This window comes from Ictidomys tridecemlineatus, chromosome 6 (assembly GCF_052094955.1).
Source record: "Ictidomys tridecemlineatus isolate mIctTri1 chromosome 6, mIctTri1.hap1, whole genome shotgun sequence".
NCBI classification, from domain to species: domain Eukaryota; kingdom Metazoa; phylum Chordata; class Mammalia; order Rodentia; family Sciuridae; genus Ictidomys; species Ictidomys tridecemlineatus.
The window spans coordinates 110,800,025-110,872,113 of record NC_135482.1 but is presented as its reverse complement, the minus strand read 5'-3'; positions in this window follow the sequence as shown (position 1 = coordinate 110,872,113).

Below are 72,089 nucleotides of genomic sequence, written 5' to 3'. Positions count from 1 at the left end.
TTTGAGTTGATCTACTTGTATTTGAATTTTTGGTGGACGGACCATGGTTGAGGATAATAAAACTCCTAAATAATTAATTGGAAAATTTAATTGTACTTTATCTATTGCTATGTCTAGATTATAATTTTTTAGTAAGTTTGTAAGTGTGGCATAACATTCTAGCAATGTGTTCTTATCTTTATGTGCTAATAACACATCATCCATATAGTGAAATATTTGTAGTTCAGGATTTTGATTTCTAAGTGGCTGGATTGCTTTATTAACATAAATTTGACACATAGTCGGGCATTCGCCATCCCCTGGGGTAAAACTTTCCACTCATATCTCTGATCAGGACCTTCATGATTTAGTGCAGGGATAGTAAATGCAAAATGTCGACTATCCTCAGGATGAATTGGAATTGAAAAGAAACAATCCTTAATATCTATAGTTAACACATGCCAGGTTTTTGGTAAAGCAGACAATTGGGGAATCCCTGATTGAGCAGGTCCCATAATAACCATCTCATTATTAATGGCTCTTAAATCTTGTAATAATCTCCATTTACCAGATTTCTTTTTAATGACAAAAATGGGAGTATTTTGGGGAGATACGGAAGGTTGTAAATGTCCTTCCGCTAATTGTTGTTTGACCAGATCATGGGCTACTTGTATCTTTTCTTTAGTCAGGGGCCACTGAGGAACCCACACTGGTCTTTCTGATTTCCATGTAATTTTGATTGTCTCAGTGGCCCTTTTTGAAAACCCAATCCATGTTTATTTATTTCTTGATCTATTTGAATTGGTGCTGTCATATCTTGATCTTGTTTCCTTAATCCTTTTTCTTTTCTAAAGCCTTGTTTAGCCCTACTAGTGGGCGCGTTAGAATTGACGTTATTTGTTAATGTCAATCCTAATTGATCTAGGACATCTCGTCCCCATAAATTTATGGGAAGATGGTCCAAAACATAGGGCTGTATAGTTCCTTCACATCCTTCAGCATCCCTCCAATCTAATACCATAGCACTTCTATGGGGGTTAGTTGCCACTCCTAGGCCTCGAAGCGTTTGTGTGGCTTGTTGCAATGGCCAGTGCTTTGGCCATTCCTGATGAGATATGATGCTGAGGTCAGCACCTGTGTCCAGCAGCCCATTAAAATCATGTCCTTGAATATTTAATTTTAGCATTGGGCGAGAATCTAAATTTAAAGAAAGCATAGCCCAATCTACACCTGTAGAGCCTAATCCCTTGGAACCTCTTTCTACATTACAACTGGAAAATTCATCATGTAGGCTGGGTATTATTAATAACTGTGCTATTCTATCTCCTGATGAAATTACGGATATACCTCTTGGAGAACTGGCTATAATTTTTATTTCACCCTCATAATCGGGATCAATTACCCCAGGACTTATCATAAGTCCTTTTAGTGTAGAAGAACTGCGTCCTAATAATAAGCCTACTGTTCCTTGGGGAAGAGGTCCTTTTATTCCTGTGGGAATGATTTGAACTCCCATCTCTGGAGTTAATACTGCTCTGGCAGAGGCACAGATGTCCAACCCTGCGCTCCCTCTAGTTTGTCTGATGAGGGATCTAATGGATAATGCGTCCTGGGCACTACCTTGATGGTGCTGCTGGGTCCTCCATTGCCCCGTATATTTGTGGCTTTGGGCCCCGGGGCATTGGGCCCTCCAATTCGTTTTTTGGCAACGGGGCCTGATACCTTTCTCCACAATATCGTGGGTAGACACTTGGTCTTTGTCCATTTTTTGATAACGGAATACCCTCTATGGTCGTTTGAGAATGGCATTCATTAGCCCAATGTCTCCCTCTATGGCATCGTGGGCAAATACCCGGGATTCTACTCCTTTGATACCTAGCTTTGTTAAACCCTCCTCTTATGGGGCAATTTCTTTTAAAATGCCCTTTCTGATTGCAATTATAGCATGTTTTTGGCTTGGTATCTAAAGCCTGTTTTACTTCAGCTGCCATGACTTGTCCTTGTTCATCAATGTCTCTACATAATTTAATATATGTGTTTAAATCTTCATGTTTCCACGGTCTAATGACCTCTTTGCAGCAACGATTTGCTTGGTCATAAGCCAGTTGTTTTATAAATGGCATTGCCTGTTCTGTATTTTCAAATGTCTTAGAGGCTGTTTCAATAAGTCTAGCTACAAAGTCAGCGTAGGGCTCATTAACTCCTTGTATTATCTTAGATAGTTGACCTTGTAAATCCCCTTGTCCCTTCAAAGTTTTCCATGCCTTAATTGCATTTATAGCGATCTGAGCGTATACGCCAGGATCATATCTAATCTGTTGCCTCTGACCCTCATAAGGTCCTCTTCCTAATAGCATTTGTATATCTCTTTCAGGGTAACCTGCTGCTTCATTTCGCCTAGCTGTCTCCCTGCAAAATTCCTCATTGGCAATTTTCCATAATAAATATTGTCCTCCATTTAGCACAGAGTGACACACGCTAGCACAATCTTCTGGTGTTAAGTCCCAGCTGGTAATAGATTTGACCATTCTGACAGTAAAGGGAGCGGCAGGGCCGTAGGTTTGTATAGCTTCCTTTAATTGCTTTACTATTTTGAAATCTAAGGCACGGTAAACTCGTTCCCTTTCTTCTCCCCGCTCAACTACAGGGCATGCTAACTTTTGGGGTCCTGCCTCAGGATTCCGTTCATCACCTATGGAAACTGAGGGCTGCTCAGCTACAGGTGAAGCTGTTGGTTGAATTACGCCATCTGGTGGTGGAACAGAGTTAGTAGTAGCCTCCCTATCGGAGGGCCGTTTTTTCCCTAAGCTTGCCTTCTTCAAATTTTCTTCTGTCTGACTAGCTTGAGGGACCTTTTGTTTTGCTTGACCCAATATGTTTTCTGCCATAGCCTGGACCTCTAACAATTTACTTAACAGTCTTTCGGTTTGTTTTTTACTAGATTCTAATCTACTATAAAGGTAACATAACCCAATAAGGTAGGATTGAAGAAAGCCAAAACAGAATGAAACAGAAACGGAGAGGAGGAAAATGATTATATCAATTTTTTCTTTCTCAGGGCCGAATAACTTCAAACCTTGAGCCAACCATTTTTCCCAATTCGCCTGAAAAAATTGTAAGGCTAGAGAGCCTGAAATAAAAGCAGAATAAATCAAAACAAAAATACCCATTCTGTCGCCTTTCCTTAGGGGCAAGCGATATTACTCACCTTTAAATTTTAGGCGTTCTCCGTGCGGGCCACCGAAATGCTGCAGGCTGCACGGCGGGGGCCGCGTGAGCCTTAGCTCCGCTCCTGCCCGCTGCTGTTTTCACCTGCCACCTTCCTGCTGGGCGCTTCCACAGGTCGCTGTCAGTGCACGCCGGCTTGCGATCCTGCAACCCGGCTGAGCAAAAAAAAAAGCCAGTCAAATTGAAACAAAGTTTTATTTTGGGAGAGGCCGTGTGCGTCCCCCTAACAAGCCGGTCCGCACACACGGGTTTCTCTATCGAACACGGGGGGCTCCACTTCCCCCGGAACACCCTCCTACCATCCTTCCCCAACCAATGGGAACTCTCCAGGAGTCTTGTAACTTGAGATACCAAATGGGCCAAGGTGAATAGTAGGAGTCCAATTTCCATATGAATGTAATACTTTTGCAGTGGCTCCTAGCACATGGTAAACCATAACCCTAATATTACCATTAGAAGTATAACTGGTTGGAATGAATGATTGTGTATCAATATTAGATTTCCTATATATTTTCAGATATCAATTCAATCCATTATTTAAATTGGAACCAGTTATATTATTTAGTCACAGTATGGTCTATTCATGCATTATCTCTCTATTCATAGACACAGGGTACACCTATTTGTGCCTCCAATTACTAATTAATACGTCTTCAAGATATTGCTCCCAGAAATGGTGAAAGAAATACTCATGTCACCTGATCTACATATACATTTTATCACAGTGATATTCTGGACACAAAATGCAAAGTTCACACTTATGTTTATATCAAAGGCTAAATGGAAAGTGAGCATGGATTACTAAAAACATCCTTGTCCAGGTTTCCTAAGGCTCTCAAATGTCAATCCTATTGGTGACTACACAGTTACTTCTTCCTAAGATTATATATTCACCCACAACCCTGTTTTAACTATCTAATCCTATCACTCACTTTACACTTTGCCTGATTTCCTAATGTCTCTATGGATATCAGCTTTTCTACATAATTTCCCCAGTTCATCATTGTGACTGACTCTTCCTATGTGCTGACATTTACATTCACTCTCTAACTGACACCCTACTGCTAAAGAACTTTTGGTCCAAATTTTATACTCACTCTTCTTCCTAAACCTACTGACTATCTTCCTAATCCTACCTCCTATACCTTATATTCTTATATTCTCTTCCACATTCAATCATCCAAGGTACAAGGTCTTATGCCATTGTATATCAATTGATCTGAAAAATCTGTGCAGATGGTAATTCAAAGCTAAGTATCCCAATCAAGGGCACAATGCCCTTCTGAGCTTCAAATCTTACTTAGATTTCTGTTTTCATACAGATATTTCACCTATATATTATTGTAAATATCGCAGGTTCCCAATACCATTGTTCACCCAGGAGAATGATTCCTAACCCAAATAGAACATGTTCTTACCCCTAACCATATACTGTTTCCTCAATCCAAGTTTACAAAAGAGCAGGGACAGAGTTGGTCTTACAATACAGAAATGTAGGGCATCTGCCACCTGCTGAGAACCTCAAAGGTCCATGCAGAAATGATCCCTGAAGAAGATGTAGGCAGCTATGAAGGACCTGAGAGAGCAAAAGTCATCTTCCATGGCAAACAACCTGGTCAGGATGAAGGGATGTGTCTGAATGAGCCTCTCTGTTCTTAATGTAGAGAAGATAGACTAAACCAGGCCTGTGTGGACAGATTTTCCTGGGTGCCCATGGTGGATATACCATTCTAACTTGTGAAAGTGTCACAGGAAGCAGGGGCAGCCTCTATCTCATGGGACCCTTGGAAGCAACTGGTAGGACAATGTGGTTGCCAAGCAAGTGACCTCATTCAGTTACTGAAGGAAGTGACCTCACCTCACTTCCTTGGTGATGGAACTCTCTGATCTTGGGAACCAGGAAGCCAGGCACCCAGAGCCAGTCCCAGTCCCAGTCCCAGTTGGCTCACTTGTTTAAATTTACCAAAGACAGAGTCAGTCTTTCTTGGTACCTACTGATGTGAGGATGGCCAAATGCCAGGAAAGCTCTGAAGAGGGGAGTTTCCTGAGGAAGCAGGTATTGAGTAGCTCACTGTTGGCTCCTGACAACTTCACAGACTTGGCTAAGGAGGCCAGTTCTGAGAGAAGACAGGCCATTTTGGGGGAAACTAGTATGGCCCACCAGTCAGATGACACTTTGGATAGTCAGAGACCTACTTGGGGGAATGAGGTGTCTTTGTGGGTGTGTGTGTGAGTTAGTGGTTTTGTCTCATGATCTGAGAATAGGTAGGAAAGGCAGTTTGTTTGGTTTGGAGTGGACTGTTTCTAGTAAGTCCTTAAGAAGGCGAGTGTTTCTATGTCTGTGTATCCCACTGTGTCCCTGGTTGAAGACATGAGAAAAGAGAATGCATCAATGGATGTGTTCTGTCTAGTAGAAAACTTCCCAGCATTCACCCTGCCCAATTTATGAATTTACTGTGGCTTGCCTAATGGATGGGCAACAACAACTATCTTCCTAAGTTCCTGTTTTCTTCCTGAATTCTGGACACTCTCCAGAATAGGCTCATGGTTTTGTGTCCAAGATATGTACCACCTTCCATCTCTGTGACGTGGCCATGTACTGGATAACTGAAGGGAATGGGGAGCATCTCAGGAAACTCAGATACAGTGTGACCACTCAAGTGTCAGTGAAGAAAGCCTGCTTTGGGCCTTTTGCTTACCTATTGTTCTGTTGCCAAGAATGTCAGGAAGGTCTTTGCCTCAGGCCAGCCCTTTGTGAAGCCTGAAGAAAACAGTTTTCAAATGGAAATGAGTGGGCATCACCTGTGGCTTTATGCTTCATTGCTTTGCAAAGGGATGTGTCTGAATCAGCCTCTTGGCCCTGTGTGAGGCTGTGGCTTAGATTCTCAGCACCTGATGGATAAAAGAAAGATCCCATTTGTGCATCCAAAGCCAAAATGGCAAAAAGAGCAGTCATTGTGGATAAAGTATCTTCTCTACTCTGTAAGGTTCCTGACCTCCATCAAGTGAGAATAAGAATCCTTTGGGTCAAATGAGTTCTTCAAAGCCCTTCAGAGGCTAGCCCATATTTGCTTGGGTTTTCTCATGACTCCAATTCACACAAAGAATCTATGCCTGACAGTCAGTAGGCCTCAAATTGGAGAAGCAGAGCAGTATGAAAAGCAGGCATATTTGATCACTCCAGCTTCACAGAAAGGGTGTCCAGGCCACCCTGAGATTAGGCAAATGAGGAGCAAGGGAGATTATTTTTGACACTGTCTTGGGCTGGGCCTTTCATGGAAACCACCAGCCAGAGGTTATGTTGAGTGTATATATGGAAGAAGATGAGAGCCATGTGACAGTGTTTTGGTTTCAACTGTGCTTATTTGTGTGCCGGTTGTAAGGGATAACTGGGTCCAAATGGGCTTTCATTCTGGCTTGATTCCCCTTGGAGACTGAGTTCGGGATCTCAACTCAGAGAAGTATTGCCATGAATTTTTTTTGGATTTTAGGAGGCCACACATGAGAGTCACCCTTGGAAACTGAGATCTTAGCCCAGGGTGGCTTTCCACAAAGCAGTGGGAATCTCAGCCAGGATATCACATGATTTTATTCTTAGAGACCTGGCAGCCATAGTTGAGAGTCAAAACACACATAAACCTCACATTGTAGACCTCAAGGGGCCTGGCTTTATGTGACCCATTGACCACTCTTGGCAAGCCTTGCCTCTGAGTGTTTCTCCAGAGCTTTCATTGAAATGAGCTTCCTCATCATTTAGTGGTTCCTGAATGAATACAAACCAATAGTGCCTTCAACTTTATCCTTGAAAATTGCCTTGATAAATACCATGAAATTTTTGAAATTCCCATGACTAAGTGGAACTGGAGAACCTTTGGATGTGCTGTTTGCTTATCATTAGTGTACCAGAAAGTGCCTTGATATGCTGGGTTTCATGAAAATGGTGTAGAACAGAGATGCCAGTAAGTGTGAGCCTTCTGATTAGTGGGCCTAGAGCAGTGGTGTGCAGGTGTGTGATAAATCATCTGTGGTGGGGCCATGTGGATGTGCCATTGGCTTCCAAATGGCTTGTGACTGACATGGTGCAGCCAGCAGACCCTTATATGTGAAGGCATCTTGTTATATTAAGAGGTCTCAGGGCAATGTTCAGATTCAGGTTGCTATGCTCAAGGGGGAATGCTCTGTGGGATAGAAGCCTGGTTGGTGCATTCTCCTAGGACCCTGAGTCAGCACACGGGACAGAACTCCCTCCAGCACTGTGTGCCAGTTGAACTCCTTGTATTTCATAAAGCAAATAGGAAACTCCCAGTGAAGCATCAAGAAACACCACGAAAAGTGGAGGATGACCAAATGGCCTCACAGTCCACACGGGGAGATACTTAGACCCCAGTGGCCACAGTTTACCTACAAAGAGAGAATTCAGCACTGCTTCCTCATGTTCATTGGAAAATCAGAAATCATGTCGTCCAGCTCACATAGATGCAGACCAAGCTTTGATGGTCTCACTACAAAGGAAGCTAAAGCTCCTGACAACAACATATATTTCAAGTGCTTAACCTCAGAGGCAGTTTCCCAAGAAGTCTTTAGGCCAGCAGAGCTCCATGTTTGTGGAGTGTTTACCCTGTCCCTTTCTTATGGAAACTCCTCTACCATTTCCAAGGTTGTAAACTCCTGAGAATTTTCCATTGCAGATATGTATTCACAGATTTTCTAACTCTTCTTCTCGAATTGTGTCTTACTTGGGGCAAAAGTTATGTCAAGGCATTGTTCTGGATTAGAGTGGGAAGATATTTGTGTAGCTCATAATTGCATACACATTAGATTCATTTTCCTATTTTCCATTGGAAATACTGAATCCCTGACACTAACCCATACCCTCCTAGACTCTGATTAGGGATCCTGATATAATGGAGGAAAATAGCCCAAACAGAAGAGCAATACAAGCAATTCAGAGGAGGCATGGTGTATAGTTGGAATTTCCTTTTGCATTATAATGGCTACGTGTTATAAATCTAATTTAATTTAAGAGAAGTAGTTCTCCATGTGTTTGTAAAGTTAACAAATATGTGAATTCCAGTCTCCCTTTCTCTGTAGCCTATTCAGGACATGTATTTTTCCATGCACATATAGAATACTACCTGGCATCCCAGGTACATCCTTGTGAGGTGGCTGACTTGGCAGATACAAATTTTGAGAAGAGATCACTCCTCCTAAAGGCTGTTGGAACTGAAACTTCAACCTATGGGTGAGCTTCCTACTTGAACATCATGATACATAAATCCATTATTAGTAAAGTAACTTTTTTTGTATCTGTGGATGATATATATTTCATGATGAATTTTGATTGGCATATATATTTCTACTTTTTATTGTCTGTGTGTTTGTGTTTATATATATATATATATATATATATATATATATATATATATATATAGACACACACTCTGCAGATTTTTCAAAATATGAAATATATGTGTCCTATTATACACTCCCTAAAATCATTCATGTTCATGTATGTTGATTTATAATCAACTTTTCACAACATTATTCTTAGAAATATTCATTCACGTGAAATACAAATTTGTTTTTTAGTACTGAAAACTAACTTCATTGAATGGTTCATAGAAATCCTAATATTTTTAAAGTATAGCATGGATGCAAGTAAATTCTTATGAGACATGATGTGTATTTTGACGTTCTTTTTTATTCTACACTGGTACATTACTATTTCTTCAGTTTATTCACATCATTGGATATATGTTTCATCCACATGTTCCCAAATTTCCAGGCATTTGGTTCACTTTCAATCACTTCCTGCTTCAGAACACATGTACTCCTGTATGTTTCTGGACTGGTCTTTTCAGGAGACTTCTTTCCAAACACATTATTTTTGATTTCCAAAATCACTTTTCAAACAAAACTCACACACCCTTCATGGTAAACCATAACCCTAATATTACCATTAGAAGTATAACTGGTTGGAATGAATGATTGTGTATCAATATTAGATTTCCTATATATTTTCAGATATCAATTCAATCCATTATTTAAATTGGATCCAGTTATATTATTTATTCACACTATGTTCTATTCATGTATTATATCTCTATTCATAGACACAGGGTACACCTCTTTGTGCCTCCAATTACTAATTAATACGTCTTCAAGATATTGCTTTCAGAAATGGTGAAAGAAATACTCATGTCACCTGATCTACATATACATTTTATCACAGTGATATTCTGGACACAAAATGCAAAGTTCACACTTATGTTTATACCAAAGGCCAAATGGAAAGTTAGCATGGATTACTAAAAACATCCTTGTCCAGGTTTACTAAGGCTCTCAATTGTCAATCCTATTGGTGACTACACAGTTGCTTCTTCCCAAAATTATATATTCACCCACAACCCTGTTGAAAATATCTAATCCTATCACTCACTTTACACTTTGCCTGATTTCCTAATGTCTCTATCGATATCAGGTTTCCTACATAATTTCTCCAGTTTATCATTGTGACTGACTCTTCCTATGTGCTGACATTTACATTCACTCTCTGACACCCTACTGCTAAAGAACTTTTGGTCCAAATTTTATACTTACTCTTCTTCTTAAACATACTGACTATCTTCCTAATCCTACCTCCTATAGCTTATATTCTTATATTCTCTTCCACATTCAATCTTCCAAGGTATGACGTCTTATGCCATTGTATATCAATTTATCTGAGAAATCTGTGCAGATTGTAATGCAAAGCTAAGTATCCCAATCAAGGGCACAATGCCCTTCTGGCCTTCAAATCTTACATAGATTTCTGTTTTCATAAAGATATTTCACCTATATATTATTATCAATATAGCAGGTTCCCAATACCATTCTTCATCCAGGAGAGTGATTCCTAACCCAAATGGATCATGTTCTTACACATAACCATTCACTGTTCTCTCAATCCAAGTTTACAAAAGAGCAGGGACAGAGTTGGTCTTACAATACAGGAATGTATGGCATCTGCCACCTGCTGAGAACCTCAAATGTTCATGCAGCAATGATCCCTGAAGAATATGTAGGCAGCTATGAAGGACCTGAGAGAGCAAAAGTCATCTTCCATGGCAAACAACTTGGTCAGGATGAAGGGATGTTTCTGAGTGAGCCTCTCTCTTCTTAATGTAGACAAGATGGACAGAAACAGGCCTGTGTGGAGAGCTGTTCCTGGGTGCCAATGGTGGATATACCATTCTAACTTGTGAAAGTGTCATAGGAAGCAAGGGCAGCCTCCATCTCATGGGAACCTTGGAAGCAACTGTTAGGACAAAGTGGTTGCCAAGCAAGTGACCTCATTCAATTCCTGAAGTAAGTGACCTCACCTCACTTCCTTGGTAATGGAACTCTCTGATCTTGGGAACCAGGAAGCCAGGCACCCAGAGCCAGTCCCATTCCAAGTCCCAATAGGCTCACTTGTTTGGATTTACCAAGGACAGAGTCAGTCTTTTTTGATACCTACTGATGTGAGGATGGCCAAATTTCAGAAAAGCTCTGAAAAGGGGAGTTTCCTAAGGAAGCAGGTATTTAGTAGCTCACTGGTGGCTCCTGACAACTTCACAGGCTTGGCTAAAGAGGCCAGATCTGAGAGAGGACAGGCCATTTTGGGGGAACATAGTATGGCCCACCAGTCATAGGACACTTTGGATAGTCAGAGACCTACTTGGGGAAATGAGGTGTTTTTGTGGGTGTGCGTGTGAGTTTGTGGTTTTGACTCATGGTCTGAGAATAGGTAGGAAAGGCAGTTTGTTTGGTTTGGAGTGGATGTTTCTAGTAAGTCCTTAAGAAGGCGAGTGTTTCTATGTCTGTGTATTCCACTGTGTCCCTGGTTGTAGACATGAGAAAAGAGAATGCATCAATGGATGTGTTCTGTCAAGGAGAAACTTCCCAGCATTCACCCTGCCCAATTTATGAATTTACTGCAGCTTGCCTTATAAATGGGCAACAACTACTATTTTCCTACGTTACTGCTTTCTTCCTGAATTCTGAACACTCTCCAGAATAGGCTCATGGTTTTGTGTCCAAGATATGTACCACCTCCCATCTCTGTGACGTGGCCATGTACTGGATAACTGAAGGGAATGGGGAGCATCTCAGGAAACTCAGATATCAGTGTGACCACTCAAGTGTCAGTGGAGAAAGCCTGCTTTGGGCCTTTTGCTTACCTATTGTTCTGTTGCCCTGAATGTCAGGAAGGTCTTTGCCTCAGGCCAGCCCTTCGTGAAGCCTTAAGAAAACAGTTTTCAAATGGAAATGAGTGGGCATCACCTGTGGCTTTTTGCTTAATTGCTTTGCAAAGGGATGTGTCTGAATAAGCCTCTTGGCCCTTTGTGAGGCTGTGGCTTAGATGATCAGCACCTGATAGATTAAAGAAAGATCCCATTTGTGCATCTAAAGCCAAAATGGCAAAAAGAGCAGTCATTGTGGATGAATTCTGTTGCCTTCCTCTGTAAGGTTCCTGACCTCCATCAAGTGAGAATAGGGATCTTTTGGGTCAAATGAGTTCTTCAAATCCCTGCAGAGGCTATCCCATAGTTGCTTAAGTTTTCTCATGACTCTCATTCACACAAAGAATCTATGCCTGACAGTCAGTAGGCCTCAAATTGTAGAAGCAGAGCAGTATGAAAGGCAGACATATTTGATCACTCCAGCTTCACAGAAAGGGTGTGCAGCCCACCCTGAGATTAGGCAAATGAGGATCAAGGGTGATTATTTTTGACACTGTCTTGGGCTGCGCCCCTCATGGAAACCACCAGCCAGAGGTTATGATGAGTGTCTATATGGAAGAAGATGAGGGCCATGTGACAGTGTTTTGGTTTCAATTGTGCTTATTTGTGTGGCGGTTGGCAGGGATAACTGGGTCCACCTGGGCTTGAATTCTAGCTTGATTTCCCTTGGAGACTGAGTTGTGGATCTTAACTCAGAGAAGTATTGCCATGAATTGTTTTGGGATTTTAGGAGGCCACACATGAGAGTCACCCTTGGAAACTGAGATCTAGGCCCAGGGTTGCTTTCCACAGAACAGTGGGAATCTCAGCCAGGATATCACATGATTTTATTCTTAGAGACCTGGCAGCCATAGTTGAGAGTCAAAACACACATAAACCTCACATTGTAGACCTCAAGGGGCCTGGCTTCATGTCATCTTTTGGCCACTTTTGGCAAGCCTTGACTTTGAGTGTTTCTCCAGAGCTTTCATTGAAATGAGCTTCCTCACCATTTAGTGGTTCCTGAATGAATACAAACCCATAGTGCCTTCAACTTCATCCTTGAAAATATGGCTTGATAAATACCATGAAATTTTTGAAATTCCCATGACTAGGTGGCACTGGAGAACCTTTGGATGTGCTGTTTGCTTATAATGAGTGTACCAGACAGTGCCTTGATTGACTGGGTTTCATGAAAATGGTGTAGAACAGAGATGCCAGTAAGTGTGAGCCTGCTGATTAGTGGGCCTTGAACAGTAGTGTGAAGGTGTGTGATAAATCATCTGTGGTGGGGCAATGTGGATGTGCCATTGGCTTCCAAATGGCTTGTGACTGACATGGTCCAGCCAGCAGACCCTTATATGTAAAGGCATCTTGTTATATGAAGAGGTTTCAGGGCAATGTTCAGAATCAGGTTGCTATGCTCAAGGGGGCAAGCTCTTTGGGATAGAAGCCTGGTTGGTGCATTCTCCTAGGACCCTGAGTCAGCACATGGGACAGAACTCCCTCCAGGACTATGTGCCAGTTGAACTCCTTGTATTTCATGAAGCCAATAGGAAACTCCCAGTGAAGCAGCAAGAAACACTACAAAAAGTGGAGGATGACCAAATGGCCTCACAGTCCACACGGGGAGATACTTAGACCCCAGTGGCCACAGTTTACCTACAAAGGGAGAATTCAGCACTGCTGCCTCATGTTCATTGAAAAATCAGAAACCATGCCCTCCAGCTCACATAGATGCAGACCAAGCTTTGATTGTCTCACTACAAAGGAAGCTAAAGCTCCTGACAACAACATATATTTCAAGTGCTTAACCTCAGAGGCAGTTTCCCAAGAAGTTTTTAGGCCAGCAGAGCTCCATGTTTGTGGAGTGTTTACCCTGTCCCTTACTTATGGAAACTCCTCTACCATTTCCAAGGTTGTGAAATCCTGAGCATTTTCCATTGCAGATATGTATTCACAGATTTTCTAACTCTTGTCCTCGAATTGTGTCTTACTTTGGGCAAAAGTAATGTCAAGGCATTGTTTGGATGAGAGTGGAAGATATTTGTGTAGCTCATAATTGCATACACATTGGATTCATTTTCCTATTTTCCATTGGAAATACTGAATCTCTGACACTAACCCATACCCTACTAGACTCTGATTAGAAATCCTGATATAATGGAGAAAAATTGCCCAAACAGAATAGCAATACAAGCAGTTCAGAGGAGGCATGGTGTATAGGTGGAATTTCCTTTTGCATTATAATGGATAGGTGTTATAAATCTAGTCCAATTTAAGAGAAGTAGTTCTCTATGTGTTTGTAAAGTTAACAAATATGTGAATTCTTGTCTTTCTTTCTCTGTAGCTTATTCAGCACTTGTATTTTTACATGCACATATAGAATCCTACCTGGCATCCCACGTACATCCTTGTGAGGTTGCTGACTTGGCAGATACAAATTTTGAGAGAAGATCACTCCTCCTAAAGGCTGTTGGAACTGAAAATTCAACCTATGAGTGAACTTTCTACTGGAACATAATGATACATAAATCCATGTCCAGTAAAGTAAATACTTTTGGATCTGTGGATGATATATATTACATGATGAATTTTGATTGGCATATATATTTCTACTCTTTATTGTCTGTGTGTGTTTGTGTTGTATATATATATATATATATATATATATATATATATATATATATACACACACTCTCAAGATTTTTCAAAATATGAAATATATGTGTCTTATTATACACTTCCTAATATCATTCATGTTCATGTATGTGGATTTATAATCAACTTTTCACAACATTATTCTCAGAAATATTCATTCACGTGAAATACATATTTGTTTTTTGGACTGAAAACTAACTTCAGTGAATGGTTCATAGAAATCCTAATATTTCTAAAGTATAGCATCAATGCAAGTAGATTCGTATGAGACATGATGAGTATTTTGACGTTCATTTTTATTCTACACTGGTACATTACTATTTCTTCAGTTGATGCACATCATTTGATATATATTTCATCCACATGTTCCCAAATTTCCAGGCATTTGGTTCACTTTCAATCACTTCCTGCTTCAGAACACATGTACTCCTGTGTGTTTCAGAACTGACCTTTTCAGGAGACTTCTTTTCAAACACATTATTTTTGATTTCCATAATTACTTTTCAAACAAAACTCACACACCCTTCATGGTAAACCATAACCCTAATATTACCATTAGAAGTATAACTGGTTGGAGTGAATGATTGTGTATCAATATTAGATTTCCTATATATTTTCAGATATCAATTCAATCCATTATTTAAATTGGAACCAGTTATATTATTTACTCACAGTATGGTCTATTCATGCATTATCTCTCTATGCATAGAAACAGGGTACACCTATTTGTGCCTCCAAATACTAATTAATACGTCTTCAAGATATTTCTCTCAGAAATGGTGAAAGAAATACTCATGTCACCTGATCTACATATACATTTTATCACAGTGATATTCTGGACAGAAAATGCAAAGTTCACACTTATGTTTATACAAAAGGCTATATGGAAAGTGAACATGGATTACTAAAAACATCTTTGTCCAGGTTTCCTAAGGCTCTCAAATGTCAATCCTATTGGTGATTACACAGTGGCTTCTTCCTAAGATTATATATTCACCCACAACCCTGTTGAAAATATCTAATCCTATCACTCACTTTACACTTTGCCTGATTTCCTAATGTCTCTATGGATATCAGCTTTCCTACATAATTTCCCCAGTTCATCATTGTGACTGACTCTTCACATGTACTGACATTTATATTCACTCTCTGACACCCTACTGCTAAAGAACTTTTGGTCCAAATTTTATACTCACTCTTATTTCTAAACCTACTAACTATTTTCCTAATCCTACCTCCTATAGCTTATATTCTTATATTCTCTTCCACATTCAATCATGCAAGGTACAAGGTCTTATGCCATTATATATCAATTTATCTGAGAAATCTGTGCAGATTGTAATTCAAAGCTAAGTATCCCAATCAAGGGCACAATGCCCTTCTGGCCTTCAAATCTTACTTAGATTTCTGTTTTCATACAGATATTTCACCTATATATTATTGTAAATATCGCAGGTTCCCAATACCATTCTTCATCCAGGAGAGTGATTCCTAACCCAAATGGAACATGTTCTTACCCCTAACCATACACTGTTCCCTCAATCCAAGTTTTCAAAAGAGCAGGGACAGAGTTGGTCTTACAATACAGGAATGTAGGGCATCTGCCACCTGCTGAGAACCTCAAAGGTCCATGCAGAAATGATCCCTGGAGAAGATGTAGGCAGCTATGAAGGACCTGAGAGAGCAAAAGTCATCTTCCATGGCAAACAACCTGGTCAGGATGAAGGGATGAGTCTGAATGACCCTCTCTGTTCTTAATGTAGACAAGATAGACCAAACCAGGCCTGTGTGGAGAGCTGTTCCTGGGTGCCCATGGTGGATATACCATTCTAACTTGTGAAAGTGTCACAGGAAGCAGTGGCAGCCTCCATCTCATGGGCCCCTTGAATGCAAGTGTTAGGACAATGTGGTTGCCAAGCAAGTGACCTCATTCAGTTCCTGAAGGAAGTGACCTCACCTCACTTCCTTGGTGATGGAACTCTCTGATCTTGGGAACCAGGAAGCCAGGCACCCAGAGCCAGTCCCACTCCCAGTCCCAGTGGGCTCATTTGTTTGGATTTACCAAGGACAGAGTCAGTCTTTTTGGTACCTACTGATATGAGGATGGCCAAATGCCAGGAAAGCTCTGAAAAGGGGAATTTCCTGAGGAAGCAGGTATTGAGTAGCTCACTGGTGGCTACTGACAACTTCACAGAGTTGGCTAAGGAGGCCATATCTGAGAGAGGACAGGCCATTTTGGGGGAACATATTATGGCCCACCAGTCAGACGACACTTTGGATAGTCAGAGACCTACTTGGGGGAATGAGGTGTCTTTGTGGGTGTGCATGTGATTTTGTGGTTTGTCTCATGATCTGAGAATATTTAGGAATGGCAGTTTGTTTGGTTTGGAGTGGACTTTTTCTAGTAAGTCCTTAAGAAGGCGAGTGTTTCTTTTTTTTATTTATTTTTTTTTGTATTTATTTGTTTTTTTTATTGATTGTTCAAAACATTACAGAGCTCAAGACATATCATCTTTCATACATTCGACTCAATTGGGTTTTTAACTCCCTAAATACATAATACAGACTCACTTCTGTTACATACTCATATTTTTACATAATGGCATATTAGTGACTGTTGTTTTCTGCTACCTTTCCTATCCCTTACTATCCCCCCTCCCCTCCCCTCCCCTCCCATCTTCCCTCTCTACCTCCTCTGCTGTTTTTCAATTCTCTCCCCTTTTTTCCCCCCACCCCCTTGCCCCTCATATCCTCTTATAATTTTGTGTATCACTGAAGGTCTCCTACCATTTCCATATGTTTTCCCTTCTCTCTTCCTTTCTCTCCCCCCATTCATCTTAGTTTACTGTTAGTCTTTACCTCATGCTCTTCCTTCCTGTTCTATTCTTAGTGGCTCTCTTTATATCAAAGAAGACATTTGACATTTGTTTTTTAGGTCTTGGCTAGCTTCACTTAGCATAATCTGCTCTAATGCCATCCATTTCCCTGCAAATTCTATGATTTTGTCGTTTCTTAGTGCTGCATAATACTCCATTGTGTATAGCTGCCACAATTTTTTTATCCATTCATCTATTGAAAAGGGCATCTAGGTTGGTTCCACAGTCTAGCTATTGTGAATTGTGCTGCTATAATCATTGATGTGGCCATATCCGTATAGTGTGCCCTTTTAAGGTCCTCAGGGAATAGTCCAAGAAGGGCAATAGCTGGGTCAAATGGTGGATCCATTTCCAGCTTTCCCAGGAATCTCCATACTGCTTTCCAAATTGGCCTCACCATTTTGCAGTTTCACCAGCAGTGAACAAGTGTGCCCTTTTCCCCACATCCTCGCCAACACTTATTGTTGTTTGACTTCATAATGGCTGCCAATCTTACAGGAGTGAAATGGTATCTTAGGGTGGTTTTGATTTGCATTTCTCTGATTGCTAGAGATGGTGAGCATTTTCTCATGTGCTTGTGGATTGATTGTATGTCCTCCTCTGAGAAGTGTCCGTTCAGGTCCTTGGCCCATTTGTTGATTGGATTATTTGTTATCTTATTGTTTAATTTTTTGTGTTCTTTGTACATTCTGGATATTAGGGCTCTATCTGAGGTGTGAGGGGTAAAAATTTGTTCCCAGGATGTAGGCTCTCTATTGACCTCGTTTACTGTTTCTCTTGCTGAGAAGAAACTTTTTAGTTTAAGTAGGTCCCATTTGTTTATTCTTGTTATTAACTCTTGGGCTACGGGCGTTCTATTAAGGAATTTGGAGCCCGACCCCACAATATCTAGATCATAGCCAACTTTTCCTTCTATCAGACGCAGTGTCTCTGTTTTTATATCTAGCTCCTTGATCCATTTTGAGTTAACTTTTGTGGCTGGCGAGAGAAAGGGATTCAATTTCATTTTGTTGCATATGGATTTCCAATTTTCCCAGCACCATTTGTTGAAGATGCTATCCTTCCTCCATTGCATGTTTTTAGCCCCTTTATCAAATATAAGATAGTTGTAACTTTGTGGATTAGTCTCTGTGTCCTGTATTCTGTACCATTGGTCCACCTGCCTGTTTTGGTACCAGTACCATGCTGTGTTTGTTACTATTGCTTTGTAGTACAGTTTGAGCTCTGGTATCGCTATACCTCCAGATTCACACTTCCTGCTTAGAATTGCTTTTGCTATTCTGGGTCGTTTGTTTTTCCATATGAATTTCATGATTGCTTTATCTATTTCTACAAGAAATGTCTTTGGGATTCTGATTGGCATCGCATTAAACCTGTAGAGAACTTTGGGTAATATCGCCATTTTGATGATGTTAGTTCTGCCTATCCATGAACAGGGTACATTTTTCCATCTTCTGAGATCTTCTTCTATCTCTCTCTTTAAGGTTATGTAGTTTTCATTGTAGAAATCTTTCACCTTTTTTGTTAGGTTGATTCCCAAGTATCTTATTTTCTTTGAGGATATTGTGAATGGAGTGGTTTTCCTTATTTCCATTTCAGAGGTTTTGTTGCTGATATACAGGAATGCCTTTGATTTGTGCGTGTTGATTTTATATCCTGCCACTTTGCTGAATTCATTTATCAACTCTAGCAGCTTCTTTGTAGATCCTTTTGGGTCTGTTAAGTAAATTATCATGTCATCTGCAAATAGCGATAATTTAATTTCTTCTTTTCTTATTTTTATGCCTTTAATTTCTTTTGTCTGTCTAATTGCTCTGGCTAGTACTTCGAGAACTAAATTGAATAGAAGTGGTGATAGAGGACATCCCTGTCTTGTTCCAGATTTTAGAGGGAATGCCTTCAGTTTTTCTCCGTTTAGGATGATGCTAGCCTGAGGTTTAGCATATATAGCTTTTACAATGTTGAGGTAAGTTCCTGATATCCCTAGTTTTTCTAATGTTTTGAACATAAAGGGATGTTGTATTTTGTCAAATGCTTTTTCTGCATCTATCGAGATAATCATATGGTTCTTGTCTTTAAGCCTATTGATGTGGTGAATAGCATGTATTGATTTCCGTATATTGAACCAGCCTTGCATCCCAGGGATGAATCCTACTTGATCATGGTGCACAAGTTTTCTGATATGTTTTTGTATTCGATTTGCCAGAATTTTATTGAGAATTTTTGCATCCAAGTTCATTAGAGATATTGGTCTGTAGTTTTCTTTCTTTGAAGTGTCTTTGTCTGGTTTTGGGATCAGGGTGATGTTGGCCTCATAGAATGAATTTGGAAGAGCTCCTTCTTTTTCTATTTCTTGAAATAGTTTGAAAAGTATTGGTATTAGTTCTTCTTTGAAGGTTTTGTAGAACTCCGCTGTATACCCATCAGGTCCAGGGCTTTTCTTGGTTGGTAGTCTTTTGATGGCTTCTTCTATTTCTTCCTTTGTTATTGGTCTGTTTAAATTGTGTGTGTCTTCCTGTCTCAATCTGGGCAAATCATATGCCTTAAGAAATTTATCGATATCTTCGCTATCTTCTATTTTATTAGAATATAGGGTTTCAAAATACTTTCTAATTATCTTCTGTATTTCTGTAGTGTCTGTTGTGATATTGCCTTTTTCATCCCGTATATTAGTAATTTGAGTTCTCTCTCTTCTTCTTTTTGTTAGCATAGCTAAGGGCTTGTCTATCTTATTTATTTTTTCAAAGAACCAACTTTTAGTTTTATCAATTTTTTCAATGGTTTTTTTTGTTTCAATTTCGTTTATTTCTGCTCTAATTTTAATTATTACTTGTCTTCTACTACAATTGCTGTTGTTTTGTTCTTCCTTTTCTAGGTTTTTGAGGTGTAGTGTGAGTTCATTTATTTGTTGGTTTTTTCTTTTTTTGATGAAAGAACTCCAGGATATGAATTTCCCTCTTAAAACTGCTTTCATTGTGTCCCATAGATTCCGGTATGTTGTGTCTGTATTATCATTTGACTCTAAGAATTTTTTTATCTCTTCCTTTATGTCTTCTGTAACCCATTGATCATTCAATAACATATTGTTCATTTTCCATGTGGTGTAGGATTTTTCCTTCCTTTTTTATCATTGATTTCCTATTTCATTCGATTATGGTCAGATATGGTGCATGGTATTATCTCCACACTTTTATATTTACTAAGATTTGCCTTATGGCATAATATATGGTCTATTTTTGAGTAGGATCCATGTGCTGCTGAGAAGAACGTGTATCCACTTGATGATGGTTGGTATATTCTATATATGTCAGTTAGGTCTAGGTTATTGATTGTGCTGTTGAGTTCTATAGTTTCTTTATGCAGTTTTTGTCTAGAGGATCTGTCTAATGGCGAGAGCGGTGTGTTGAAGTCACCCGTAATTATTGTGTTATGGTCTATTTGACTCTTGAACTTGAGGAGCGTTTGTTTTATGTAGATTGCAGCTCCATTGTTTGGTGCATACAAATTGATAATTGTTATGTCTTGTTGGTGGATGGTCCCTTTTAACAGTATATAGTGTCCTTCTTTATCCTTCTTAATTAACTTAGGTTTGAAGTTGATTTTATTTGATATGAGTATGGCCACTCCTGCTTGCTTCCGAGGGCCATGTGAGTGGTATGATTTTTCCCAACCTTTTACCTTCAGCCTGTGTATGTCTTTTCCTATCATATGAGTCTCCTGAAGGCAGCATATTGTTGGATTTGTTTTTTTGATCCAGGTTGCTAGCCTATGTCTCTTGATTGGTGAGTTTAGGCCATTAACATTTAAAGTTACAATTGAGATATGATTTGTACTTCCAGTCATGCTTCTTTATTTATTTATTTTAGTTTGGCTAGTTTTACTTTTTTGGTTATTTTCCTCCTCCTTTACTGAGATACCTCTTGTTGTTAGTTTTGGGCACTATTTTTCAATTCCTCTTCTTGTAGTATATTGCTCAGAATGCTTTGCACTGCTGGTTTTCTTGCTGCAAATTCTTTTAGCTTTTGTTTATCGTGAAAGATTTTAATTTCGTTGTCCAATCTGAAGCTCAATTTTGCTGGATACAGTAATCTTGGTTGAAATCCATTATTTTTCAGCATTTGAAATACATTCTTTCAGGATCTTCTCGCTTTCAAAGTCTGTGCTGAGAAATCACTCGTTAACCTAATTGGTTTACCCCTGAATGTAATCTGTCTCTTTTCTCTGGTAGCTTTTAATATTCTCTCCTTGTCCTGTATGTTGGCTATCTTCATAATTATGTGTCTTGGAGTTGGTCTATTATAGTTTTGAATGTTTGGGGTCCTGTAGGCTTCCAGGATTTGGCAATCCATTCCATCTTTCATCTCTGGGAAGTTTTCTACAATTATTTCATTTAATATGCTGTCCATTCCTTTGGTTTGAATCTCTGTGCCTTCTTCTATCCCGATGACTCTCAAATTTGGTTTTTTTAATGACATCCCATATCTCTTGAATAGATTGCTCATAGGATTTAAGCATCTTTTCTGTGTTGACTATACTCTTTTCAAGTTGATAAACCTTGTCTTCATTATCTGATGTTCTGACTTCTACTTGATCAAGTCTATTTGTAATATTCTCGTTTGAGTTTTTAATTTGGTTTATAGTTTCCCGCAATTCTAGGATTATAGTTTGATTCTTTTTTAAGATCTCTATCTCCTGGTAGAGCTCGTTCTTTGCCATTTGAATTTGTTTGTTTAATTCATTTTCAAAATATATTTTTATTGCTTGGACTTGCTGTCTCATGTCTTCTCTAATATTCCTTTCCATTTGAGTTAGGTATGCCTTGAGTTCTTTCCCTATTCCTGCTTCTGATGTTTCTATGTCCTCTTGTAGAATTAAGTTGTCTTGCATTGTTTGTACTCCTTTTTTCCCTTGTTTTCTCATGTTGTCCCCGTTGCTTTCCAGCTCTATTTGATTGTCGTGTTTCTGCTCTCTTCTATAGATTTGTTTTGGTTCTGTATTACTCTGATGCCTCTCCTTAGTGTTGTTAAACTATGCCTGCTGACGTGGATTCCACTGTGAAGGAAGATCCGACGTCCGAGCTCCAGTGACGACACTACTTTGCTATGAACGGCCCCAGTTTCTTGCCGGGGTGTCCTGATGAGGTGGTGTGACTGGACTGTCTCTGTTTGATTTCCGCTCCCAGTCGCGGCAGGCAGGCAGTCTCCAGCTGCCCAGTATCACAGGCCGCATGCGGGTGATCGGTCACCTGCGGCCGGGTGTTCTCCTACCGCCCAGCTATGCGGGCAGTGGGTGAACTGTCGCCGGCGGGACTGCAATTTCCAGCTGCCCAGTCTCGAGGGCCTTGTCTCTAGCCTCCTGGTTTCTCCTGCTAGCCTTCTGTAGCCGAAGGGCAGGCCGCACGAATCAGTCGGCCTGGATCTCCGGGGTCCCACAGTTGGCATTTGGGATCCCAGGCACTCTGTCCTTTGGATTTTTCCTGCTTGCCCCTCCCCCAGCTCTAGCTAGACTGGTTTCCTTTTGGCTGCAGATGGGGAGGGGGGGTTGCAGGTCAGGTGCCTCTAGTTCCCCCCTAGTCTTTATGCAGGCTCACTCTGATTCTCCCTCCCCCAGCAAGCCTAGGAGAGATTTTATGCGAGTTCCCGATGTATGGGGGATGGGATGAGTGCCACACACCTGTTTTGTTGTTGAGATCTGTCGGAGAATGGTGGCGGATATTTCAGCTGTTCAAGATGCTGACTGCTGATTGCCTTGGTGGAGTGTCTGCTGTGGGGGATGGGACTGTACCGCTTCCTTCCCTGTCTAAACTCCCATACTCAGCCCGGGGGTCAGTGGGGGCTTGGCTGGCGGGATTCCACCTGATTGCAGCCATTTGGGGGAACATAGTATAGCCCACCAGTCAGACGAAACTTTGGAAAGTCAGACACCTACGTGGGGAAATAAGGTATCTTTGTGGGTGTGCGTGTGAGTTTGTGATTTTGTCTCATGATCTGAGAATAGGTAGGAAAGGCAGTTTGTTTGGTTTGGAGTGGAATGTTTCTAGTAAGTCCTTAAGAAGGCGAGTGTTTCTATGTCTGTGTATCCCACTGTGTCCCTGGTTGTAGACATGAGAAAAGAGAATGCATCAATGGATGTGTTCTGTCTAGTAGAAAACTTCCCAGCATTCACCCTGCCCAATTTATGAATTTACTGCGGCTTGCCTTACAGATGGGCAACAACTACTATATTCCTAAGTTCCTGTTTTCTTCCTGAATACTGGACACTCTCCAGAATAGGCTCATGGTTTTGTGACTAGATATGTACCACCATATGTACCACCTCCCATCTCTGTGATGTGGCCATGTACTGGATAACTGAAGGGAATGGGGAGTATCTCAGGAAACTCAGATATCAGTGTGACCACTCAAGTGTCAGTGGAGAAACACTGCTTTGGGACTTTTTCTTACCTATTGTTCTGTTGCCCTGAATGTCAGGAAGGTCTTTGCCTCAGGCCAGCCCTCTGTGAAGCCTGAAGAAAACAGTTTTCAAATGGAAATGAGTGGGAATAACCTGTGGCTTTTTGCTTAATTGCTTTGCAAAGGGATGTGTCTGAATCAGCCTCTTGGCCCTGTGTGAAGCTTTGCCTTAGATTCTCAGCACCTGATGGATTAGAAAAAGATCCCATGTGTGCATCTAAAGCCAAAATGGCAAAAAGAGCAGTCATTGTGGATGAAGTCTCTTGCCTTCCTCTGTAAGGGTCCTGACCTCCATCAAGTGAGAATAGGGATTTTTTGGGTCAAATGACTTCTTCAAAGCCATGCAGAGGCTAGACCATAGTTGCTTGGGTGTTCTAATGACTCTAATTCACAGAAAGAATCTATGTCTGACAGTCAGTAGGCCTCAAATTGGAGAAGCAGAGCAGTATGAAAGGCAGGCATATTTGATCACTCCAGCTTCACAGAAAGGGTGTGCAGCCCACCCTGAGATTAGGCAAATAAGGAACAAGAATGATTATTTTTGACACTGTCTTGGGCAGCGCCCCTCATGGAAACCACCAGCCAGAGGTTATGATGAGTGTCTATATGAAAGAAGATGAGGGCCATGTGACAGTGTTTTGGTTTCAATTGTGCTCATTTGTGTGGCTGTTGGAAGGGATAACTGGGTCCACCTGGGCTTGAATTCTAGCTTGATTCCCCTTGGAGACTGAGTTCTGGATCTTAACTCAGAGAAGTATTGCCATGAATTGTTTTGGGATTTTAGGAGGCCACACATGAAGAGTCATTCTTGGAAATTGATATCTAGGCCCAGGGTGGCTTTCCACAGAGCAGTGGGAATCTCAGCCAGGATACCACATGATTTTATTCTTAGAGAACTGGCAGCCATAGTTGAGAGTCAAAACACACAAAAACCTAATATTGTAGACCTCAAGGAGCCTGGATTCATGTGACTTCTGGCCACTCTTGGCAAGTGTTGCCTCTGAGTGTTTCTCCATAGCTTTCATTGAAATGAGCTTCCTCACCATTTAGTGGTTCCTGAATAAATACAAACCCACAGTGACTTCAACTTCATCCTTGAAAAATGGCTTGATAAATACCTAAAAATTTTTGAAATTCCCATCACTAGGTGGCACTGGAGAACCTTTGGATGTGCTGTTTGCTGATCATGAGTGTACCAGACAGTGCCTTGATTGACTGGGTTTCATGAAAATGGTGTAGGACAAAGATGCCAGTAAGTGTGAGCCTGCTGATTAGTGGGACTACAGCAGTGGTGTGCAGGTGTATGATAAATCATCTGTGGTGGGGCTATGTGGATGTGCCATTGGCTTCCAAATGGCTTGTTACTGACATGGTGCAGCCAGCAGACCGTTATATGTAAAGGCATCTTGTTATATGAAGAGGTCTCAGGGCAATGTTCAGAATCAGGTTGCTATGCTTAAGGGGGCAAGCTCTGTGGGATAGAAGCCCGGTTGGTGCATTCTCCTAGGACCCTGAGTCAGCACACGTGACAGAACTCCCTCCAGCACTGTGTGCCAGTTGAACTTTTTGTATTTCATGAAGCCAATAGGAAACTCCCAGTGAAGCATCAAGAAACACCACGAAAAGTGGAGGATGACCAAATGGCCTCACAGTCCACACGGGGAGATACTTAGACCCCAGTGGCCACAGTTTACCTACAAAGAGAGAATTCAGGACTGCTGCCACATGTTCATTGGAAAATCAGAAACCATGTCCTTTAGCTCACTTAGATGTAGACCAAGCTTTGATGGTCTCACTGCAAAGGAAGCTAAAGCTCCTGATAATAACATATATATCAAGTGCTTAACCTCAGAGCCAGTTTCCCAAGAAGTCTTTAGGCCAGCAGAGCTCCATGTTTCTGGAGTGTTTACCGTGTCCCTTACTTATGGAAACTCCTCTACCATTTCCAAGGTTGTGAACTCCTGAGCATTTTCCATTGCAGATATGTATTCACAGATTTTCTAACTCTTCTCCTCAAATTGTGTCTTACTTAGGGCAAAAGTAATGTCAAGGCATTGTTCTGGATGAGAGTGGGAAGATATTTGTTTAGCTCCTAATTGCATACACATTGGATTCATTTTCCTATTTTCCATTGGAAATACTGAATCCCTGACAGTAACCTATACCCTACTAGACTCTGATTAGGAATCCTGACATAATGGAGGAAAATAGCCCAAACAGAATAGAAATACAAGCTTTTCCAAAGAGGCATGGTGTATAGTTAAAATTACCTTTTGCATTATAATGGCTAAGTGTTATAAATCTAGTCCAATTTAAAAGAAGTAGTTCTCCATGTGTTTGTAAATTAAAAAATATGTGAAATCCTGTCTCCCTTTCTCTGTAGCCTATTCACCACATGTATTTTTACATGCACATATAGAATCCTACCTGGCATCCCACGTACATCTTTGTGAGGTGGCTTAATTGGCAGATAAAAATTTTGAGAAGAGATCACTCTTCCTAAAGCCTGTTGGAACTGAAACTTCAACCTATGGGTGAGCTTTCTACTTGAACATCATGATACATAAATCCATGTTCAGTAATGTAAATATTTTTGCATCTCTGGATGATATGTATTTCATGATGAATTTTGATTGGCACATATATTTCTACTTTTTATTGTCTGTGTTTGTTATGTATATATATATATATATATATATATATATATATATATATATATATATATATACACATATATACACACACTCTCCAGGATTTTCAAAATATGAAATATATGTGTCTTAGTATACACTCCCTAAAATTATTCAAGTTCATGTATGTGGATTTATAATCAACTTTTCACAACATCATTCTCAGAAATATTCATTCACCTGAAATACATATTTGTTTTTTAGTACTTAAAACTAACTTCAGTGAATGGTTCATAGAAATCCTAATATTTCTAAAGTATAGCATCAATGCAAGTAAATTCCTATGAGACATGATGTGTATTTTGACGTTCCTTTTTATTCTACATTGGTACATTACTATTTCTTCCATTGATGCACATCATTGGATATATATTTCATCCACATGTTCCCAAATTTCCAGGCATTTGGTTCACTTTCAATCATTTCCTGCTTCGAAACACATGTACTTCTGTATGTTTCTGGACAGGTCTTTTCAGGAGACTTCTTTTTAAACACATTATTTTCGATTTCCATAATCACTTTTCAAACAAAACTCACACACCCTTCATGGTAAACCATAACCCTAATATTACCATTAGAAGTATAACTGGTTGGAATTAATGATTGTCTATCAATATTTGATTTCCTATATATTTTCAGATATCAATTCAATCCATTATTTAAATTGGAACCAGTTATATTATTTATTCACAATATGGTCTATTCATGCATTATCTCTCTATTCATAGACACAGGGTACACCTATTTGTGCCTCCAAATACTAATTTATACATCTTCAAGATATTGCTCCCAGAAATGGTGAAAGAAATACTAATGTCACCTGATCTACATGTACATTTTATCACAGTGATGTTCTGGACAAAAAATGAAAAGTTCACACTTATGTTTATACCAAAGGCTAAATGGAAAGTGAGCATGGATTACTAGAAACATCCTTGTCCAAGTTTCCTAAGGCTCTCAAATGTCAATCCTTTTTTCTTCCTAAGATTATATATTCACCCACAACCCTCTTGAAAATATCTAATCCTATCACTCACTTTACACTTTGCCTGATTTCCTAATGTCTCTATGGATATCAGCTTTCCTACATAATTTCCCCAGTTCATTATTGTGACTGACTCTTCACATGTACTCACATTTACATTTACTCTCTGACACCCTACTGCTAAAGAACTTTTGGTCCAAATTTTATACTCACTCTTCTTTTTGAACCTACAGACTATCTTCCTAATTTTACCTCCTATAGCTCATATACTTATATTCTCTTCCACATTCAATCATGCAAGGTAAAAGGTCTTATGCAATTGTATATCAATTTATCTGAGAAATCTGTGATGATTGTAATTCAAAGCTAAGTTTCCCAATCAAGGGCACAATGCCCTTCTGGCCTTCAAATCTTACTTAGATTTCTGTTTTCTTACAGATATTTCACCTATATATTATTATGAATATCGCAGGTTCCCAATACCATTCTTCACCCAGGAGAATGATTCCTAACCCAAATGGAACATATTCTTACCCCTAACCATACACTGTTCCCTCAATCCAAGTTTACAAAAGTGCAGGAACACAGTTGGTCTTACAATACAGGAATCTAGGGCATCTGCCACCTGCTGAGAACCTTAAAGGTCCATGCAGAAATGATCCCTGAAGAAGATGTAGGTAGCTATGAAAGATCTGAGAGCAAAAGTCATCTTCCATGGCAAACAACCTGGTCAGGATGAAGGGATGTGTCTCAATGAGCCTCTCTCTTCTTATTGTAGAGAAGATGGACCAAACCAGGCCTGTGTGGACAGCTGTTTCTGGGTGCCCTTGGTGGATATACCATTCTAACTTGTTAAAGTGTCACAGGAAGCAGGGCTAGCCTCCATCTGATGGGACCCTTGGAAGCAACTGTTAGGACAAAGTGGTTGCCAAGCAAGTGACCTCATTCAGTTCCTGAAGGAAGTGACCTCACCTCACTTCCTTGGTGATGGAACTCTCTGATTATGGAAACCAGGAAGACAGGCACCCAGAGCCAGTCCCAGTCCCAGTCACAGTGGGCTCACTTGTCTGGATTTTTCCAAGTGTTGAGTCAGTCTTTCTTTGTACCTACTGATGTGAGGATGGCCAAATTCCAGGAAATCTCTGAAGAGGAAAGTTTCCTCAGAAAGCAGGTATTGAGTAGCTCACTGGTGGCTTTTGACAACTTCACAGACTTGGCTAAGGAGGCCATATCTGAGAGAGGACAGGCCATTTTGGGGGAACATAGTATGGCCCACCAGTCAGACGACACTTTGGATAGTCAGAGAACTACTTGGGTGAATGAGGTGTCTTTGTGTGTGTGAGTTTGTGGTTTTGTCTCATGATCTGAGAATAGGTAGGAAAGGCAGTTTGTTTGGTTTGGAGTAGACTGTTTCTAGTAAGTCCTTAAGAAGGCGAGTGTTTCTATGTCTGTGTATCCCACTGTGTCTCTGGTTGTAGACATGAGAAAAGAGAATGCATCAATGGATGTGTTCTGTCTAGTAGAAAACTTCTCAGCATTCACCCTGCCCAATTTATGAATTTACTGCGGCTTGCCTTATGGATGGGCAACAACTACTATCTTCCTAAGTTCCTGTTTTCTTCTTGAGTTTTGGACACTCTCCAGAATAGGCTCATGGTTTTGTGTCCAAGATATGTACCAACTCCCATCTCTGTGACGTGGCCATGTATTGGATAACTGAAGGGAATGGGGAGCATCTCAGGAAACTCAGATATCAGTGTGACCACTCAAGTGTCAGTGGAGAAACCCTGCTTTGGGCCTTTTGCTTACCTATTGTTCTGTTTCCCTGAATGTGAGGAAGGTCTTTGCCTCAGGCCAGCCCTTTGTGAAGCCTGAAGAAAACAGTTTTCAAAGGGAAATGAGTGGGCATCACCTGTGGCTTTTTGCTTAATTGCTTTGCAAAGGGATGTGTCTGAATCAGCCTCTAGGCCCTGTGTGAGGCTGTGGCTTAGATTCTCAGCACCTGATGGATTAAAAAAATGTTCCATGTGTGCATCTAAAGCAAAAATGGCAAAAAGAGCAGTCATTGTGGATGAAGTCTCTTGCCTTCCTCTGTAAGGTTCCTTACCACCATCAAGTGAGAATAAGGATCCTTTGGGTCAAATGAGTTCTTCAAAGCCCTGCTGAGGCTAGCCCATAGTTGCTTGGGTTTTCTGATGACTCCAATTCACACAAAGAATCTATGCCTGACAGTCAGTAGGCCTAAAATTGGAGAAGCAGAGCAGTATGAAAGGCAGGAATATTTGATCACTCTAGCTTCACAGAAAGGGTGTCCAGCCCACATGTGATTAGACAAATGAGGAGCAAGGGAGATTATTTTTGACACTGTCTTAGGCTGCGCCCCTCATTGAAACCACCAGCCAGAGGTTATGATGAGTGTCTATATGGAAGAAGATGAGGGCCATGTGACAGTGTTTTGGTTTCAATTGTGCTCATTTGTGTGGCGGTTGGAAGGGATAACTGGGTCCACCTGGGCTTGAATTCTGGCTTGATTCCCCTTGGAGACTGAGTTCTGGATCTTAACTCAGAGAAGTATTGCCATGAATTGTTTTGGGATTTTAGGAGGCCACACATGAGAGTCACCCTTGGAAACTGAGATCTAGGCCCAGGTTGGCTTTCCACAGAGCAGTGGGAATCTCAGCCAGGATATCACATGATTTTATTCTGAGAGAACTGCCAGCCATATTTGAGAGTCAAAACACACATAAACCTCACATTGTAGACCTCAAGGGGCCTGGATTTATGTGACATTTTGGCCACTCTTGGAAATGAATGAATACAAACCCATAGTGCCTTCAACGTCATTTTTGAAAAATGGCTTGTTAAATACCATGAAATTTTTGAAATTCCAATGACTAGGTGGCACTGGAGAACCTTTGGATGTGCTGTTTTCTGATCATGAGTGTACCATACAGTGCCTTGATTGACTGGGTTTCATGAAAATCGTGTAGAACAGATATGCCAGTAAGTGTGAGCCTGCTGATTAGTGGGCCTAGAGCAGTGGTGTGCAGGTGTGTGATAAATCATCTGTGGTGGGGCCATGTGGATGTGCTATTGGCTTCCAAATGGCTTGTGACTGACATGGTGCACCCAGCAGACCCTTATATGTAAAGACATCTTGTTATATGAAGAGGTCTCAGGGCAATGTTCAGAATCAGGTTGCTATGCTCAAGGGGGCAAGCTGTGTGGGATAGAAGCCTGGTTGGTGCATTCTCCTAGGACCCTGAGTCACCACACGTGACAGAACTCCCTCCAGCACTGTGTGCCAGTTGAACTCCTTGTATTTCATGAAGCCAATAGGAAACTCTCGGTGAAGATGCAAGAAACACTACAAAAAGTGGAGGATGACCAAATGGCCTCACAGTCCACACTTGGAGATACGTAGACCCCAGTGGCCACAGTTTACATACAAAGAGAATTCAGCACTGCTGCCCCATGTTCATTGGAAAATCAGAAACCATGTCCTCCAGCTCACGTAGATTCAGACCAAGCTTTGATGGTCTCACTGCAAAGGAAGCTAAAGCTCCTGATAATAACATATATATCAAGTGCTTAACCTCAGAGCCAGTTTCCCAAGAAGTCTTTAGGCCAGCAGAGCTCCATGTTTCTGGAGTGTTTACCGTGTCCCTTACTTATGGAAACTCCTCTACCATTTTCAAGGTTGTGAACTCCTGAGCATTTTCCATTGCAGATATGTATTCACAGATTTTCTAACTCTTCTCCTCAAATTGTGTCTTACTTAGGGCAAAAGTAATGTCAAGGCATTGTTCTGGATGAGAGTGGGAAGATATTTGTTTAGCTCCTAATTGCATACACATTGGATTCATTTTCCTAATTTCCATTGGAAATACTGAATCCCTGACAGTAACCCATACCCTACTAGACTCTGATTAGGAATCCTGATATAATAGAGGAAAATAGCCCAAACAGAATAGAAATACAAGCTTTTCAGAAGAGGCATGGTGTATAGTTAAAATTACCTTTTGCATTATAATGGATAAGTGTTATAAATCTAGTCCAATTTAAAAGAAGTAGTTCTCCATGTGTTTGTAAATTAAAAAATATGTGAATTCCTGTCTTCCTTTCTCTGTAGCCTATTCACCACATGTATTTTTACATGCACATATAGAATCCTACCTGGTATCCCACGTACATCTTTGTGAGGTGGCTTAATTGGCAGTCTTTTCAGGACTGGTCTTTTCAGGAGACTTCTTTACAAACACATTATTTTTGATATCCATAATCACTTTTCAAAAAAAAAAACTCACACACCCTTCATGGTAAACCATAACCCTAATATTACCATTAGAAGTATAACTGGTTGGAATGAATGATTGTGTATCAATATTAGATTTCCTATATATTTTCAGATATCAATTCAATCCATTATTTAAATTGAAACCAGTTATATTATTTACTCACAGTATGGTCTATTCATGCATTATCTCTCTATTCATAGACACAGGGTATACCTATTTGTGCCTCCAAATACTAATTAATACGTCTTCAAGATATTGCTCCCAGAAATGGTGAAAGAAATACTCATGTCATATGATCTACATGTACATTTTATCACAGTGGTATTCTGGACACAAAATGGAAAGTTCACACTTATGTTTATACCAAAGGCTAAATGGAAAGTGAGCATGGATTATTAAAAACATCCTTGTCCAGATTTCCTAAGGCTCTCAAATGTCAATCCTATTGGTGACTACACAGTTGCTTCTTCCTAAGATTATATATTCACCCACAACCGTGTTGAAAATATCTAATCCTATCACTCACTTTACACTTTGCCTGATTTCCTAATGTCTCTATGGATATCAGCTTTCCTACATAATTTCCCCAGTTCATCATTGTGACTGACTCTTCCTATGTGCTGATATTTACATTCACTCTTTAACTGACACGCTACTGCTAAAGAACTTTTGGTCCAAATTTTATACTCACTCTTCTTCCTAAACCTAATGACTATCTTCCTAATCCTACCTCCTACAGCTTATATTCTTATATTCTCTTCCACATTCAATCATCCAAGGTACAAGGTCTTATGCCATTGTATATCAATTTATCTGAGAAATCTGTGCAGATTGTAATTCAAAGCTAAGTATCGCAATCAAGGGCACAATGCCCTTCTGGCCTTCAAATCTTACTTAGATTTCTGTTTTCATACAGATATTTCACCTATATATTATTATAAATATCGCAGGTTCCCAATACCATTCTTCATTCAGGAGAATGATTCCTAACCCAAATGGAACATGTTCTTACTCCTAACCATACACTGTTCCCTCAATCCAAGTTTACAAAAAAGCAGGGACAGAGTTGATCTTACAATACAGGAATATAGGGCATCTGCCACCTGCTGAGAACCTCAATGTTCCATGCAGAAATGATTTCTGGAGAAGATGTAGGCAGCTATGAAGGACCTGAGAGAGCAAAAGTCATCTTCCATGGCAAACAACCTGGTCAGGATGAAGGGATGTGTCTGAATGAGCCTCTCTCTTCTTAATGTAGACAAGATGGACCAGACCAGGCCTGTGTGGAGAGCTGTTTCTGGGTGCGCATGGTGGATATACCATTCTAACTTGTGAAAGTGTCACAGGAAGCAGGGGCAGCCTCCATCTCATGGGGCCCTTGGAAGCAACTGTTAGGACAAAGTGGTTGCCAAGCAAGTGACCTCATTCAGTTCCTGAAGGAAGTGACCTCACCTCACTTCCTTGGTGATGGAACTCTCTGATCTTGGGAAGCAGGAAGCCTGGCACCTAGAGCCAGTCCCAGTCCCAGTCTTAGTGGACTCACTTGTTTGGATTTACCAAGGACAGAGTCAGACTTTCTTGTTACCTACTGATGTGAAGATGGCCAAATGCCAGGAAAGCTCTAAAGAGGGGAGTTTCCTGAGAAAGCAGGTATTGAGTAGCTCACTCGTGGCAAATATATTTCTACTTTTTAATGTCTGTGTGTGTTTGTTTAGTTTATATATATATATATATATATATATATATATATATATATATATATAGACACACACTCTCCAGATTTTTCAAACTATAAAATATATGTGTCTTATTTTACACTCCCTAAAGGCATTCATGTTCATGTATGTGGATTTATAATTAACTGTTCACAAGATTATTCTCCGAAATATTCATTCACCTGAAACACATATTTGTTTTTCAGTACTGAAAACTAACATCAGTGAATGGTTCATAGAAATCCTAATATTTCTAAATTATAGCATCAATGCAAGTAGATTCCTCCAAGACATGATGTGTATTTTCACGTTACTTTTTATTCTACACTGATACATTACTATTTCTTCAGTTGATGCACATCATTGGATATATATTTCATCCATATGTTCCCAAATTTCCAGGCATTTGGTTCACTTTCAATCACTTCCTTCTTCAGAACACATGTACTCCTGTATGTTTCTGGACTGGTGTTTTCAGGAGTCTTCTTTCCCAACACATTATTTTCGATTTCCACAATCACTTTTCAAACAAAACTCACACATCCTTCATGGTAAACCATAACCCTAATATTACCATTAGAAGTATAACTGGTTGAAATGAATGATTGTGTATCAATATTAGATTTCCTATATATTTTCAGATATCAATTCAATCCATTATTTAAATTGGAACCAGTTATATTATTTATTCACAGTATGGTCTATTCATTATCTCTCTATTCATAGACACAGGGTACACCTATTTTTGCCTCCTAATGCTAATTAATACGTCTTCAAGATACTGCTTCCAGAAATGGTGAAAGAAATACTCATGTCACCTGATCTACATATACATTTTATCACAGTGATATTCTGGACACAAAATGCAAAGTTCACACTTATGTCTATACCAAAGGCTAAATGGAAAGTGAGCATGGATTACTAAAAACATCCTTGTCCAGGTTTCCTAAGGCTCTCAAATGTCAATCCTATTGAGGACTACACAGTTGCTTCTTTCTAAGATTATATATTCACCCACAACCCTGTTGAAAATCTCTAATCCTATCACTCACTTTACACTTTGCCTGATTTCCTAATGTCTCTATGGATATCAGCTTTCCTAAATAATTTCCCCAGTTCATCATTGTGACTGACTCTTCCTGTGTGCTGACATTCACATTCACTCTATAACTGACACCCTACTGCTAAAGAACTTTTGGTCCAAATTTTATACTCACTCTTCTTCCTAAACCTACTGACTATCTTCCTAATCCTACCTCCCATAGCTTATATTCTTATATTCTCTTCCACATTCAATCATCCAAGGTACAAGGTCTTATGCCATTGTATATCAATTGATCTGAGAAATCTGTGCAGATTTTAATTCAAAGCTAAGTATCTTACTTAAGGGCACAATGCCCTTCTGGGCTTCAAATCTTACTTAGATTTCTGTTTTCATACAGATATTTTACCTATATATTATTATAAATATCGCAGGTTCCCAATACCATTCTTCACCCAGGAGAATGATTCCTAACCCAAATGGAACATGTTCTTACCCCTAACCATACATTGTTCCTTCAATCCAAGTTTACAAAAGAGCAGGGACAGAGTTGGTCTTACAATACAGGAATGTAGGCCATCTGCCACCTGCTGATAACCTCAAAGGTCCATGCAGTCATGATCCCTGGAGAAGATGTAGGAAGCTATGAAGGACCTGAGAGAGCAAAAGGACCTGAGAGAGCAAAAGTCATCTTCCATGGCAAACAACCTGGTCAGGATGAAGGAATATGTCTGAATGAGCCTCTCTCTTCTTAATGTAGACAAGATGGACCAAACCAGTCCTGTGTGGAGAGCTGTTCCTGGGTGCCCATGGTGGATATACCATTCTAACTTGTGAAAGTGTCACAGGAAACAGGGGCAGCCTCCATCTCATGGGACCCTTGGATGCAACTGTTAGGACAAAGTGCTTGCCAAGCAAGTGACCTCATTCAGTTTCTGAAGGAAATGACCTCACCTCACTTCCTTGGTGATGGAATTCTCTGATCTTTGGAACCAGGAAGCCAGGCACCCAGAGCCAGTCCCAGTCCCAGTCCCAGTGGGCTCACTTGTTTGGACTTACGAAGGACAGAGTCAGTCTTTCTTGGTATCTACTGATGTGAGAATGGCCAAATGCCAGGAAAGCTCTGAAGAGGGGAGTTCCCTGAGGAAGCAGGTATTGAGTAACTCACTGGTGGCTCCTGAAAACTTCACAGAAATGGCTTAAGAGGCCAGATCTGAGACAGGACAGGCCATTTTTGGGGAACATAGTATGGCCCACCAGTCAGACAACACTTTGGATAGTCAGAGACCTACTTGGGGGAATGAGGTGTCTTTGTGGGTATGCGTGTGAGTTTGTGGTTTTGTCTCTTGATCTGAGAATAGGTAGGAAAGGCAGTTTGTTTGGTTTGGAGTGGACTGTTTCTAGTAAGTCCTTAAGAAGGCGAGTGTTTCTAAGTCTGTGTATTTCACTGTGTCCCTGGTTGTAGACATGAGAAAAGAGAATGCATCAATGGATGTTTTCTGTCTAGTAGAAAACTTCCCAGCATTCACCCTGCCCAATTTATGAATTTACTGTGGCTTGCCTTATGGATGGGCAACAACTAATATCTTCCTACGTTCCTGTTTTCTTTCTGAATTCTGGACTCTCTCCAGAATAGGCTCATGGTTTTGTGTCCAAGATATGTACCACCTCCCATCTCTGTGACGTGGCCATGTACTGGATAACTGAAAGGAATGGGGAGCATCTCAGGAAACTCAGATATCAGTGTGACCACTCAAGTGTCAGTGGTGTAAGCCTGCTTTGGGCCTTTTGCTTACCTATTGTGCTGTTGCCCTGAATGTGAGGAAGGTCTTTGCCTCAGGCCAGCCCTTTGTGAAACCTGAAGAAAAAAGTTTTCAAAGGGAAATGAGTGGGCATCACCTGTGGCTTTTTTCTTAATTGTTTTGCAAAGGGATGTGTCTTAATCAGCCTCTATGCCCTGTGTGAGGCTGTGGCTTAGATTTTCAGCACCTGATGGATTAAAAAAAGATTCCATGTGTGCATCTAAAGCAAAAATGGGAAAAAGAGCAGTCATTGTGGATGAAGTCTCTTGCCTTCCTCTGTAAGGTTCCTGACTTCCATCAAGTGAGAATAAGGATCCTTTGGGTCAAATGAGTTCTTCAAAGCCCTGCAGAGGCTAGCCCATAGTTGCTTGGGTTTTCTGATGACTCCAATTCACACAAAGAATCGATGCCTGACAGTCAGTAGGCCTCAAATTGGAGAAGCAGAGCAGTATGAAAGGCAGGCATATTTGATCACTCCAGCTTCACAGAAAGGGTGTCCAGGCAACCTTAATATTAGGCAAATAAGGAGCAAGGGAGCTTATTTTTGACACTGTCTTGGACTGCGCCCCTCATGAAAATCACCAACAAGAGGTTATTATGAGTGTCTATATGGAAGAAGATGAGGACCATGTGGCAGTGTTTTGGTTTCAATTTTGCTCATTTGTCTGGAGGTTGGAAGGGATAACTGGGTCCACCTGGGCTTGAATTCTGGCTTGATTCCCCTTGGAAACTGAGTTCTGGATCTTAACTCAGAGTAGTATTGCCACAAATTGTTTTGGGATTTTAGGAGTCCACACATGAGAGTCACCCTTGGAAACAGATCTAGGCCCAGGGTGGCTTTCTGCAGAGCCATGGGAATCTCAGCGAGGATATCACATGATTTTATTCTTAGAGACCTAGCAGCCATAGTTGAGAGTCAAAACACACATGAACCTCACATTGTAGACCTCAAGGGGCCTGGAATCATGTGACCTTTTGGTCACTCTTGGCAAGCCTTGCCTCTTAGTGTTTCTCTAGATCTTTCATTGAAATGAGCTTTTTCACCATTTAGTGGTTCCTGAATGAATAGAAACCCACAGTGCCTTCAACATCATTTTTGAAAAATGGGTTGATAAATACCATGAAATTTTTGAAATTCCCATGACTAGGTGGCACTGGAGAACCTTTGCATGTGCTGTTTGCTGATCATGAGTGTACCAGACAGTGCCTAGATTGACTTGGTTTCATGAAAATGGTGTAGAACAGAGATGCTAGTAAGTGTGAGCCTGCTGATTAGTGGGCCTAGAGCAGTGGTGTGCAGGTGTGTGATGAACCATCTGTAGTGGGGGCACATGGATGTGCTATTGGCTTCCAAATGGCTTGTGACTGACATGGTGCAGCCAGCAGACCCTTATATGTAAAGGCATCTTCTTATATGAAGAGGTCTCATGGCAATGTTCAGAATCAGGTTGCTATGGATAAGAGGATGAGCACTGTGGGATAGAAGGGTGGTTGGTGCATTCTGCTAGGAACCTGAGTAAGCACACGTGAAAGAACTCCCTCCAGCACTGTGTGCCAGTTGAACACCTTGTATTTAATGAAGCCAATAGGAAACTCTTAGTGAAGCAGCAAGAAACACCACGAAAAGTGGAGGATGACCAAATGGCCTCACAGTCCACACGTTTAGACACTTAGACCCCAGTGGTCACAGTTTACCTACAAAGAGAGAATTAAGCACTGCTGCCTCATGTTCATTGGAAAATCAGAAACCATGTCCTCCAGCTCACATACATGCAGACCAAGCTTTGATGGTCTCAATACCAAGGAAGCTAAAGCTCCTGACAACAACGTATATTTTAAGTGCTTAACCTCAGAGACAGTTTCCCAAGAAGTCTTTAGGTCAGCAGAGCTCCATGTTTGTGGAGTGTTTACCCTGTCCCTTACTTATGGAAACTCCTCTACCATTTCCAAGGTTGTGAACTCCTGAGCATTTTCCATTGCAGATATGTATTCACAGATTTTCTAACTCTTCTACTCGAATTGTGTCTTACTTGGGGCAAAGGTAATGTCAAGCATTTTTCTTGAGAGCCACAGCCAAAGGGGCCCCAGCAAACTTCCAGCTGCCAGCAAGCTTCAGACTGCCCCAGCAACATCTAGCTGATTGGCTCCTCTGCGGTGATGTTCATTGGGCTGTTTCCCTGCCCTTCAGACTGCCAGCTGATGATTGGCTCACAGCTGCCCCAGCAACATCTAGCTGATTGGCTCCTCCACGGAGCTGCTCATTGGGTGACTTCTTTGGCTCTGCCCACGCAACCCAGCCAATCGGCCTCAAGAGGAGGAGGATTGTGGGAGGAAAAGGCTGGTGTGGGAGAGAGAGGCTTGTGGAAGCCGGTGGTGGCAGTTGGGCTCTGAGGGTTTTTCCCTGGAGCTGTTTTGTTTGGCGTTAGTAGTTCTAAAAATAAAGTTAGTTTCTTTTTGACAAGTGGCTCCTGATTTGTGCCAAGCCAGACTTCGGCATTTGGTGGCTCGCACGGGGAGCAACTGAGGGTAAGTAAACTGCTCGCCCCTGAGGGCAGGGCGAGAGGATGGGTAGCCATTCTAAGTTTACTCTTTTGTTTTGCTTCGTTTTTGTTTTAACTTGCCTGTCCCTGGAGATGAGTGAGAGGGAAGAAAAACCACTCACATCTGAGGAAAAACTATTTGCGTTTGAGGAACAGATAGGGAGAAAGGACGGATGGACATGTCAGGAGGATAGAAAGGCTGTTATAATGATTTTGTGTGGTTCCCTTTTTATTGGATTCTGTCTCGGTTTTGTTTGGCGTCATCTTGTTGGGTTGTATTATAGTAGAAATACGGGATCAGCAATTAGTAAAAAACAAACCGAAAGAGTGTTAAGTAAATTGTTAGAGGAAGGAAGCTTCCCAGTAAAACCAAGAGCAGTCAGGGCATACGTTGATGTAATACAAGAATATAGCCCATGGCTTTTTAAGGAGGAGTTGTTAGATATATCACAATGGAACCATCATGGTGAAGATTTAAAAAGAATAGAAAAGAACTACCCAGGGACTCTGCCAGTTGGCACATTGTCATTGTGGACGTTGGTATCTAGTTTGCTTAGTCCAAAGCCTTCAGTTCAGACAGAGGTAGAGGAAGAAGAAGACATATTGATTCAAGTAGAAGAGGAAGTCTCTCAAGTTAGTCAGACAGAGGAAAAGATTCAAGTAAAAGCTCGAGCTAGTCAGAAAGAGGAAAAGATTCAAGTAAAAGAGAAGGTCTTTCGAGATAGTGAGACAGAGGAAGGAAGTTTAGAGCAGAAAAATCTATCAGGGGAAAAGTTAAAACAGGTGACTGCTAATAAGACCCTTTTGTTAGAGAGCGTAAGTGTCCAACCAACAGCACCGCCTCTACAGGAGACTGCTACTAACAGCATTCTATCACCAGAGGGCGTAAGTGTTCAACCAACAGCGCCACCTCTACAGGAGACTGCTACTAACAGCACTCTATCACTAGAGGGCATAAGTGTCCAATCAACAGCACCACCTCCATATGCTAAGAGACTCCCAACCCCCGCAGTTGATAGTTTGGATCCTGAGACAGGATCTCAAGTATGCCCTGTATTTGAGGTAGGAGGGCAGCGAACTTACCAGGGTTTAAATTTCAAATCAGTGAAGGAGCTAAAAGAGGCTGTAGCAACCTATGGTCCTCAAGCACCCTTCACTGTAAGCTTGGTCGAATCCATTACCAACTTAAGCATGACGCCAGCAGATTGGGCTAGTTTGTGTAAAGCTGTGCTAAATGGAGGACAATACCTGTTATGGAAGGTTGCCAATGAGGAATTTTGCAAGGAGACGGCTAGTCGAAATGCAGCAGCTGGTTATCCTCAGAGAAATCTAGATATGTTGTTAGGAAAGGGACCTTATGAGGATCGGCAGCAACAACTTGCATATGATCCTGGTGTATATTTACAAATTGCTGTAGATGCAGTTAGGGCATGGAAGTCTTTACAAGAACCTGGAGGTTTACAAGGTCAATTATCTAAGATAATACAAGGAGCTAATGAACCTTACGCTGAATTTGTAGATAGGCTTATTCAAACAGCTACCAGAGTTTTTGGGAATACAGAACAAGCAATGCCATTTATAAAACAACTGGCTTATGACCAAGCGAATCGTTGGTGTAGAGATATCATTAGACCATGGAAACATGAAGATTTAAACACATATATTAAATTATGTAGAGACATTAATGAACAAGGGCAAATTGTGGCAGCTGCAGTAAAACAAGCTTTAGATGCCAGAGACATTAATGAACAAGGGCAAATTGTGGCAGCTGCAGTAAAACAGGCTTTAGATGCCAGAGACATTAATGAACAAGGGCAAATTGTGGCAGCTGCAGTAAAACAGGTTTTAGATGCCAGAGACATTAATGAACAAGGGCAAATTGTGGCAGCTGCAGTAAAACAGGCTTTAGATGCCAGGCCAAGAACATGCTACAATTGTCAACAAACAGGACATTTTAAAAGGAATTGCCCCATAGGAGGAGGGTTTAACAAAACTAGGTATCAAACAAGTAGAATACCGGGTATTTGCCCACGATGCCGTAGAGGGAGACATTGGGCTAATGAATGCCGTTCTCAAACCACCATAGAGGGTACTCCATTATATTGGGCTAATGAATACCGTCCTCAAACCACCATAGAGGGTACTCCATTATCAAAAAACGAACAAGGACAAGGTGTTTATCCACAATATCGTGGACAAAGGCATCGGGCTCCGTTGCCAAAAAATGGACAGGGGGCCCCAATGCTCCGGGGCCCCAAACCACAAATATACGGAGCACTGGAGGAACCCAGCAACCCCAGCAACCCCATCAGGGTAGTGCCCAGCACATCAGATCCCTCATCAGACAAACCAGAGGGAGCGCAGGGTTGGACATCTGCGCCTCCACCAAATCAGTACTAACTCCAGAGATGGGAGTTCAAATCATTCCCACAGGGGTAAAAGGACCTCTTCCCAAAGGAACAGTAGGCTTATTATTGGGACGCAGCTCTTCTACTCTAAAAGGACTTTTGATAAGTCCTGGGGTAATTGATTCCAATTATGAAGGTGAAATAAAAATTATAGCCAGTTCTCCAAAGGGTATATCAGTAATTTCACCAGGAGATAGAATAGCACAGTTACTAATAATACCAAGCCTACATGATAAATTTTCCAGTCATGTTGTAGAAAGAGGTTCCAAGGGATTAGGCTCCACAGGTGTAGATTGGGCTATGCTTTCTTTAAATTTAGATTCTCGCCCCATGCTAAAACTAAATATTCAAGGACATGAATTTAATGGGCTACTGGATACAGGTGCAGATCTTAGCATCATCTCTCGTCAAGAATGGCCAAAACATTGGCCATTACAACAAGCCACTCAATCGCTTCGAGGCCTAGGAGTGGCGACTAATCCCGATAGAAGTGCAATGCTATTAGATTGGAAGGATCCTGAAGGATGTGAAGGAACTATACAGCCATATGTATTGGATCATCTTCCCGTAAATTTATGGGGACGAGATGTCTTAGATCAATTAGGTTTGACATTAACAAATAATATCAATCAAAATGCACCCACTATTATGGCTAGACAAGGTTTTAGGAAAGGAAAAAGATTAGAAAGACAAGAACAATGTATAGCAGCACCAATACAAATAGATCAAGGAACAGACAGACATGGGTTGGATTTTCACAAAGGGCCACTGAGACAATAAAAATTACATGGAAATCAGAAAGACCAGTATGGGTTCCTCAGTGGCCCTTGACTAAAGAAAAGACACAAGTAGCCCATGATCTGGTCAAACAACAATTAGCGGAAGGACATATACAACCTTCTGTATCTCCCCATAATACTCCCATTTTTGTCATCAAAAAGAAATCTGGTAAATGGAGATTACTGCAAGATTTAAGAGCCATTAACAATGAAATGGTCATTATGGGACCTGCTCAATCGGGGATTCCTCAATTGTCTGCTTTGCCAAAAACTTGGTATGTTTTAGTTATAGATATTAAAGATTGTTTTTTTTCAATTCCAATTCATCCTGAGGATAGTCCACGTTTTGCATTTACTATCCCTGCACTAAATCATGAAGGTCCTGATCAGAGATATGAATGGAAAGTACTCCCTCAAGGGATGGCTAACAGCCCAACTATGTGTCAAATTTATGTTAACAAAGTAATCCAGCCACTTAGAAATCAAAATCCTGAACTACAAATATTTCACTATATGGATGATGTGTTATTGGCACACAAAGCTAAAAACACATTGCTAGAATGTTATGCCACACTTACAAACTTATTAAAAAATTATAATCTAGAGATAGCAATAGATAAAGTGCAATTAAATTTTCCAATTAATTATTTAGGAGTTCTATTATCCTCAACCATGGTCCGTCCACCAAAAATTCAAATACGAGTAGATCAACTCAAATCACTTAATGACTTTCAAAAGTTATTAGGAGACATAAATTGGATAAGGCCTTATCTAGGTATTCCAACAGGAGAATTAGGACCTTTATTTGATATCCTAAAAGGTCCATCAGATCCAAATTCACCCCGAATGTTAACGCCTGAAGCAAGAAAGGCATTAAAAATCATTGAAACATATATGGAAAATATGCATTTGGATAGAATTGATATAAGTTTGCCTTTATTATTTATTGTATTACCAACAAAAAATATTCCTACAGGAGTATTTTGGCAAGAAGGTCCATTATTATGGATACATTTATCTTATTCTCCTAACACTATTCTTACTAGATATCCTGAGGCTGTAGGACAATTAATACTCAAAGGAATAAAAACAGCAAAGGCAGTGTTTGGAATTTCTCCCCATAAAATTATTACTCCATATACTATGAATCAAATTGATGAATTAGCTAATGAGTTAAATACTTGGGCAATAATAATGTGCAAATCTAATGTTTCATTTGATAACCACTTACCATCTAATCCTTTATTGTCTTTTTGGTCATTGCATCCTGTAATTTTTCCAAAAATGACAAGAAAAACACCTATCATGAATGCTCCAAATATATTCACTGATGGGTCAAATAATGGTACAGCAGCAATAGTTACACCTGATCAAACTTTTACATTTTTAGTACCCAAACAATCAGCTCAAAAGGTAGAGCTTAATGCAGTATTACAAACTTTTGTGATGTTTAAAGATTCTGTATTTAATTTATTTTCTGATAGCCAGTATATAGTTAATGCTATAGTATCCCTTGAAGATGCTGGTAGAATTTCCCCTTCTTCTACTGTTTTCTCTTTGTTTTCCACTATACAAAGTTTAATCTGGGACAGAAAAGATCCATTCTTTATAGGACATATCAGGGCACATACAGGATTGCCTGGAGCCCTTAGTTTAGGCAATGATTTAGCAGATAAAACTACACGTGACATACATATTTTCTCTGTACTAGAAGAAGCTATAAATTTTCATGAAAGATTCCATGTCAATGCTAATACTTTACAAAAGCGTTTTAAAATAACTAAGGAACAAGCTAGACAAATAATAAAACAATGTCAAAATTGTGTGACCTTTTTACCACAAGTTAATCTTGGAGTCAATCCTAGAGGATTGATGCCTAACCATATTTGGCAGATGGACGTCACACACTTGCCAGAATTTGGAAAATGAAAATATTTGCATGTTACAATTGATACTTCTTCTGGATTTTTGATGGGCTCCCTTCATGCCGGCGAAAAAACTAAAGATGTTATAGCTCATTGCTTACAAAATTTTGCCACTGTGGGCATTCCAAAACAGTTAAAAACAGATAATGCCCCTGGTTATACGTCTACTTCTTTTAAACAATTTTGCTCATCATTTGGCATTACTCATATAACAGGAATCCCATACAATCCACAGGGTCAAGGCATAGTTGAAAGAGCTCATCAAACTATTAAAATGTACTTATTAAAGCAAAAAGATGGAATTGGGAAGGGGTATATATTCCCCAAAGATAAACTTAAAATAACGCTTTTTACTCTAAACTTTTTAAATTTGGATTCATCAGGACTTAGTGCTGCAGAAAGGCATATGTGTCCAAAAAATGTACATAAGCCCAAGGTACTTTGGAAAGATATTCTAACAGGACAATGGAAAGGTCCTGACCCAGTAATTGTCTGGAATCGGGGGTCTGTTTGTGTGTTTCCACAGGAAGAACAGCAGCCGATTTGGATTCCAGAGAGATTAACCAAGGTTCTGACCCAGAACAACAGCCGATTTGGATTTCAGAGAGATTAACCAAGGTTCTGACCCAGTGATTGTCTGGAGTCAGGGGCCTGTTTTTGTGTTTCCACAGAGAGAACAGCAGCCGATTTGGATTCCAGAGAGATTAACTAAAGCGATTTCTACAGACCAAAAAGAAGATGATTTAGCTCAAATCCATAATAGCTGATATCCAAAACTCCAATTTGGCTATCCTTACATCTGCGACAGAACCAGGATGCTTTTTTCAATATCTATTTTATTATTGCCCTTTCCCATATCATGAAGTTCTATTTTATTTTTTTGAGCTCATACAGACCTAGGTTAATGTTTTGCTGATCAGTTCTATTTTTTTTTTTTTTGACTATAGAGTTTTTAAACATTGCAATAGAGATTTTACCTGTAAAAAGTTATAAGGCCTTTACTATTGTGTTATGTGTTGTATGTATTATATTATGTGTGCACACTTGTGTTTTGTGTTATATGTTTGAATGTACGTATGTCCAATGTACATATTTCTATATATCATATATGATGAGCGCTCATGAAAAGATGGATCCAAATATTTTTTTTTTATTCACGTGATTTAAATGGTTTAATTTAAATTGGGTAAATAACTGTTAAGAATTGTTTTAATATGTAAACAAAAAAGGAGGTTAACAGATCTGTTTGTTTACTCTCACCTTTAGTTTTCATTATATTTAATAATTCTCTTCACTATAATGTAAATTGTTAAGAAAATTGTTTTCTTTTAGTGTCTTCTGGAATGTTACCTAATTTTTTCTTTAGCCATTATTGCCAGAATTTCTATCTTCATCCCAGTGCCGATGAAGATAATATAAATTGTTAAGAAAATTGTTTTCTTTTAAGAAAATTGTTTTCTTTTAGTGCCTTCTGGAATGTTACCTAATTTTTTCTTTAGCCATTATTGCCAGAATTTCTATCTTCATCCCAGTGCCGATGAAGATAATATAAATTGTTAAGAAAATTGTTTTCTTTTAGTGTCTTCTGGAATGTTACCTAATTTTTTCTTTAGTCATTATTGCCAGAATTCCTATCTTCATCCCTGTGCCGGTGAAGACAAAGATAAAGCTAATCTACAGTGTCTGCAATAGCCATCACTGAACTGCTTACAGAACTTACACTGAACTGCTTACAGAACCGTCAATTGACTTGGTATATCTTCCTCCCTTCTGCTTGTCATGATCATTCAGCTAAAATTTGGGGGTCAACAGAGGTGAGGCAAAGAACCTCACCCCCCCCCCCCCGCTGAGACCTCTCCACAGGTGTGGCTGTACTGGACCGGTAGTCAATGACGGGTAAGATCCAATTACAATGGTACCAACCTAAGACAGGAGGCTGACGCCCTGAGGTCAGCTCATCCGAAGACGGGTAAGGACCATATGTATTGGACAACCTAAGGCAGGCACGGTCCATAAGCCACATGCTTGTTGTTTAAACAGAGAGGGGGAGATGTTGAGAGCCACAGCCAAAGGGGCCCCAGCAAACTTCCAGCTGCCAGCAAGCTTCAGACTGCCCCAGCAACATCTAGCTGATTGGCTCCTCTGCGGTGATGTTCATTGGGCTGTTTCCCTGCCCTTCAGACTGCCAGCTGATGATTGGCTCACAGCTGCCCCAGCAACATCTAGCTGATTGGCTCCTCCACGGAGCTGCTCATTGGGTGACTTCTTTGGCTCTGCCCACGCAACCCAGCCAATCGGCCTCAAGAGGAGGAGGATTGTGGGAGGAAAAGGCTGGTGTGGGAGAGAGAGGCTTGTGGAAGCCGGTGGTGGCAGTTGGGCTCTGAGGGTTTTTCCCTGGAGCTGTTTTGTTTGGCGTTAGTAGTTCTAAAAATAAAGTTAGTTTCTTTTTGACAAGTGAGTGGGAAGATATTTGTGTAGCTCATAATTGCATACACGTTGGATTTATTTTCCTATTTTCCATTGGAAATTCTGAATCCCTGACACTAACCCATACCCTTCTAGACTCTGATTACGAATCCTGATATAATGGAGGAAAATAACCCAAACAGAATGGCAATCCAAGCCGTTCAGAGAAGGCATGGTGTATAGTTGGACTTTCCTTTTGCATTATAATGGCTAGGTGTTATAAATCTAGTCCAATTTAAGAGAAGTAGTTCTCCATGTCTTTGTAAAGTTAACAAATATGTGAATTCCTGTCTCCCTTTCTCTGTAGCCTATTCAGCACATGTATTTTTACATGCACATATAGAATTCTACCTGGCATCCCACGTACATCCTTGTGAGGAGGCTGACTTGGCAGATACAAATTTTGAGAAGAGATCACTCCTCCTAAAGGCTGCTGGAACTGAAACCTCACCCTATGGGTGAGCTTTCTACTTGAACATCATGATACATAAATCCATGTTCAGTAAAGTAAATACTTTTGGATCTGTGGATGATATGTATTTCATGATGAATTTTGATTGGCATATATATTTCTAATTTTTAATGTCTGTGTGTGTTTGTTTTGTTTGTATATAGACACACACTCTCCAGATTTTTCAAATTATGAAATATATGCGTCTTATTATTCACTCCCTAAATTCATTCATTTTCATGTATGTGGATTTATAATCAACTTTTCACAAAATTATTCTCAGAAATATTAATCCACCTGAAATACATATTTGTTTCCTAGTACTGAAAACTCACTTCAGTGAGTGGTTCATAGAAATCCTAATATTTCTAAAGTATAGCATCAATGCAAGTAGATTCCTATAAGACATGATGTGTATTTTGACGTTCCTTTTTATTCTACACTGGTACATTACTATTTTTTCAGTTGATGCACATATTTGGATATATATTTAATCCACATGTTCCCAAATTTCCAGGCATTTGGTTCACTTTCAATCACTTCCTGCTTTAGAACACATGTACTCATGTAAGTTTCTGGACTGGTCTTTTAAGAGACTTCTTTCCAAACACATTATTTTCGATTTCCATAATCACTTTTCAAACAAAACTCACACACCCTTCATGGTAAACCATAACCCTAATATTACCATTAGAAGTATAACTGGTTGGAATGAATGATTGTGTATCAATATTAGATTTCCTATATATTTTCAGATATCAATTCAATCCATTATTTAAATTGAAACCAGTTATATTATTTATTCACAGTATGGTCTATTCATGCATTATCTCTCTATTCATAGACACAGGGTACACCTATTTGTGCCTCCAAATACTAATTAATACATCTTCAAGATATTGCTCTCAGAAATTGTAAAGAAATACTCATGTCACCTGATCTACATATACATTTTATCACAGTGATATTCTGGACACAAAATGCAAAGTTCACACTTTTGTTTATACCAAAGGCTAAATGGAAAGTGAGCATGGATTACTAAAAACATCCTTGTCCAGGTTTCCTAAGGCTCTCAATTGTCAATCCTATTGGTGACTATACAGTTGCTTCTTCCTAAGATTATATATTCACCCACAACCCTGTTGAAAATATCTAATCCTATCACTCACTTTACACTTTGCCTGATTTCCTAATGTCTCTATGGATATCAGCTTTCCTACATAATTTCCCCAGTTCATCATTGTGACTGACTCTTCTTATGTGCTGACATTTACATTCACTCCCTAACTGACACCCTACTGCTAAAGAAGTTTTGGTCCAAATTTTATACTCACTCTTCTTCCTAAACCTACTGACTATCTTTCTAATCCTACCTCCTATATCTTATATTCTTATATTCCCTTCCACATCCAATCATTTATGGTACAACGTCTTATGCCATTGTATATCAATTTATCTGAGATATCTGTGCAGATTGTAATGCAAAGCTAAGTATCCCAATCAAGGGCACAATGCCTTTCTGGGCTTCAAATCTTACTTAGATTTCTGTTTTCATACAGATATTTCACCTATATATTATTGTAAATATCGCAGGTTCCCAATACCATTCTTCATCCAGGAGAGTGATTCCTAACCCAAATGGAATATGTTCTTACCCCTAACCATTCACTGTTCTCTGCATTTAAGTTTACAAAAAAGCAGGGACAGAGTTGGTCTTACAATACAGGAAAGTAGGGCATCTGCCACCTGCTGAGAACCTCAAAGGTCCATGCAGCAATAATCCCTGAAGATGATGTAGGCAGCTATGAAGGACCTGAGAGAGCAAAAGTCATCTTCCATGGCAAACAACCTGGTCAGGATGAAGGGTTGTGTCTGAATGAGCCTCTCTCTTCTTAATGTAGAGAAGATGGACCAAAACAGGCCTGTGTGGAGAGCTGTTCCTGGGTGCCCATGGTGGATATTGTTGCAGTAATTTACTTGTAGGTTACCATGGGAAAACCAAGAAGAAGAAGAAGCAGAGCAAGCAAAGCAGCAGCAGAAAAAAAAGTCCTTTATTGTGTACAAGCAATCTTTTTATAGTATTGTGAACAAAAAAGGCAACCTTCCAACTTCAATAAATCAGGTTTTTTAGCTAATTAAACAAAGCACACAGAAGTTTTACTTTTTAATCAGAAGTGACCCGTTTTTCATGGCTAATCTACTCTCGGCCTGGAGTATGTTGAGCTCTGCTCTTTGTTTAGAACAGATAAAAAATTTTTCTTAGCGCCCTCCTAGTCCACTTGGCAGAACATCCCGTTTGTAGGCAAGTTCTCCCAAGGTCAGCAGACACCTCGTTTTCAAGCATGTTTGTTGTTACCTATCTAAACCTTGAAGAAGCCTCTCGTTTGCGAGCAGGCCCTCCCAAGGACAGCAGACACCTCGTTTGCAATCATGTCCGCTGTTACTTATCTATACCTTGACAGAATATCCCGTTTGTAGGCAGACTCCATCAAGAACAGTAATAGTAACGCGGTTACATTTGATTCTCTATATTTCCCTCCTTTTGTTTTTATAAATGAGCCTTAGCAGAAGCGACAAGAGAGGTTTTATGTTTTAGTTGTTTTTGTTTTTTCCAGCATTGGATGACTATTTACAAAACAAAACATAAAACAAAAATTATTACAGTGTTATCTAAAGAAGTTGACAACAAGGTAGAGAAATGACTTAAAGGATTTAAATTAGCAATACTTGAAGACAATTTTTGTAAAATGTCAGATCCTATTAGTTCAGGTAATGTCTTACTAAAGGTGACCATAATAGTCTTTTACAAATTCATAATTTCTAAAGTTAAATTTTGATGTCCATTTAACCGTCTTTTAACAGTTTCCCAGGAATCACTGGTATTATATGGCACAGGAATCACACAAATATGAGAAGAATTCCAGTCACACTTCAGAACACTTCTGGTAGCCAAGATAGTCACTTGATCGCCAAGCCAGGAAACAGTATGTTGTAAATTGATCACATCTGTAGTTAATTGAGAGTTAAGTTTTTTTGTTGTTGCCAAATTAAATGAGCATCTTGATGCCGTGTTCTCCATGAAATTTGCAGTTTGAATGTCTTGATGCAAAGCAACACTAGCTATCGCAGCAGTGGCAGTTACAGAAGCAACTGCAAGGAATGAAGCTATAACCATTCCTATTAATTGTAGTGAGCAATATAACAAAACTTGAACAGCATTGTACAAATGAGTAACAGACAATGAATCAGAGCAAGGATGAGTCAACTTAACAGGCACCCACAATTCTGTGTGAGCTTTAACAATAACTAAAGAATAATTATTAATTTTTATTAATTCCCTATTAGTTCTATTTCCACATTGAGTAAGATAACAGTCTATACATGATATTGTTCCCCAAGTTACATTCCATTCCCAGTTTTTTATCATAAGAGAATAAGGGAATTTAACACATGTAGAAAAATAAGTCAGATTATTATGTAGATGTACTTCAAAAGGAGAGGAATGGGATACATCTAACTTGAAATTTCCAGTCCATACAGTGAGTTTCTCAGATACTGCCCATAATTTCCATATATCCCCTTGAGTATTGGAAAACCTTATATCTTGTAACATTGGAGAGACCAAAGCATAATGTTGCATTTTGTCTCATTACCCCAAGCATTTATTGTCCCATTATGTCGATGCCATCTTAAAGTACGATTTGACCAACTTTTTATAAATTTAGAATGATTAGGATTCCACCCAGCTATAGTGATATTTTGATATTTGATTACTGTTTTAGGTTGATGATCATGACATTTTTTTTTTACTTTAAATGAGTTCAAAATGTTTCAAAATATTTAGCTGAACATAAAGGAAGATGAGTTCTGACAAAACATTCTTCAGATGATAGTCATGATTGATTAACATACATACCAGAGGTATTAAATCCTCGGGAAGATATGACAGTAAAACAGCAGTAGGGTAACTATGATAATTAACTCCCCAACTAATATAAGAAAGAGTTGTTATGTGATATAAGAGGCAAACAGAAAGAACGAGCCCCTATACACAATGGGACTCCTTTAACAGCTACAGTTATATTAGAAATATTATACAGATTTTTATAGAATGGAATATTTTAAATTCCCCCACATACATTAGGGGGGAAAATTAGTATTATTAATACACACACGAACTTCAGGTTTTCTCCAGGAAACACTGTGCACCAAAGGAGGGTTAGGAACATAGGCCCAATAAGCAAAAGAATGAGCAGAAACTATACTTACCTGGCAATTAATAATGGCAAGCATAGCTAATAAAAGATTAACAGGATTTAAAGGTTGATTTGCCTTTTGAAGGGTTTTTTTTTTCCAGCTTCTTGAATCAACTTTTTTATCTGTCCCCTTGTTGGGGGGTGTGCTGTTCTCGTTGCCATTGTAGAAGTTCTCTGCATTGCCAGCTCCTGAAATTGTCTGACAAATGGGTCACTTATTCTGCAATTTGATACGTCTTGAAGGTACCTAGAAAGGTGTTTTACCTGTAGAAATAAGAGCAAACACCCTTCCCATGTGGTGCAACAACTTAGAAATCCATTCTTTATTTTCATCCTGTTCCACATAGGTATTTCCAATTTGTAGAAATAATGGCTGAGATATAAATGTAGAGAAATGTTGCTGGGCTGCAGGAACCTTGGAAGTTGACCAGACATTTAAAAAATTTAAAGTTAGTAAAGTTTTATGAAGTATATTTTGAGGTATATAAGCCATAGCCATATCCCCCCTTTTGATTTTTAGTATATATATTTTCTTAACGTATGATTTGTCCTTTTTATAATAGCTTGACTCTGACTATTACAAGGTATGTCAAATGTATGTGTAATGTCATGAATGTAATTTTTGTGAGGAATATGCAGGTGCATTGTCAGTTTAAGTTTTTAAGGAATTCCCATGATAGCAAAACAAGATAATAAATGAGAAATGATTGTATCAGCTTTTTTTTTAAGATAAACTGTGGCCCAAGAAAATGAGTATTAGTGTCAATAGTATGATGTACATATCTTAGTTGTCCAAATGACTGAATTATAACAACATCCATTTGTTAAAGGGCATAAAGATGGAGTCCCCTTGGATTAACACCAGGAAGACAGTAAGGAATACTAAAAGAAGCACATGATGAACAGTTATTTTGTATTTATTATAAAGTCCTTTAGTGTTTGTATAAAGTATGTTCTAGATGAGCCTTTTGTAAGAGAAATAATAGTTAATCAATATTTTGATTTTTTTTAAATTAATGGTCCTGGCAGTGTAGAATGTGCTCTAATATGAGTAAAATATACTGAAATTTGGCCTACTAATTTTGTTGTAATTTTTACATGTAGTCAGATAGGACATAGAGTCTTATCTTAGGTAAGTAGGGCTATCTTTATAAATTAAGCAAAGTGTTGTAGTTTTAAAGTTTATTTTATTTTTTATTTATTTATTTTTTAAATATTATATTATAAATTTTATATATAAATAATTGTTTAAGTTTATTTGAGTAAAAAGTAACACAATATGATAACACATCTAAAACATGAAATGAAGAAAGGCTGAAAGCTTTTAGCCTTATTTAGAAAAATAGAAAAATGTTTTTGTTTTTTATAATATTAACCTTTATGTAGATAAGGCTCTCATTAATTTAAAAAATACATTTAAATTGTACCTCAGTGTTGTAAAAAGTAACATAAAACTTTATATATCTTATTGATAATAGGCCCAGTTATAGAACATTAAATGATATAAATATTTTTTAGTATGTTATTTTTATAAGCCTAAAATTACCATGCAACCTTTTGGAGAACACCAGCTTGATGTAATTTTTTTTTAAAGCTTTTATCTTAATGACTGGTATACCTGGAAAATATGAACACATTTAATATACAAAGAAGAGTAATAGTACCATAATTACTATTGATGTTTTTATATTAATTAAGTTTAGCTATTAAAGAAATAACATATTAGAATATTGTAAAATAACAGTTGTTGTTTAACCATATCTGTATAATCCTTAATTTTTTCAAGATTATTTGTTCAAAAATTTACATATATAGCCAAGGTACACAGACCTTTTTTATCATTTACTTAAAACTATATAGCCAACATACATAGACCTTCTTTATCACTTGTTTAAATCCTTTTATTTACTCACTTCTGGAAACACATTTTTTTTTATTAAATCCATATCTAGAACCTTTTAATTTATTTATTTTTGTTAACCCCTTTTTTATTTACATTTTGAAATAATCTTTGTAAATTTTTGAATTTAGGCAAATTATTCCATTTTAATAAGAGATATTTTGTTATTTGTAGTACATAATTAATCACATTTGTTTACCATATTATGAAAATATAGTGTCTAAATATTAGGGATGATAAAAAACCATTTATTTATTTATATTATTTACCAACTTAAAAATTATTAATAATGTTATCTAATGTAATTTAAGGAGTTAAAAGCATTTAATGGTATATTTAATATTTAGCATATTAACCTTGTAAATCAATCAGATATTTAACAAATATTTATAAACAAATAATTTTATGTCTAATTAATTTACTTATTTTATCAAAACATTAGACAAGTATAATGAACCGTGTTAGCCATTTTTTTTGTTGTTGTTGAAAAAAAAAATCCTAGAATCAAAGCATATTAGTCATTAACATGTTAAAGACATCTTATTTTTATCTGTTTACCCAATTTAAATTGAACCATTTAAATCAGTGAATTAAAAACATTTGGATCCATTTTTTTAATTTTTATGAGCGCTCTTTACATATATATCAATCTTTATATCATGTACATGACATATAGACATACACACAAACAGACATACAACATATAATACAAATGTGCACACATAACACAATAAAGGCCTTGTAGCTATTTTAGGTAAAATTTCCATTGTAATGTTTAAATATTTCACAGTTGATCAAAAATAGAACTGATCAGAAAAACATTAACTTAGGTCCGTGGGGTCAAAATTATGAGCTCAAAAAATACAGAATCTAGGAAAAAGTAAGAGTCCTAGAAAAATGGCCAGCCAGTAATTAGAAAGTATCATAAAATTTTATTTATATATTTTATTTTATTTTTTACAATCCCTTTTAAAATGACCTGTTTATCCACAATTGAAACAAGTTTCTGATTTATTGGGCTTAAGGGCTCCAGCCATGGCTGCAGCAAAAACAGAAACTTTGATGTTCAATTTTTCCCACTCCAGCACAAGCTCACATATTTACTCAATGAGACGTTTTGCCCTTTTAATGGCCCCCAAATATGCTTACATTTAGGATTTGTATTTTTAAATGTTAATGTTTCTAATAATACCTTTGCTATTTGATCTTGACTCATTGCCTTTATAACAAAAGTACGTGGTCTTGCAAGAAAATCAGTGTAAGTTTCAGTAGCCCCTTGTATAGATTTAGTAAAGGAAGGTTGTGCCTGACCAGTGGGTATCACACATCTCTAAGCTCTTAAGAAAACCTGTCAAACTTGTTGAAGATCTGGATCTGTATATAGAGCCTGTCTCTAAACTTGTTGAAGATCTGGATCTGTATATAGAGCCTGTCTCTAAAGGCAGGGTAATTACCTTTCCCCATTAACTTATCCTCCTTGGGTCCCGGGGGATTTTGAGCTTCACTCTCTCCAGCTTGTTTTTGTGTCTCATCTTCCCATCAACTTCTCAACTGTAACCAATTGAGATCCCTCCAAAACTTTTTTGGTTAATGCCTCCCAATCCAAAGGAATAAGTAATTTAGAAGTTCCCAAATTTTTTAACATCCCTAGCATAAAGGGAGACTGAGGGCCATATTGAAAGGCTGTAGCTTATAAATCCTTAATAAACTTGTATTCCATAGCAGTATAGTGAACATCAATCATTGGGGGATCTTGAAGGTTTTGTTGTCTAGTTATAGGAAACAAATGTGGTGGATCAACAAAACAACCAGGAGGGGCTGCAAGATCATCATCATCATCATCATGTGTCATAGTAAGAGGAAATGAAAAACATTGTTGTTTTCTACCCACATTAACTTTATACTCTGTCATTGGAAAGAGAGAAATATTAGAAGGAGTAGTAGGTTTAAGAGAGGACCTTTGTTTTTTAAATTTCATATTATCCACTAAGGCCCTCCATAATTTCTTTCATATTGGAGTCACTATCTGAACTTTTTGAATCTTCCTCATCACTCAGATCTGATTTAGGAGAGTCATCTATAGTATCACAAATATTTTCTTTGGGCTCCGTTTTGTTAACCTTATTATCAGATTCTGATGTATTAACTTGTCTTTCACAAAGAGAGCCCTTTTTATTATTGTTGTCTAATAATTGTAATGCTTGAGTAATAGCGCTACACAATGTTCAAATCTTCAAAGAAATAACATTTCCAGCCTGATGCTGCTTACGGAGTTCTTTTTTAACCAATTTCTATTCCCCTAAATTTAACTGGATCTTAGTTTGATATTGGAACCAGTGACAATGACATTCTATAATTTAAATTACTCCTTGAGTCTCTTATGAGATGTTTTCACACCTATGGAATATAATAATCCTTGTAGTAACTCCACATATTGTTCCTTTAAAGACTGGGAGTTCCCCATGTTAGTTCTGAAAGTTCCCCCTAAAGTTTCTTTTAACTTGGGGCGATACCTTTCGATATTTGTTAGTTTTGAAAGTTCCCCCTAAAGTTTCTTTCAACTTGGGGCGATACCTTTCGATATTTGTTAGTTTTGAAAGTTCCCCCTAAAGTTTCTTTTAACTTGGGGCGATACCTTTCGATATTTGTTAGTTCTGAAAGTTCCCCCTAAAGTTTCTTTTAACTTGGGGCGATACCTTCCGATATTTTGTGAATCCCGAAAGTCCCCCTTTCGTTTTCTTAACCCGGAGTGCTTACCCTTTCGGTGCTGGATCCTGCCGACTACGCCAATTGTTGCAGGAATTTACTTGTAGGTTAGCATGGGAAAACAAAGAAGAAGAAGAAGCAGAGCAAGCAAAGCAGCAGAAGAAAAAAAAAGTCCTTTATTGTGTACAAGCAATCTTTTTATAGTATTGTGAACAAAAAAGGCAACCTTCCAACTTCAATAAATCAGGTTTTTTAGCTAATTAAATAAAGCACACAGAAGTTTTACTTTTTAATCAGAAGTGACCCGTTTTTCATGGCTAATCTACTCTCGGCCTGGAGTATGTTGAGCTCTGCTCTTTGTTTAGAACAGATAAAAAATTTTTCTTAGCGCCCTCCTAGTCCACTTGGCAGAACATCCCGTTTGTAGGCAAGTTCTCCCAAGGTCAGCAGACACCTCGTTTTCAAGCATGTTTGTTGTTACCTATCTAAACCTTGAAGAAGCCTCTCGTTTGCGAGCAGGCCCTCCCAAGGACAGCAGACACCTCGTTTGCAAGCATGTCCGCTGTTACTTATCTATACCTTGACAGAATATCCCGTTTGTAGGCAGACTCCATCAAGAACAGTAATAGTAACGCGGTTACATTTGATTCTCTACAGGATATACCATTCTAACTTGTGAAAGTGTCACAGGAAACAGGAGCAGCCTCCATCTCATGGGACCCTTGGATGCAACTGTTAGGACAAAGTGGTTGTCAAGCAAGTGACGTCATTCAGTTCCAGAAGGAAGTGACCTCACCTCACTTGCTTGGTGAAGGAACTCTCTGATCTTGGGAACCAGGAAGCCAGGCACCCAGAGTCAGTCCCATTCCCAGTCCCAGTGGACTCACTTGTTTGGGTTTACAAAAACAAAGTTAGTCTTTCTTGGTACCTACTGATGTGAGGATGGCCAAATACCAGGAAAGCTCTAAAGAGTGGAGTTTCCTGAGGAAGCAGGTATTGAGTAGCTCACTGGTGGCTTTTGACAACTTCACAGACTTGGCTAAGGAGGCCAGATCTGAGAGAGGACAGGCCATGGTGGGGGAACATAGTATGGCCCACCAGTCAGACGAAACTTTGGATAGTCAGAGACCTACTTGGGGAAATGAGGTGTCTTTGTGGGTGTGCATGTGAGTTTGTGGTTTTGTCTCATGATCTGAGAATAGGTAGGAAAGGCAGTTTGTTTTGTTTGGAGTGGACTGTTTCTAGTAAGTCCTTAAGAAGGCGAGTGTTTCTATGTCTGTGTATCCCACTGTGTCTCTGGTTGTAGACATGAGAAAAGAGAATGCATCAATGGATGTGTTCTGTCTAGTAGAAAACTTCCCAGCATTCACCCTGCCCAATTTATGAATTTACTGTGGCTTGCCTTATGGATGAGCAACAACTACATTCTTCCTAAGTTCCTGCTTTCTTCCTGAATTCTGGACACTCTCCAGAATAGGCTCAAGGTTTTGTGTCTAAGATGTGTACCACCTCCCATCTCTGTGACGTGGCCATGTACTGGATAACTGAAGGGAATGGGGAGCATCTCAGGAAACTCAGATATCAGTGTGACCACTCAAGTGTCAGTGGAGAAACCCTGCTTTGGGCCTTTTGCTTACCTATTGTTCTGTTGCCCTGAATGTCAGGAAGGACTTTGCCTCAGGCAAGTCCTTTGTGAAGCCTGAAGAAAACAGCTTTCAAATGGAAATGAGTGGGCATCACCTGTGGCTTTTTGCTTAATTGCTTTGCAAAGGGATGTGTCTGAATCAGCCTCTTGGCCCTGTGTGAGGCTGTGGCTTAGATTATCAGCACCTGATGGATTAAAGAAAGATCCCATGTGTGCATCCAAAGCCAAAATGGCAAAAAATGCAGTCATTGTGGATGAAGTCTCTTGCCTTCCTCTGTAAGATACCTGACCTCCATCAAGTTAGAATAGGGATCCTTTGGGTCAAATGAGTTCTTCAAAGCCCTGCAGAAGCTAGCCCAGAGTTGCCTGGGTTTTCTCATGACTCCAATTCACACAAAGAATCTATGCCTGACAGTCAGTAGGCCTCAAATTGGAGAAGCAGAGCAGTATGAAAGACAGGCATATTTGATCACTTAAGCTTCACAGAAAGGGTGTCCAGCCCACATGAGATTAGACAAATGAGGAGCAAGGGAGATTATTTTTGACACTGTATTGGGCTGCGCCCCTCATGAAAACCACCAGCCAGAGGTTATGATGAGTGTGTATATGGAAGAAGATTAGGGCCATGTGACAGTGTTTTGGTTTCAATTGTGCTCATTTGTGTAGAGGTTGGAAGGGATAACTGGGTCCACCTGGGCTTGAATTCTAGCTTGATTCCCCTTGGAGACTGAGTTCTGGATCTTAACTCAGAGAAGTATTGCCATGAATTTTTTTGGGATTCTAGGAGGCCACACATGAGAGTCAGCATTGGAAACTGAGATCTAGCCCCAGGGTGGATTTCCACAGAGCAGTGGGAATCTCAGCCAGGATATCACATGATTTTATTCTTAGAGAATGGTCAGCCATAATTGAGAGTCAAAACACACATAAACCTCACATTGTAGACCTCAAGGGGCCTGGCTTCATGTGACCTTTTGGCCACTTTGGCAAGCCTTGCCCCTGAGTGTTTCTCTAGAGCTTTCATTGAAATGAGCTTCCTCACCATTTAGTGGTTCCTGAATGAATACAAACCCATAGTGCCTTCAACTTCATCCTTGAAAAATGGCTTGATAAACACCATAAAATTTTTGAAATTCCCATGACTAGGTGGCACTGGAGAACATTTGCATGTGCTGTTTGCTGATCATGAGTGTACCAGACAGTGCCTTGATTGACTGGGTTTCATGAAAACGGTGTAGAACAGAGATGCCAGTAAGTGTGAGCATGCTGATTCGTGGGGTAGAGCAGTGGTGTGCAGGTGTGTGATAAATCATCTGTGGTGGGGCTATGTGGATGTGCCTTTGGCTTCCAAATGGCTTGTGACTGACATGGTGCAGCCAGGAGACCCTAATATGTAAAGGCATCTTGTTATATGAAGAGGTCTCAGAGCAATGTTCAGAATCAGGTTGCTATTCTCAAGGGGGCAAACTCTGTGGGATAGAAGCTTAGTTGGTGCATTCTCCTAGGACCTGAGTCAGCACACGGGAAGGAACTCCCTCCAGCACTGTGTGCCAGTTGAACTCCTTGTATTTCATGAAGCCAATAGGAAACTCCCAGTGAAGCAGCGAGAAACACCCCGAACAGTGGAGGATGACCAAATGGCCTCACAGTCCACACGGGGAGATACTTAGACTCCAGTGGCCACAGTTTACCTACAAAGAGAGAATTCAGGACTGCTGCCTCATGTTCATTGGAGAATCAGAAACCATGTCCTTTAGCTCACGTAGATGTAGACCAAGCTTTGATGGTCTCACTACAAAGGAAGCTAAAACTCCTTACAAAAACATATATTTCAAGTGCTTCACCTAAGAGGCAGTATCCCAAGAAGTCTTTAGGCCAGCAGAGCTCCATGTTTGTGGAGTGTTTACCCTGTCCCTTACTAATGGAAACTCCTCTTTCATTTCCAAGGTTGTGAACTCCTGAGCATTTTCCATTGCAGATATGTATTCACAGATTTTCTAACTCTTCTCTTCGAATTGTGTCTTACTTGGGGCAAAAGTAATGTCAAGGCATTGTTAATCCATTATTTAATTTGGAACCGGTTATATTATTTACTCACAGTATGTTCTATTCATGCATTATTTGTCTATTCATAGACACAGGGTACACCTATTTGTGCCTCCAAATAGTAATTAATACGTCTTTAAGATTTTGCTCCCAGAAATGGTGAAAGAAATACTCATGTCACCAGATCTACATATACATTTTATCACAGTGATATTCTGGACACAAAATGCAAAGTTCACACTTATGTTTATACCAAAGGCTAAATGGAAAGTGAGCATGGATTAATAAAAACATCCTTGTCCAGGTTTCCTAAGGCTCTCAAATGTCAATCCTATTGGTGACTACACAGTTGCTTCATCCTAAGATTATATATTCACCCTTAAACCTGTTGAAAATATCTATTCCTATCACTCACTTTACACTTTGCCTGATTTCCTAATGTCTCTATGGATATCTGCTTTTCTACATAATTTCCCCAGTTCATCATTGTGACTGACTCTTCACATGTACTGACATTTACATTCACTCTCTGACACCCTACTGCTAAAGAACTTTTGGTCCAAATTTTATACTCACTCTTCTTCCTAAACCTTCTGACTATCTTTCTAATCCTACCTACTATCACTTTTTGACTGGATATTCTCTTCCACATTCAATCATTCAAGGTACAAGGTCTTATGCCATTGTATATCAATTTATCTGAGACATCTGTGCAGATTGAAATTCAAAGCTACGTATCCCAATCAAGGGCACAATGCCCTTCTGGGCTTCAAATCTTACTTAGATTTCTGTTTTCATACACATATTTCACCTATATATTATTATAAATGTCGCAGGTTCCCAATACCATTCTTCACCCAGGAGAATGATTCCTAACCCAAATGGAACATGTTCTTACCCCTAACCATACACTGTTCCCTCAATCCAAGTTTACAAAAGAGCAGGGACAGAGTTGGTCTTAGAATACAGGAATGTAGGGCATCTGCCACCTGCTGAGAACCTCAAAGGTCCATCCAGAAATGATCCCTGGAGAAGATGTAGGCAGTTATGAAGGACCTGAGAGAGGAAAAGTCATCTTCCATGGCAAACAACCTGGTCAGAATGAAGGGATGGGTCTGAATGAGCCTCTCTCTTCTTACTGTAGACAAGATGGGCCAAATCAGGCCTGTGTGGACAGCTGTTCCTGGGTGCCCATGGAGGATATACTATTCTAACTTGTGAAAGTGTCACAGGAAGCAGGGGCAGCCTCCATCTCATGGGACCATTGGAAGCAACTTTCAGGACAAAGTGGTTGCCAAGCAAGTGACCTCATTCAGTTCCTGAAGGAAGTGACCTCACCTCACTTCCTTGGTGATGGAACTCTCTGAACTTGGGAACCAGGAAGCCTGGCACCCAGAGCCAGTCCCAGTCCCAGTCTTAGTGGACTCACTTGTTTGGATTTACCAAGGACAGAGTCAAACATTCTTGGTACCTACTGATGTGAGGATGGCCAAATGCCAGGAAAGCTCTAAAGAGGGGAGGTTCCTGAGAAAGCAGGTATTGAGTAGCTCACTGGTGGCTTCGGAAAACTTCACAGACTTGGCTAAGTAGGCCAGATCTGAGAGAGGACAGGCCATTTTGGGGGAACGTCGTATGGCCCACCAGTCAGAAGACACTTTGCATAATCAGAGACCTACTTGGGGGAATGAGGTGTCTTTGTGGGTGTGCGTGTGAGTTTGTGGTTTTTTCTCATGATCTGAGAATAGGTAGGAAAGGCAGTTTGTTTGGTTTGGAATGGACTGTTTCTAGTAAGTCCTTAAGAAGGCGAGTGTTTCTGTCTGTGTATCGCACTGTGTTTCTGGTTGTAGACATGAGAAAAGAGAATGCATCAATGGATGTGTTCTGTCTAGTAGAAAAATCCCAGCATTCACCCTGCCCAATTTATGAATTTACTGCGGCTTGCCTTATAGATGGACAACAACTACTATCTTCCTAAGTTCCTGTTTTCTTCCTGAATTCTGGACACTCTCCAGAATAGGCTCATGGTTTTGTTTCCAAGATATGTACCACCTCCCATCTCTTTGACGTGGCCATGTACTGGATAACTGAAGGGAATGGGGAGCATCTCAGGAAACTCAGATATCAGTGTGACCACTCAAGTGTCAGTGGAGAAAGCCTGCTTTGGGCCTTTTGCTTACCTATTGTTCAGTTGCCCTGAATGTCAGGAAGGTCTTTGCCTCAGGCAAGACATTTGTGAAGCCTGAAGAAAACAGTTTTGAAATGGAAATGAGTGGGCATCACCTGTGGTTTTCTGCTTAATTGCTTTGCAAAGGGATGTGTCTGAATCAGCCTCTTGGCCCTGTGTGAGGCTGTGGCTTAGATTCTCAGCACCTGATGGATTAAAGAATGATCCCATGTGTGCATCTAAAGCCAAAATGGCAAAAAGAGCAGTCATTGTGGATGAAGTCTTTTGCCTTCCTCTGTAAGGTTCCTGACCTCCATCAAATGAGAATAGGGATTCTTTGGGTCAAATGAGTTCTTCAAATTCCTGCAGAGGCTAGCCCATAGTTGCTTGGGTTTTTTCATGACTCCAGTTCACACAAGGAATTCATGCCTGACAGTCAGTAGGCCTCAAATTGGAGAAGCAGAGCAGTATGAAAGGCAGGCATATTTGATCACTCCAGCTTCACAGAAAGGGTGTCCAGGCCACCCTGAGATTAGGCAAATGAGGAGCAAGGTAGATTATTTTTGACACTGTCTTGGGCTGCGCCCCTCATGGAAACCACCAGCCAGAGGTTATGATGAGTGTCTATATGGAAGAAGATGAGGGCAATGTGACAGTGTTTTGGTTTCAATTGTGCTCATTTGTGTGGCGGTTGGAAGGGATACCTGGGTCCACCTGGGCTTGAAATCTAGCTTGATTCCCCTTGGAGACTGAGTTCTTGATCTCAACTCAGAGAAGTATTGCCATGAATTGTTTTGGGATTTTAGGAGGCCACACATGAGAATCACCCTTGGAAACTGAGATCAAGGCCTAGGGTGGCTTTAAACAGAGCAGTGGAAATCTCAGCCAGGATGTCACATGATTTTATTCTTAGAGACCTTGCAGCAATAGTTGAGAGTCAAAACACACATACACCTCACATTGTAGACCTCAAGGGGCCTGGATTCATGTGATCTTTTGGCGACAATTGGCAAGCCTTGCCTCTGAGTATTTCTCCAGAGCTTTCTTTGAAAGGAACTTCCTCACAATTTAGTGGTTCCTTCATGAATACAAACCCATAGTGCCTTCAACTTCATCCTTGAAAAATGGCCTGATAAATACCATGAAATTTTTGAAATTCCCATGACTAGGTGGCACTGGATAACCTTTGGATGTGCTGTTTGCTGATCATGAGTGTAACAGACAGTGCCTTGATTGACTGGGTTTCATGAAACTGGTGTAGAACAGAGATGCCAGTAAGTGTGAGCCTCCTGATTAGTGGACCTATAGCAGTGGTGTGCAGGTGTGTGATAAATCATCTGTGGTGGGGCCATGTGGATGTGCCATTGGCTTCCAAATGGCTTGTGACTGACATGGTGCAGCCAGCAGACCCTTATATGTAAAGGCATCTTGTTATATGAAGAGGTCTCAGGGCAATGTTCAGAATCAGGTTGCTATGCTCAAGGGGGCAGGCTCTGTGGGATAGAAGCCTGGTTGGTGCATTCTCCTAGGACCCTGAGTCAGCACACGTGACAGAACTCCCTCCAGCACTGTGTTCCAGTTGAACTTTTTGTATTTCATGAAGCCAATAGGAAACTCCCAGTGAAGCAGCAAGAAACACCATGAAAAGTGGAGGATGACCAAATGGCCTCACAGTCCACACTGGGAGATACTGAGGCCCCAGTGGCCACAGTTTACCTACAAAGAGAGAATTCAGCACTGCTGCCTCATGTTCATTGGAAAATCAGAAACCATGTCCTCCTGCTCACATAGATGCAGACCAAGCTTTGATGGTCTCACTAGAAAGGAAGCTAAAGCTACTGACAACAATATATATTACAATTGCTTAACCTCAAAGGCAGTTTCCCAAGAAGTCTTTAGGCCAGCAGAGCTCCATGTTTGTGGAGTGTTTACCCCGTCTTTTACTTATGGAAACTCCTCTACCATTTGCAAGGTTGTGAACTCCTGAGCATTTTCCATTGCAGATATGTATTCACAGATTTTCTAACTGTTCTCCTCTAATTGTGTCTTACTTGGGGCAAAAGTAATGTCAAGGCATTGTTCTGGATGAGAGTGGGAAGATATTTGTGTAGCTCATAATTGCATACACATTTGATTGATTTTCCTATTTTACATTGGAAATACTGAATCCCTGACACTAACCCATACCCTACTAGACTCTGATTAGGAATCCTGATATAATGGAGGAAAATAGGCCAAACAGAATAGCAATACAAGAAATTCAGAGGAGGCATGGTGTATAGTTGGACTTTCCTTTTACATTATAATGGCTAGGTGTTATGAATCTAGTCCAATTTAAAAGAAGTAGTTCTCCATGTGTTTGTAAAGTTAACAAATATGTGAATTCCTGTATCCCTTTCTCTGTAGCCTATTCAGCACATGTATTTTTACATGCACATATAGAATCCTACCTGGCATTCCACGTACATCCTTGTGAGGTGGCTGAATTGGCAGATACAAATTTTGAGAAGAGATCACTCCTCCTAAAGGCTGTTGGAACTGAAAATTCAAACTATGGGTGAGCTTTCTACTTGAACATCATGATACATAAATGCATGTTCAGTAAAGTAAAAATTTTTGGATCTTTGGATGATATATATTTCATGATGAATTTTGATTGGCATATATATTTCTACTTTTTATTGTCTGTGTGTGTTTGTTTTGTTTATAATATATATATATATATATATATATATATATATATATATGACACACACTCTCCCGATTTTTCAAAATATGAAATATATGTGTCTTATTATACACTTCCTAAAATCATTCATGTTCATGTATGTGGATTTATAATCAACTTTTCACAACATTATTCTCAGAAATATTCATTCACCTGAAATACATATTTGTTTTTTAGTACTGAAAACTAACTTCAGTGAGTGGTTCATAGAAATACTAATATTTCTAAAGTGTAGCATCAATGCAAGTAGATTCCTATGAGACATGATGTGTATTTTGACGTTCCTTTTTATTCTACACTGGTACATTACTATTTCTTCAGTTGATGCACATCATTGGATATATATTTCATCCACATGTTCCCAAATTTCCAGGCATTTGGTTCACTTTCAATCACTTCCTGCTTCAGAACACATGTACTCCTGTATGTTTCTGGACTGGTGTTTTCAGGTGACTTGTTTCCAAACACATTATTTTCGATTTCCATAATCACTTTTCAAACAAATCTCACACACCCTTCATAATAAACCATAACCCTAATATTACCATTAGAATTATAACTGGTTGGAATGAATGATTGTGTATCAATATTAGATTTCCTATATATTTTCAGATATCAATTCAATCCATTATTTAAATTGGAACCAGTTATATTATTTATTCACAGTATGGTCTATTCATGCATTATCTCTCTATTCATAGACACAGGCTATACCTATTTGTGCCTCCAAATACTAATTAATACGTCCTCAAGATATTGCTCCCAGAAATGGTGAAAGAAATACTCCTGTCACCTGATCTACATAAACATTTTATCACAGTGATATTCTGGACACAAAATGCAAAGTTGACACTTATGTTTATACCAAAGGCTAAATGGAAAGTGAGCATGGATTAAAAAAGATCCTTGTCCAGGTTTCATAAGGATCTCAAATGTCAATCCTATTGGTGACTACAGAGTTGCTTCTTCCTAAGATTATACATTCACCCACAAAACTGTTGAAAATATCTAATCCTATCACTCACTTTACACTTTGACTGATTTCCTAATGTCTCTATGGATATCAGCTTTCCTACCTAATATCCCCAGTTCATCATTGTGACTGACTCTTCATATGTGCTGACATTTACATTCACTCTCTAACTGACACCTTACTGCTAAAAACTTTTAGTCCAAATTTTATACTCACTCTTCTTCCTAAACCTACTGACTATCTTTGTAATCCTACCTCCTATAGCTTATATTCTTATATTCTCTTCCACATTCAATCATCAAAGGTACAAGGTCTTATGCCTTTATATATCAATTTATCTAGAAAATCTGTGCATATTGTAATTCAAAGCTAAGTATCCCAATCAAGGGCACAATGCCCTTCTGGGCTTCAAATCGTACTTAGATTTCTGTTTTCATACAGATATTTCACCTATATATTATTATAAATATCGCAGGTTACCAATACTGTTCTTCATCCAGGAGAATGATTTCTAACCCAAATGGAACATTTTCTTACCCCTAACCATACACTGTTCCCTCAATCCAAGTTTACAAAAGAGCAGGGACAGAGTTGGTCTTGCAATACAGGAATGTAGGGCATCTGCCACCTGCTGAGAACCTCAAAGGTCCATGCAGTAATGATCCCTGGAGAAGATGTAGGCAGCTATGAAGGACCTGAGAGAGCAAAAGTAATCTTCCATGGTAAACAACCTTGTCAGGATGAAGGGATGTGTCTGAATGAGCCTCTGTCTTCTTAATGTAGAGAAGATGGACCTAACCAGGCCTGTGTGGAGATCTGTTCCTGGGTGCCCATGGCGGATATACCATTGTAACTTGTGAAAGTGTCACAGGAAGCAAGGGCAGCCTCCATCTCATGGGACTCTTGGAAGCAACTGTTAGGACAAAGTGGTTGCCAAGCAAGTGACCTCATTCAGTTACTGAAGGAAATGACCTCACCTCACTTCCTTTGTGATGAAACTCTCTGATCTTGGGAACCAAAAAGCCAGGCACCCAGAGCCAGTCCCAGTCCCAGTCCCAGTCCCAGTGGGCTCACTTGTTTGGATTTACCAAGGACAGAGTAGTCTTTCTTGGTACCTACTGATGTGAGAATGGCCAAATGCCAGGAAAGCTCTGAAGAGGAGAGTTTCCTGAGGAAGCAGGTATTGAGTAGCTGACTGTTGGCTCCTGACAACTTCACAGACTTGGCTAAAGAGGCCAGATCTGAGAGAGCACAGGCCATTTTGGGGGAACATAGTATGGCCCACCAGTCAGACAACACTTTGGATAGTCAGAGACCTACTTGGGGGAATGAGGTGTCTTTGTGGGTGTGTGTTTGAGTTTGTGGTTTTGTCTCATGATCTGAGAATAGGTAGGAAAGGCAGTTTGTTCGGTTTGAATTGGACTGTTTCTAGTAAGTCCTTAAGAAGGCGAGTGTTTCTATGACTGTTTATCCCACTGTGTCAATGGTTGTAGACATGAGAAAAGAGAATGCATCAATGGATGTGTTCTGTCTAGTAGAAAACTTCCCAGCATTCACCCTGCCCAATTTATGAATTTACTGCGGCTTGCCTTATGGATGGGCAACAACTACTATCTTCCTAAGTCCCAGTTTTCTTCCTGAATTCTGGACACTCTCCAGAATAGGCTCATGGTTTTGTGTCCAAGATATGTACCACCTCCCATCTCTGTGACCTGGCCATGTACTGGATAACTGAAGAGAATGGGGAGCATCTCAGGAAACTCAGCTATCAGTGTGACCACTCAAGAGTCAGTTGAGAAAGCCTGCTCTGGGCCTTTTTCTTACCTATTGTTCTGTTGCCCTGAATGTCAGGAAGGTCTTTGCCTCAGGCCAGCCCTTTGTGAAGCCTGAAGAAAACAGTTTTCAAATTGAAATGAGTGGGCATCACATGTGGCTTTTTTCTTAATTGCTTTGCATAGGGATGTGTCTGAATCAGCCTCTTGGCCCTGTGTGAGTTCACACTCATGTTTATACCAAAGGCTATATGCAAAGTGAGCATGGATTACTAAAAACATTCTTGTCCAGGTTGCCTAACTCTCACAAATATCAATCCTATTGGTGACTACACAGTTGCTTCTTCCTAAGATTATATATTCACCCTCAACCCTGTTAAAAGTATCTAATCTTATCACTCACTTTACACTTATCTACAGAGACATTAAGAAATCAGGCAATTTGGTTTCCTGCATAATTGCCCCAGTTCATCATTTTGACTGACTCTTCATATGTGCTGACATTTACATTCACTCTCTAACTGACACCCTACTTCTAAAAACCTTTTTGTCCAAATTTTATACTCATTCTTCTTCCTAAACCTACTGTCTATCTTTCTAATCCTACCTTCTATAGCTTTTTGACTGTATATTCGCTTTCACATTCAATCATCCAAGGTGCAAGTTCTTATGCCATTGTATATCAATTTATCTGAGACATCTGTGCACATTGTAATTCAAAGCTAAGTATCCCAATCAAGGGCACAATGCCCTTCTGGGCTTCAAATCTTACTTAGATTTCTGTTTTCATACAGATATTTCACCTATATATTATTATAAATATAGCAGGTTCCAAATACCATTCTTCATCCAGGAGAATGATTCATAACCCAAATGGAACATGATCTTACCCCTAACCATACACTATTCCCTAAATCCAAGTTTACAAAAAAACAGGGACAGAGTTGGTCTTACAATACAGAAATGTAGGGCATCTTCTACCTGCTGAGAACCTCAAAGGTCTATGTAAAAATGATCCCTGCAGAAGTTGTAGGCAGCTATGAATGACCTGAGAGCAAAAGTCGTCTTCCATGGCAAAAACTTGGGCAGGATGAAGGGATGTGTTTGAATGAGCCTCTCTCTTCTTAATGTAGACAGGATGGACCAAACCAGGCCTGTGTGGACAGCTGTTCCTGGGTGCCCGTGGTGGATATACCATTCTAACTTGTGAAAGTGTCACAGGAAGCAGGGGCAGCCTCCATCTCATGGGACCCTTGAGAGCAACTGTTAGGACAAAGTGGTTGCCAAGCAAGTGACCTCATTCAGCTCCTGAAAAAAGTGACCTCACCTCACTTCCTTGGTGATGGAACTCTCTGATCGTGGGATCCTGGCAGCCAGGAACCCAGAGCCAGTCCCAGTCCCAGTCCCAGTGGGCTCACTTGTTTGGATTTACCAAGGACAGAGTCAGTTTTTCTTGGTACCTACTGATGTGAGGATTGCCAAATGCTAGGAGAGCTCTGAAGAGGGGAGTTTCCTGAAAAAGCAGGTATTGAGTAGCTCACTGGTGGCTCCTGAAAACTTCACAGACTTGGCCAGGGAGGCCAGATCTGAGAAAGGACAGGACATTTTTGGGGAAATGTATGGCCCTTAGTATGGCCCACCAGTCAGACGAGAGTTTGGATAGTCAGAGACCTACTTGGGGGAATGAGGTGTCTTTGTGGGTGTGCCTGTGAGTTTGTGGTTTTGTCTCCTGATCTGAGAATAGGTAGGAAAGGCAGTTTGTTTGGTTTGGAGTGGTCTGTTTCTAGTAAGTCCTTAAGAATGCGAGTGTTCTATGTCTGTGTATCCCACTGTGTCCCTGGTTGTAGACATGAGAAAAGAGAATGCATCAATGGATGTGTTCTTTCTAGTAGGAAACTTCCCAGCATTCACCCTGCACAATTTATGAATTTACTGCGGCTTGCCTTATGGATGGGCAACAACTAGTATCTTCCTAAATTCCTGTTTTCTTTCTGAATTCTGACACCCTCCAGAATAGGCTCATGGTTTTGTGTCCAAGATATGTACCACCAGTATATGTGACGTGGACATATACTGGATAACTGAAGGGAATGGGGAACATCTCAGGAAACTCAGATATCAGTGTGACCACTCAAGTGTCAGTGGAGAAAGCCTGCTTTGGGCCTTTTGCTTACCTATTGTTCTGTTGCCCTGAATGTCAGGAAGGTCTTTGCCTCAGGCCAGCCCGTTGTGAAGCCTGAAGAAAACAGTTTTCAAATGGAAATGAGTGGGCATCACCTGTGGCTTTTTGCTTTATTGCTTTGCAAAGAAATGTGTCTGAATCAGCCTCTTGTCCCTGTGTTAGGCTGTGGCTTAGATTCTCAGCACGTGATGGATTAAAGAAATATCCCATGTGTGCATCCAAAGCCAAAATGGCAAAAAGAGCAGTCATTTTGGATGAAGTCTCTTGCCTTCCTCTGTAAGATACCTGACATCCATCAAGTGAGAATAGGGATCCTTTGGGTCAAATGAGTTCTTCAAAGCCCTGCTGAGGCTAGCCCATATTTGCTTGGGTTTTCTCATGACTCCAATTCACACAAAGTATCTATGCCTGACAGTCAGTAAGCCTCAAATTGAAGAAGCAGAGCAGTATGAAAGGCAGGCATATTTGACCACTCCAGCTTCACAGAAAGGGTTCCAGGCCACCCTGAGATTAGGAAAATGAGAAGCAAGGGAGAGTATTTTTGACACTGTCTTGGGCTGTGCCCCTCAAGGAAAGAACCAGCCAGAGTTTATGATGAGTGTCTATATGGAAGAAGATGAGGGCCATGTGACAGTGTTTTGGTTTCAATTGTGCTCATTTGTGTGGCGGTTGGAAGGGATAACTGGGTCCACCTGGGCTTGAATACTGGCTTGATTTCCCTTGGAGACTGAGTTCTGGATCTTAACTCAAAGAAGTATTGCCATGAAATGTTTTGGGATTTTAGGAGGCCACACATGAGAGTCACCATTGGAAACTGAGATCTAGGCCCAGGGTGGCTTTCCACAGAGCAGTGGGAATCTCAGCCAGGATATCACATGATTTTATTCTTAGAGACCTGGCAGCCATTGTTGAGAGTCAAAACACACATAAACCTCACATTGTAGACCTCAAGCGGCCTGGCTTCATGTGACCATTTGGCCAGTCTTGGCAAGCCTTGCCTCTGAGTGTTTCTTTAGAACTTTCATTGAAATGAGCTTCCTCACCATTTAGTGGTTCCTGAATGAATAGAAACCCACAGTGCCTTCAACTTCATCCTTGAAAAATGGCTTAATAAATACCATGTAATTTTTGAAATTTCTGTGACTAGGTGGCACTGGAGAACCTTTGGATGTCCTGTTTGCTGATCATGAGAGTACCAGACAGTGCCTTGATTGACTGGGTTTCATGAAAATGGTGTACAACAGAGATGCAAGTAAGTGGCTTAATAAATACCATGTAATTTTTGAAATTCCCATGACTAGGTGGCACTGGAGTACCTTTGGATGTGCTGTTTGCTGATCATGAGTGTACCAGACAGTGCCTTGATTGACTGGGTTTCATAAAAATGGTGCAGAACAGAGATGCCAGTAAGTGTGAGCCTTCTGATTAGTGGGCCTGGAGCAGTGGTGTGCAGGTGTGTGATAAATCATCTGTGGTAGGGCCATGTGGATGTGCCATTGGCTTCCAAATGTCTTCAGACTGATATGATGCAGCCAGCAGACCCTTATATGTAAAGGCATCTTGTTATATGAAGAGGTCTCAGGGCAATGTTCAGAATCAGGTTGCTATGCTCAAGGGGGCAAGCTCTGTGGGATAGAAGCCTGGTTGGTGCATTCTCCTAGGACCCTGAGTCAGCACACGTGACAGAACTCCCTCCAGCACTGTGTGCCAGTTGAACTCCTTGTATTTTATGAAGCCAATAGGAAACTCCCAGTGAAGCAGCAAGAAACACCACGAAAAGTGGAGGATGACCAAATGGCCTCACAGTCCACACGGGGAGATACTTAGACCCCAGTGGCCACAGTTTACCTACAAAGGGAGAATTCAGCACTGCTGCCTCATGTTCATTATAAAATCAGAAACCATGTCCTCCAGCTCACATAGATGCAGACCAAGCTTTGATGGTCTCACTACAAAGGAAGCTAAAGCTCCTGACAACAACATATATTTCAAGTGCTTAACCTCAGAGGCAATTTCCCAAGAAGTCTTTAGGGCAGCAGAGCTCCATGTTTGTGGAGTGTTTACCCTGTCCCTTACTTATGGAAACTCCTCTACCATTTCCAAGGTTGTGAACTTCTGAGCATTTTCCATTGCAGATATGTATTCACAGATTTTTAAACTCTTCTCCTCGAATTGTGTCTTACTTGGGGCAAAAGTTATGTCAAGGCATTGTTCTTGATGAGAGTGGGAAGATATGTGTGTAGCTCATAATTGCATACACATTGGATTCATTTTCCTATTTTCCTTTGGAAATACTGAATCTCTGACACTAACCCATACCCTACTAGACTATGATTAGGAATCCTGATATACTGGAGGAAAATAGCCCAAACAGAATAGCAATACAAGCAGTTCAGAGGAGGCATGGTGTAAAGTTGGAATTTTCTTTTGCATTATAATGGCTAGGTGTTATGAATCTAGTCCAATTTAAGAGAAGTAGTTCTCCGTGTGTTTGTAAAGTTAACAAATATGTGAATTCCTGTCTTCCTTTCTTTGTAGCCTATTCAGCACATGTATTTTTACTTGCACATATAGAATCCTACCTGGCATCCCACGTACATCCTTGTGAGGTGGCTGACTTGGCAGATACAAATTTTGAGAAGAGATCACTCCTCCTAAAGGCTGTTGGACCTGAAACTTCAACATATGGGTGAGGTTTCTACTTGAACATCATGATACATAAATCCATTTTCAGTAAAGTAAATATTTTTGGATCTGTGGATGATATATATTTTATGATGAATTTTGATTGGCATATATATTTCTACTTTTTAATGTCTGTGTGTGTTTGTTTAGTTTATATATATATATATATATATATATATATATATATATATATATATAGACACACACTCTCCAGATATTTCAAACTATGAAATATATGTGTCTTATTATACACTCCCTAAAGGCATTCATGTTCATGTTTGTGGATTTATAATCAACTTTTCACAACATTATTCTCAGAAATATTCATTCACCTGAAATACATATTTGTTTTTTAGTACTGACAAGGAACTTCAGTGAATGGTTCATAGAAATCCTAATATTTCTAAAGTATAGCATCAATGCAAGTAGATTCCTATGAGACATGATGTGTATTTTGACGTTCACTTTTATTCTACACTGGTACATTACTAT